Source organism: Carassius auratus, unplaced genomic scaffold (assembly GCF_003368295.1).
Source record: "Carassius auratus strain Wakin unplaced genomic scaffold, ASM336829v1 scaf_tig00214501, whole genome shotgun sequence".
NCBI lineage: Eukaryota > Metazoa > Chordata > Actinopteri > Cypriniformes > Cyprinidae > Carassius > Carassius auratus.
In genome coordinates, this window is record NW_020527681.1 from 9,921 (window position 1) to 65,153 (window position 55,233).

Consider the following 55,233-nt stretch of genomic DNA (forward strand, 5'->3'; position numbering starts at 1 on the left):
GTCGACGGTGACTACCCCTGACTCTGGAGGGTCCACGAACACCTGACTCGACTCTGGAGGGTCAACAGGAACTAGCCCTGACTCTGGAAGGTCAATGGTGACTAACCCTAACTCTGGAGGGTCGATGGTGACTAACTCTGACTCTGAAAGGTCGACGGTGACTTACCCTGACTCTGGAGGGTCCATGAGCACCTGACTCGACTTAGGAGGGTCCACGATCACCTGACTCGACTCTGGAGGGTCAGCCGGAACCTGACTCAACTCTGGAAAGTCAATGGACACTTGACTCGATTCTGGAAGGTCAACAGGAGCCTGACTTGACTCTGGAGGATCAATGGTAACTAACCCTGACTCTGGAAGGTCGATGGTGATTAAACCTGACTCAGGAAGTCAGAGTTAGTCTCACTTGGGCCTACTCTGTAGTTATAGAGTGTGTTGACTGGAATAAGTTTGTATGAATAAAGTTTTTTTTTTCTGAGAATCATAATATCGGTTGTATTTGAGCAGGACAGAGATGCACTTTGGTGACAAATGAAAGAAATTCACAACAAATTCCATCATTTCCATTAAGTTTGATGTGCTAATTTCACTTTAGAATTTTTTGTTATGCTTAATCCTTTGTTATATTTTCATACCGTCATCATTTATATATATATATATATTTATATATATATTCGTCGCAATGTTGGAAATAGGCTTATTTCTGTTTAAAACCATGAAGGCCAGCCAATAGATATCACACACAAGCTTGTTTACTGGCTGGCACTGAGCCAGAGATAGATGCGTTTTTAAAGCGCTGCGCATTATAACCAATCACACACGGTTCTGTTGAGCTTTTAAATGCAATGGCCAATCAGAGGTGTTCAGATGAGTCACCGCTGAAATGCCGGTGCTTCCTTAACTCGCTCGCTGACTGAATACCTCTTTCTGGCTAATTCTCTCATCAGAAACAACAAAGTGCAGATGTGTGTACGAACCTATAATTAAGATATTGATTTCACAGTGTTAACAGGTTCAGTGATTTTAATGGGAGTTTCTGAGAGTGATTGAACTCTTAGACTGTTAGTGAAAATGATCTTTAATAATGTAAATGTTATTTGCTCTCTTTTTGAACAATGAAAGATTAGTAGCAATTTTTATATCACATTAACTTTCAATGTTAAATTCACATTTAATATAAAGTCAGTCGTATTAAAAATATTTTATGGCATGACACCTATATCTGTTACTTAAAGCTGCAGTAGGTAACTTTTGTAAAAATATATATTTTACATATTTGTTAAACCTGTCATTATGTACTGACAGTAGAATATGAGAAAGATAATCTGTGAAAAAATCAAGCTCCTCTGGCTCCTCCCAGTGTCCTATTGCCATTTCCAGAAATACATCGCTCCCTTTAAGAAACAACCAATCAGAGCTGCGGTCCGTAACTTTGTTTGTGTTCAAAATGTAGAAAAATGTATATAATAAGCGAGTACACCATGAATCCATTTTCCAAACCGTGTTTTTAGCTTGTCCTGAATCACTAGGGTACACCTATAATAAGTGTTTATATTCGGACTATTTTAGATTGCTTTACCGCGGCGGAGTAACCCAGTACCTTTGTGATTCTTCATAGACATAAACAGAGAGAAGTAGTTCCGGCTACGATGTTCTTCCGCAAGACGCAAGCAGTTCTGTTTATTAACCGCTAGAGCGTCAAAAGTTACCTATCGCAGCTTTAAGTAAACAGACAGGGTTTTAAAATAAATTACATAAATTGGAGTAAAGGCTGATGAAATATATACATTTATACACAAACACTTACATTACATACATTTTATCGATATATCTAAATAAAAATAGGCTCAGTATATATGACCCAAAGTAACTAACTAACTACTTGAGTAGATTTTTTATCCAATACTTTTTTACTCTTACTCAAGTAACTATTCAGACAAGTACTTTTACTTTTACTTGAGTAAATATTTCTAGAAGTACTTTTACTTTTATTTGAGTACAGGGTTAGGCTCTAGCTTACATTTTTTTAAAGTTCATTATTCAAAAAGAGTTTTAAAACGTTTCTGTGGGTGTATGTGACTTTTCTCAAATGAAAGTATAAAATGTTGATGAAGCTACTCTCAGAGCAGCTGTGAAGATGAAGTTCATGAGTTCTATGACCTCATTTAGTGAGACGACAAGACACTGAAAACACAGCATGCTTAAATTCATGACATTCAAGTTTGACTGGATTACTGAGTCCTGAGCCATGATGGGCCCTTCTTTTGATTGTAAAGAGTAGAAATGGAAAAAAAAATGCATCACTCACCCTCCATACACAGATTGAAACAGAACAAAGCAAGAAAAACAATCAAATTCTTCAACAGTTTGAACAGATGAAGAGTTAACATGCTCCCATCGGATGTTCTGTTGTTTCTCATTGTAAAGATCATACCAGCTAACTAACTGAGAAAGCTTTAATCCATTTAGTGTCATAGCTTAAGTCACCGTCTACTACAAAACTATAGGCTTGTTTGAGATGTGTCTCGCCTTGCCTCGCCTGAAATGTAGGCGGCTGCAGTGAGGGGAGGAGTGAAATAAGAGCAGTCTAGATGGACAGTCCTCCAAGTGGAACAGATACATATTTGGGAATGTATATTTGTATATTTTATAAAATTACCTTTATTTCGGTGTATTGCATATTCAAATATTCATATTATCAGTGCTGAAAACCTGTGGTACTTTTTTCAAGATTCTTTGATGAATAAAAAGTTAAAAAAGTAAAGCATTTATTTAAAATATTAGTTTTTTGACAAAATGTGCCAAAAACCTGACTTTGCAAAAAATAAAGACTTTTTTTAAGATGGAAAAAGACATTTCTGTTATAACCACGAGATGACAGTTTAAGATAACTCGCTGGCTGCAGCTGCTATTTCAACACCCTAGTTCTTTTCACGTCTTTTATTCATTATAAAATAAATATTATTTATTATTTATATTTAGTACTTTATCACACTGATGAAGGCCTATAGCAAGTGCAGAAAGTCAAAAAGTCACTTGTCATTTAAAGAAATAAATAAGGCCAGACAACAGCCTATAATGCTGAATTAATTAAATACCTATACAGTTAAATACAAATGAACAGTACACTCAATATTTTTAAATGTTAAGATTTCTTTGAAAAACTACATTGTTTAAGTTTTATCCAACACAGACTTGCTGCTGTAGTCTGAATCTTTATCATTCCTGAAATGGTATACGTGGATGTTTGGTCATCTTAGACAAATAAACTTCTCTCCAAACTGTGAATGAATTATGTAGAGAAACTGAGCAAAGGGCGCTCCCCTTACAACCGGAAACGACTGAGCTGAAAACAGGAAGTAATCATGCATACAACCTTTTGGATCACAAGTCTGACTCTCTATCCATTAGCCCACTGACTTCTCTATTTTAAGTATATTCAAATAGAAAAACATTATTTTAACTTTTAATAACATTTCACAATATTACAGTTTTTCTGCATTTTTGATCAAATAAATGCAGGATTGATAAGCATAAGACACTTTCATAATGCTTCATAACTGTCAAAAATGCTAACTGTCAAAAATGCTATTTATTTGCAATAAATAGTAAAATTGTAACATAGTGAAAATAAAATCAATAGCTATTTACACTTAGTATAAATAGTTTATCATAAAAAAATGCTGCTGTTTGGATTTAGTGTGGATTTTCTATGTCCACACTGTCCCACAGAAAACCCAAGAGGGCATGTTTGCTGTTAAGTGGCTACATTCTTAATTATTCCGAATTTTAAGGCTTTATATAATTTAAATGGATGAGTTATAAAAAATTATGACGGGCAACATGTTTGAATGCTGTAAAGTTTGGCATTTTAACATGGGGAGTCTATGGGATTGACTCCCTTTTTTGGGCCAGTTGAAGAATTACAGTTTAAGTCACTTCTGAAGTTTATTTGGTTCTGACCAAAACTTAATTTGAGTTTTTAAAGCAATGACGCATGTCAAGTGTTGCCAATTTGGGGATATTGTCTACTTTCCCATTGTAGCTGCGACTTAAAAAAAAAATTGCAACAATTAGCTATTTTAGCTATATTTAAATAAAACTAGTGACGTTTTGGAGATGTTTTATTTTTTACTTGGGCACACCCCGCTGTAGGCCTGTGACCTCTCACTTTTGCTCTCAATCATGCCAATGAGTTTGCACAGTGAACACACCAGTACACCATGCCTGCCATAATGCACACCACAATTTAATTAATAACATAAGGACACCAACTACTCAATGCATGGACATCTTGTTTTAACCATGGATACAAAAGTCATGTCAAACAGATACTGAGAGACAGTGCATCATCATTTCCTGTGTGCTGAGATGCAGTATTTTGCACTTGGGCCTACTTTGTAGTCAACACACGGTGACTGGAATAAGTTTGTATGAATAAAGTTTTTTTTTTTCTTTTGAGAATCATAATATCTGTTGTATTTGGGCTGGACAGAGATGCACTTTGGTGACAAATGATATATATATATATATATATATATATATATATATATATATATATATATATATATATATATATATATATATGTATATATATATATATTTTTTTTTTTCATACAGATTTTCTGAGGGAGGGGTTTGCCAATATTGCGCGTGTCACGTGTTTTATAGAAAAGTCTTTTCAGGCTCTACAACTTGGGGACGGTTTTGTGTTCATATATGATTTTTGAAGACACTTGTTGATGCAGATGATGTATTTCTCTCGCGGTTTGTTCATTTTTAATCTACTGCATCTGCAAGGTGAGTGCTATGTGTTTGTTTTGACTTTGCTATGTTTCACAACTCCGTGTAACGGTTCACCAATTTTACCGTTGGGTTCTAAGATGGGATGCGGGGGGTAGTTTCGTCGCAATGTTGGAAATAGGCTTATTTCTGTTTTAAACCATGAAGGTCAGCCAATAGATATCACACACAAGCAACGAGTAAACTTTGTTCAAGAGTCATTCCGGTGTAAATTACGTCTTAATCTCAGTCGATTAGTTATACAGAAAGTGGAAGTAAAACAGAGCAACGGAGCTCTCGATATCTGACGCCACACGACGAATATACCTTAACACATGCTGATAACAGGATATAGCTAACTGTTTTATTTATTCCCTTAATATTTTTCTTGTGGTAAGTAGCCTACAGTAAAAAAAAAAAAAAAAAAAGGACAATACATTTTTTTTCGTGTTAAACAGGTTGTTTTGAAACTTGAATTCATTGATTTTTATAGATGACTGTAGTGTTACTTATAATTATAGGTCTATAATTAATTAGCCTATATATAGACCTGCTTTAAAATATATATTTTTTAACATTTTAATTGAAGAGTAAATAGCCTATAGTCTCTTGTTATCCTCGCTAGTGTGTCCTATTTCATTTTAGTTTTAGTCTAGTCTTTATGTGAAGCTGTCATTTAAGTTTTTATTAGTTTTTTTATAAAAACTTATACTCTTTTTAGTCTGTTCTAGCCAGGTGTGTAGCCAGAATTGAATTTTTGGGCTGGCACTAGGCAGAGTGGAGGCGGGAGGGGGGCTGCTTATGTCGCAATATTGTAATTATTAGTTTTTAACCAGGAAGGCGAGGCAATGGATATCACACAAGCAACGTGCAAACTTTGTGCAAGAATTATTTCGGCATCTGACACTGCATTAAAAGTGCACAGAGAGCACGAAAGACAAATCTACTTCATATGCTGATAATGCACGAGTTCAGGGCGATTCTAGCCGAACATGCACGAGTTCAGGGCGATTCTAGCCTAACATGCACGAGTTCAGGGAGATTCAGCCGAACATGCACGAGTTCATGCACGAGTTCAGGGTGATTATAGCCGAACATGCACGAGTTCAGGGCGATTCTAGCCAAACCTGCACGAGTTCAGGGTGATTCTAGCCGAATATGCATGAGTTCATGCAGGAGTTCAGGGTGATTCTAGCCGAACATGCACGAGTTCAGGGCGATTCTAGCCGAATATGCATGAGTTCATGCAGGAGTTCAGGGTGATTATAGCCGAACATGCACGAGTTCAGGGCGATTCTAGCCAAACCTGCACGAGTTCAGGGTGATTCTAGCCGAATATGCATGAGTTCATGCAGGAGTTCAGGGTGATTCTAGCCGAACATGCACGAGTTCAGGGCGATTCTAGCCGAATATGCATGAGTTCATGCAGGAGTTCAGGGTGATTCTAGCCGAACATGCACGAGTTCATGCAGGAGTTCAGGGTGATTCTAGCCGAACATGCACGAGTTCAGGGAGATTCTAGCCGAACATGCACGAGTTCATGCACGAGTTCAGGGTGATTATAGCCGAACATGCACGAGTTCAGGGCGATTCTAGCCAAACCTGCACGAGTTCAGGGTGATTCTAGCCGAATATGCATGAGTTCATGCAGGAGTTCAGGGTGATTCTAGCCGAACATGCACGAGTTCAGGGCGATTCTAGCCGAATATGCATGAGTTCATGCAGGAGTTCAGGGTGATTCTAGCCGAACATGCACGAGTTCAGGGCGATTCTAGCCGAATATGCATGAGTTCATGCACGAGTTCAGGGTGATTCTAGCCGAATATGCATGAGTTCATGCACGAGTTCAGGGTGATTCTAGCCGAATATGCATGAGTTCATGCAGGAGTTCAGGGTGATTCTAGCCGAACATGCACGAGTTCAGGGCGATTCTAGCCGAATATGCATGAGTTCATGCACGAGTTCAGGGTGATTCTAGCCGAATATGCATGAGTTCATGCACGAGTTCAGGGCGATTCTAGCCGAATATGCATGAGTTCATGCAGGAGTTCAGGGTGATTCTAGCCGAACATGCACGAGTTCAGGGCGATTCTAGCCGAATATGCATGAGTTCATGCACGAGTTCAGGGTGATTCTAGCCGAATATGCATGAGTTCATGCACGAGTTCAGGGTGATTCTAGCCGAATATGCATGAGTTCATGCACGAGTTCAGGGTGATTCTAGCCGAACATGCATGAGTTCAAGCACAAGGTCATGGCGATTCTAGCTGAACATGCACAAGTTCAGGGCGATTCTGGTCAATGAAAATGAAGAGACATTTTAGAATAGATTGTATTTAGTACACCACATTTAGTCTCATTTTTATTCGTTAACAATATTGCATTTTACATTTAATTATCGTCACATTACCAGGATTTACGTTGTGTCTCGTCTTGTTTTCGTCACATGATAAATGTTTGTTGGCGACGATATTTAGTCATAATTTCCGTTGGTGAAAGCAACACTTATCCTTGCAGCGCGATTTTTGGATTAGATTAGTCCAACGAATCGTTCGGTTTGTATGCGTACCAAAACGAAAGGTTCAATTCGAATACGTGTAGCCTATCGTTATACCCCTATTAACAACTCGTGATAGGATTTCGATCATTAAGTATTTATATGTTGTAACTCTGATTTTTGTCTGTCTTTTGAACATTGTAGGTTATATCTTCTTGTCCCTGGAGGAATCGCAACAAGCATGTGAGTGACATCACAACTGAACATTAGCAAAGTTCTCAAATAAAGTAAAGGACTTGCACAAAGACTATTTTTAAGTGTTATAAAAGTTTCCACTGGAATTGTGTTCTGCAGGTCCGAGAAATACTAAGAGAATTTCAGTGATGGAGGGAGATTCTGTGACCTTTAACCCTGATTCTAATAAACTACAGCCAAATGATGTGATACAGTGGAGGTTTGAGAATAAACATCTATGCAGTGCTACATTCAGAGATGAGAAAACAAATGCATGCGATAATAAGACAGTAGGAGAGAGGTTTAAGCTTGATTGTCAGACTGGATCGCTCATCATCAGGAATAGCAGCAAAAATGACACTGGACATTACGAATTTACAAGCTACAGAAGCGGAAACTTTGAAACAATCAAATGTTTTGGCGCTATTGTCTACAGTAAGCAAGTTATAAATCAGATAATGGTCATCTGAATTATTGTTGTTTTATATATATATATATATATATATATATATATATATATATATATATATATATATATATATATATATTTACACACATACATATATAGAGAGATGTATTTGTTTTTCAGGTTCTTTACCTGTTCCTGTCATCAGCAGTAACTCTTCACAATGTTCTTCATCATCCTCATCCTCAGAGCAGAATTGTTCATTGGTGTGTTCAGTGGTGAATGTGGGTCATGTGACTCTCTCCTGGTACAAAGGAAACAGTTTATTGTCCAGCATCAGTGTGTCTGATCTCAGCATCAGTCTCTCTCTACCTCTGGAGGTGGAATATCAGGATAAAAACAGCTACAGCTGTGTGCTCAACAATCCCATCAGCAACCAGACTCAACATCTGGACTCAACTCAACTCTGTCACACATGTTCAGGTATGTCAGTGGTGCTTTTACACTCTTTTTACTGGTGATGTGTTAAATTTTGTGTGAATTGGCTTCACTTACATTGCAATGATTATAAACAGAAGTCATAAAAAAGCATGAACATCACATTTCAGATACAACTTACATATACAGATATCGACATACTGTCTTTAATGCGACTGTCACATAAAATCACCTGTGGTTTACACTTTTGTTTGCTCCTGGAAGTTCATGTTCATTTCAAAGCTGTCTTTGTCCCTTACAGAACTCTACCAGGAATCACATACTGTAGTGCTTGCTGCAGTGCTACCACTTGTTATAGTGGTGGTCGTGATTGTACTAGGTGTGATCTATTTCATAATGAAAAAGAAACGAGGTTAGTATTGAAACTATTCTTGGTCTAAAATAATGTAAAGTTCAAACTTATTTCTCTTATTGCCTCCATTTGAGATTTACATGAATTTTTATAGTTAGAATTTTTTTTATAGCTTTATAGAGTGGACTGTGAAAATGGAGGAATTTGAAAATGATGACACATGATTAGTCGTGTTTCTCATACTGTACGCAGCTGTAGGTGATTGTACTGTCATTGTTGTGACTGCTTTTGACTTTCACAGTGTTCGTGAAGATAAAGCTTACTTTATACAATAGTCATGTTACATTCCTGCAAATGACATTTACGTGCAATTGCTCTCTTGCAGCAAAACATGACAATAGCATTTGTGACCCTGGACCCTGGTCTTAAGTCTCTGGGGTATATTTGTAGCAACAGCCAAAAATACATTGTATGGGTCAAAATTTTGATTTTCTTTTATGACAAAAATCATTAGGATATTAAGTAAAGATCATGTTCCATGAGGATATTTTGTTAATTTCCTACTGTAAATATATGAAAACTTTTTGATTAGTAGTTTGATTTGATTAGCCTTGCTAAGAACTTTTTTTGGACAACTTTAAAGGCAATTCCTCAATATCTAGATTTTTTTACGCCCTCGGATTTCAGATTTTAAAAAAGTTGTATCTCAGCCGAATATTGTCCTTTCCTAACAATCTTTCAATGGAAAGCTTATTTATTCAGCTTTCATATGATTTATAAATGTCAATTTTGAAAAATTGACCCTTATGACTGTTTTTGTGTTCAAGGTTCATATATAAATCCCAATGCACCAGTAAGTAGTGATATAATTTTCTAATTAAATTACCTGGCTTACCAAAATTTCAAATTGTATACTTTCTGGGCTGTTCTGAACACTATGAATGTCATCTTGGCGATCTCTTTAATTAGACTTTTTTCACTAATGAAGTAAATTAATCAAGACCAAATTCTCGGAGAAAATTCACTGGATAATGGTTGCAGTGAGGAAAGGAGATGTTGTTTTATAGAATGATCATCACTTTTGTGAAAAGTTAAAAGGAAAACTCAAAGTAATGTGAACATTTTACTCTTCTATATTTGACTTTATTCTCTAATTATTCCTTCCACCTCCTTTAGTTTTCACAGTGTGTAGCTCTCATCAACTCTGTTGCTTTGTGTTTTTCTGTCTGATTGTTTCTCCATTTTCTTACAGTAATCTGATGGAGTGAAAAACATTATGCACAAATGATGATCTGACAATCTAACAGACTGCAGTGGCTATGACAGATCTCTGACACATATGATGCTGTGTCTCAGTACTCTAAGATCATGAACAAAGAAATTTTATAAACAAAACTTGGTACAACATTATCATGATTTTAATGCCATTTTTATAAAAACTGTGACTGCATTGAATTAATTTGCATTATGTATATGCAGCATTGATTAAAAAAAAGGTACCAGAGTAATTGTTGTATATAGCAAGTGTTAAGCTTTTTGTTGCTGGATCCTGATATATTTTTTGATATGCTTTTACATATCTGTAATATCATTTATGTGGTCTCTTTTCTTTGACTGGATGGCAATGTTGTATCTGTTTTAACTGAATACTTTAATCACATCTCTACTGGGGCTATTACAGACATATATCAGGACAAAGAGACACAATTTGTCAGAAACTGTAAAATTAATTTTCCTATAATTATCCTGCCCAGACTTGAGAAAGAGCTGATCTGTTTTTTTCACAACAGAGCAGCCAACACTAGCCTTGTGACTGTCTTGCTAAATAACAAATTCATTTGTATTACAGTGTTAAAGGGATAGTCCACCCACAAATGAAAATGTGATGTTTATCTGCTTACCCCCAGAGCATCCAAGATGTAGGTGAGTTTGTTTCTTCAGTAGATCACAAACGAACATTTTTAGCTTCAGCTGTTGCAGTCTCTCAGTCGTACAATGCTTGGCAAATGGTAACAGAATCTATGAGAGAAATAAATAAAAAACATGCAGAGACAAATCCATATTAAACCATGCGGCTCGTGACGATACATTGATGTATAAAGACTCAAAACGATTGGTCTGTGCAAAAAACTGAACAGTATTTATATCTGGGATTTTAACCTCTGATTCACACAATGTCTAAACTGTTAGAACTCTTGTGAGCGTGCTTCACAGTAGCCTGCGTCTTCTTCTTCTTCTTGCTTTATGGCAGATGGCAGGGCAGTTCATTACTGCCACAAATGCTATGGACTCCTGTTTGAGATTGTAGATAGAGTATTAATGGTCCATTTGAGAGATGGTTGGCGGTAATGCACTTATAAGTCTGTGATCCGCCCTAAAGTAAGAAGAAGAAGATGCCGGCTGCCGGTTCAGAAGAGTTCTAACATTTCAGACATTGTGTGAATCAGAGGTAAAACAAACTATATAAATACTGTTCAGTTTTTTGCACAGACTGATCGTTGTGTGTCTTTACACATCAATGTATTGTCACGAGCCACAGGGTTTAATTTGGATTTGTCTGTGCATGTTTTTGTTTTTTTTCTCTCTGATAGATTCTGTTGCCATGCATTGTACGACTGAGAGACTGCAACGGCTGAAGCTAAAAATCATAATTTGTGTTCTACTGAAGAAACAAAGTCACCTAAATCTCGGCTGCCCTGGGGATAACCAGATAAACATCAAATTTAAATTTTTGGGTGAACTATCGCTTTAATAAACAGTGTGCTCAGTTGGTGTTTATTTTGAACATTTGAAAATCATGCTTATAATATACTGTATCTGTGTTTCTGTATCTTCAGTGTTTTATTACATGGCCCTGTTCCTGGGGAACTTCCTGCTGAGTTTTTTGAAACAGTCCATGAATAGTTCTGGTGGTTATGCTAAAGAACCTGTATGTTGAATATTGTTTTTTTTTTTCAGTAAATAAACTTGACTGTAGACACTTATGTTGCTTTAAGGGTTTTACTAATAATATTAGTAAAAGCTAAAAACCCATCTCTTTTGAAGCTACTTGACTTAATCGTAAAAAAAAATATATATATTTTTCTAGCTTGTACTTATTTAAACAATGGCTAAAATATGATATTACATGTACTTCCTGTGTCTGTTTTCCTTTTGAAGAAGAATCACTTTATGTATCCCCCAATTGTACAGTAAGTCACTTTGGATGACAGCGTCTGCAGAATGACTAAATGTAATGTGCTAGCCATCACATGCTAGTAATGGAGAAAACTGGGTTATAAAATTACTGCATATATTAGAGAAAAGATTAATGTAATGTATATTTTTTTTTTTTGAGAATTACAAAACAATTATAAATTTGCGTTCTAAAAATGTATTAAACTGTTTATATACGTTCCCGTATTTGAAATATAAATCCCTGGTTAGTTAAGTAAAAAATGTGTATGGGAAAATATATAACTTCACACACATTAAATCGAGTTGACACAATGTGAGTGTTAAAAATGTTCGGTTAAAGTGAATATATCCTTCATTAAGGTGAAATTGTGTACTTGAAATGCTGTGAGATCTTAAAGACATTAAAAATGTGTTAAAATGTGTATTAAACACTGAAGTACTTGTATAATTCATATATGTAAATTGATGTTGTAAAAAACAGCTTCATTCATCACAAACCCAGATAGCAAGCAATTTTGGCCCAGATCCGGCCCACATTTGGCCTGCGTGAAATCCATGCGGGCCAGATCAGGTCTGAAACTGCTTGATATATAAAAGAATGTATTCCAGGTATATTGAATAACTAAGTTTATTTTTATTGATTAGTTATTGGAGAAACTGTTTAAAACACTTCTGTTGCTCAGACAACAGATTCTGGCAGTGAGAAAGCAGCTCTTGTCCTGTGCTCATTTTATACACATTTGTATCTCCCCTTTTCAGGTGGTAAGGGTGCTACGTACAGGTGGCGCTATCGAGCCATTTTCTGTTCAGGACAGTTTGTGTAGACGCGTTTCCTCCAGCGAAAATGAAGACATGAACAAATATGATCACATAGCCAGCCCTACTTTATAAAACGATCATGTTGGCATTTTCATTTTAAAATGTAACTTTTAATACACATTACAGTGTATTATTTTAATGTATATGTATTACAACTTAAACATATAACAGTGCATGTTGCAAAAAGGCTCGCATACTTGAGCTAAGAAAATCCTAGAGTCACCCCTGGTATTGATTATATATATATTATTATATAGTAAAGACTTCTGGAGTTTTTGGGTTTGCTGATTATCATTGGTGATGTTTCAATACTTTCTGGTGCTTCTAGGTTGTTTTATTAGCTGGTTCCTAGGTCTAGGTTACTAGGTCTGCTAGGTGAATACCGCAAGTCTGTTTACTTAATCAGTGTAGGGGAATTTACAGTTAAACCCCAGTTCAGGTATGATTAATGAAGACCAAGAGTCAGAGATGAAGTCAATTGAAGACAAAATTACTGAAGAAAAATAGTTTGCAGTCTTATCAGCAGAAGTCAGGTTCAGTACTCCAGTAAAAATAAGTTTGTAGGCCGCTCTGCATACATTCTTAATATAACAGCAATTATACTCTAACCTAAGTACTCATTATTTAGGTAAAATGACTCTGATTGGCTGAAATAGCGAAAAAATTTAAGTTAAAAGCATATATTCGTTTGCATGCAGAGACCTTTAACCTGAGAGGAGTAAAGAGGAGTAAGCAAAGGAAGAAGCTCCCAAACAAGAGAAAACACATTCCAATAACATGGTTGATCTTAGTGACTATAACTAGTACATGGTAAATAATAATTGTATTCAACTCACTAACAATATATAAGTTTACATACTGATTAACAACTTAATCAATAATCACAAAAAATATACTTTTTATGAAGGCCATGATGATTCTGGGATCCACGCCTTCAACAATAATAGCAAACATCTCCTAATTTGAGTCATCATGTCTGGACCACAAATTGTAACTGTAACAGTTACTACTTGTAGTTATAGTGATGATTGCTGTAAACAGACTGAGCTGTCTGGTTCCTGAATACTGAACGCAGCATAAAGTTCCTGGTCCTCAGGAAAATCTGCATCAAACATGTACAAGAGTTCGGGCTCCGGGCTCATCCTATAGAAGGAAATAGAAGCAGCCTCCTGGTCCAGGAACACACCGAGTTTTCTGGCTGACTCTGTTTGAAGTGGTTTAGTTAGTGATTCAGTCTTTTTGTCATGAGCCACGCATACATTTTTTGAGCAACATAAACACCACGACATCTTATTACGTCCCAGACATACGGTGTCATTCGCACCCTTCCTCTTGATTCCCTTACAGGCCACACCTATGTGCACACCTGCTCCGATCACATCCGCAGTGAAGAAACAGCGTCCTGACAGCGGCTGGCAGCACAGGACCTGGTTACACTTGTCAAATCTTTCGTCATTAGCAGGAAGCTGCTGCTTCTCCCTCTTACGAACCGCTACAGTATTGTCCTCGTTCAGATAGAGGTACTTGTTAGCCGTCTGAGGGTCAAAGGTGAGCGGGACAGCATCTAAAAACAAAGTGAGACTTATCAGAAATTCTCAGCATAAATATCTACAATTAGCATTAGCAGAATATTGTGTGTAGATGACGTAAAAAACACTTTAGGGGAGTCACATGCAATATATCATCTAAAGCTACTTTAAACAGCATTTTGGTAATTCTTTCAATATTTTAATACGGCCAGGTTTTTATGAGCACATGTAAATGAATAAATGTAAAACACAGTTTTACATTTCTATAAATCCATCTATTACTCCACAAGACCATTTAAAATGAATGGAAAATTAAGGTGTTAAAAATGGTAAAGTAGTTACAGCAACTACAAATACACTTCATCTACATTTTAACCTACAATCTTAATAATAATAATAATTCCTTACATTAATTTAGTGCTTTTCTAGGCAGTCAAAGTGCTTTACATAGAAGAGGGGAATCTCCTCATCCACCACCTGTGTGCAGCATCCACCTGGATGATGTGACGGCAGCCATATCGCACCAGGACGCCCACCACACACACTCTTGGTGGAGAGGAGACAGAGTGAAGAAGCCAATTAGCAGATATGGGGATGGTTAGGAGGCCATGAATTTGGAAGCGAATTTGGCCAGAAGTAGGTTACACACCTACTCTTTTTCGATGGACATCCTGGGATTTTTAATGACCCCAGAGAGTCAGGACCTCGGTTTAACGTTGCAGAGACGGTGCTTTTTGTCAGTATAGTGTCCCCGTCACTACACTGGGGCGTTAGGACCCACACAGACCACACCCTGCTGGCCTCACTAACACCTCTTCCAACAGCAACCTAGTTTTCCCAGGAGGTCTCCCATTCAGGTAAAGAACAGGCTCTACCCTGCTTAGCTTCAGTGGGCAACCAGTCTTGGGCTGCCGGGTGATATAACTGCTACAAATCTTTGTGATGATCCATGATTAAACTCACATTGGTACAGTCCTGGCTGGTGACTGCAGACTCCTCCAGTGTAAATTCTAGTGAGAGTTAGGGTTAGTAACAGTTAATATGTACATTGCACATTTATTGAAGCACAAATAGATAGTCTCTCATTTCACAATGCATTCACTAATTTACATTAGACGCCACCTTCAGTGCTTGTGTAACCCTAAAGGAAGTATACTTGAACACGACAGTGAACAATTCACTCAGGAAGAATCAAAGTCCTCACTACAAGTTTGATAGGATCCAGTGGATGTTCAATCTAACCTTCGACGTGAACCAATAGAAGATAAAAGCTACATTACCTCAGTGAGGGCAGCTTATATTTCCGTAGACAAACTTTCTTTTCCATGATGTTTTCAAGGTCATTATACTGCAGGTCCAGCTCTCTCAGACTTGCTTTCAAAGATGACAGCAACTTCAAAACTCCTTCTTTAATATGACAGCCTGAAAGTCTATAAAGCAAAATCTGATTTTGGTTCCGATCATCAGGCCAAGGAATGATATTCTTGAATGATATTCTTAACCCCTTACAGCATCTATCGTTCATTTAACAATGCTTATTTAACCCATCTGTCTGGACCCTGATGTTTGCAGTTAGTTTGACCTACTTCAGAACTTCAAGATGACAGTTAGCGCTCTGCAGCCCAGCTGAGATCATTTTCACTCCTTCATCTCCAAGTTGATTGTCACTGAGGTCCAGGATTTTCAGATTCACATTTGATCCTGAAAGCACGTTCCTGATGAGCTCCATGTCCTGACTATGGAGGTCATTGTGGCTGAGGTTCAGCATCTGAATCTGGCATTTGGGATCACAGAAGGCCCTAGAAAGTTGCTTCAGTGCAGACACTCCCAGACCATTGTGGCTCAGATCAAGATGAGTCAGATGAGAGTTTGGTGAGGTCAGTAAAGGCATCAGGATTTCACAGTGTTTCTCTGTAAAGCCACTTCCTTTGAGCCTGTAAGTATTGCATTTAAACTCAGTGATTTTACATGTAAACTACTGTATGTCACACTTAACTTTGACTAAGAATATATTGAATATTTCCACAGAAGTTTTCATAATACTTACATAGCCGTCCTGAAGCGTGTGATGGCTGGAGAGAATCTCTGAAATCCTTCTAAAGTCATGTTGAATTTCCTGAGGACAAACTCATCATGCTCTGTATCTGACATCACAAACCGGAAAGCCAGAAGCGTGCACTGGAACAGTGTCAGGGGCTTCGTGGTCCGTGAGCTTTCAAGATCTGGCATCTGCAAAAAAGAACTGTCCTTGAGCTCCACGATGCATCGAACAAGACTTAAGCATCTCTCAGGGGACAGATCTTTCCTCCTCAAAGACTTAATGTACTTGGTCACTTTTTTGTGGTCTTCTAAACTACTGTCTTCCGATCGAGGCAGGAGTCCCTCAAGTATACGTCTGCTGGAATCACAAGAAATCCCAAAGAGAAAACAGTTAAAAAGATCCAAGTGTTCATTTTTGCTTTCCAGAGCCACATCAATCACGCTCTTGAGAAAATCGGACAAATTAGACTTTTGCCCCATTTTAGCTTTAGTTAATCCCAGGGGGTCTTGATTTCCGGATAGAAATTCATGAAAAACAAACAAGGCTGCAAAGAATTCCTGGACACTGATATGGACAAAGCTGAAAAGTTTAGTCCTGTTATATCCAGACTTGCACTCGGAGACATACGTGATGATGCCTGGGTATCGAAGAGCTTCGTCAGGAGTGATATAATATTTCCTCAAGTCTTCTTTACTGAAGATGGCATTCTGTTCCTTCAGCTTCCGGTAGGCCAACGCCGCCAGTTTCTTAATCAGTTCTTTGTGCTCTATGAGAGCATCTTCTTGTGACACACTTTTGCCTTGATATTTGTTGTGGCTTAACCCAGTCTGAATGAGCAGATAGTGGATATACATTTCTGTCTGATTTGAGGGCATTTCACTAGCTTTATTTTGACTTTTAATGATGGTTTTCAGAACAACCGATGAAATCCAACAAAAGAGGGGAATGTGGCAGAGTATCCACAGGCTCTTGTGAGTCCTCAGGTGACAGATGACTTTTTGGGTTAGATCTGGATCCTCAAACTGCCTCGTGAAGTACTCGTCCTTCTGTTCATCTATGAATCCTCTGATCTGTGTGACATACCCCTGTCTGAAGATCTCAGACGGAAGCTGTTCAGCTGCCACAGGCCGGCTGGTGATCCACAGGTGTGCAGACGGAAGCAGTTTTCCTCTAAGAAGGTTTGCTAGGAGGACATCCACTGTGTCTTTTTTAGTAAGGTCTGACAAAATGCTGGTTTGAAAGCTCAATTCATTTTTATATTCATCCAGCCCATCGAAGATGAACAGAACTTTTCTATCGCAGATCCAGTCAGAGATAGTTCTCGCGTTTTTGAACTCTGGGTAAAAGTCACAAAGCAGGTCAGAAAGACTCTTTTTTCCCTCGAGCAAGTTTAGCTCTCGGAACGGGAGGAGGAAAACAAATTCTAGATCCTGATTGGCTTTTCCACTTGCCCAGTCGTGGACAAACTTCTGCACGGTGACCGTTTTCCCAATTCCTGCAATTCCTTTTGTTAAAACAGTCTTCATGGTTCTATTTTCATCCAGTGGTGGTTTAAGAATTTCATTGTAGTTTATGATTGTCTGTGCTGATGTATTTAAATCATTGGTCGTCTCAATCTGCCAGATCTCGTGTTCTCTATTGATGGGGTCTGACTCGTCATTGATGATGAACAGTTGTGTGTAGATCTTATTTAGAGAGACTGACTGTTGTGCACTTCCCTCCAAAATCCTCTCAGAGTCCTTCATCATCCTTGTTTTTATCTTATTCTTTACGCTCTGAAGAGTTTCTAGAAATCAGGACATATCATGTGATGAACAGAAGTATTGCACGCAAGATTGAACAGTTTTATTGAGCAAGAGTCTGACATGTCTTTTCTCGCTCTTACCATTGTTGTTTATTGAGGTAAAGTGAGACACCTGTGTCTGAAAAAGAAAAACCCATACAAAATGTACACAGTACATATAACAATATACACATAAGCCATATCTTAAATTAGCAACTCAGCAAAATGTACAATATTAGATTAACACTCACCACATATACATCACCAGCTATTATGGATCCTAGTATGTTTGGAGCAACTACTGTGCCACCATTCTTCTGGTCAATTCTGAAGTCCTGAAGATACTGGTCTGAATTTTGAATTGGTGGTTGTCTGTGTGATGTAGATCTATTTATATTATTATGTTGTGGAATGTCGTTATGCTGTTGAAGTGTCATGGTTCCAAACTGTGTTTCAATGCTGGTACCATCTGTTTAAAAAATAAGGCAAAACACTGCAAATATTGTAGTTAAGCTTATTAAAGCTTGAACATTTACTTATAAGATAGTCAATTAGAAATATTTTCCTACTTTCGATATGCCTGTTTTTTCTTTCCATGTTCATTCTCCTTCAGAGGGTCTTCCAACCTCCCAGTTGTTCCGCTGTGTTGGGACAAACAGTTCATGATTTCTATGTCTTATAATAAATGTTTACATTTGAAAGCAAATATATACATTAGTTTGGTATCTTTCAATGTTTTAGACACTTTTTTGTTTGTTTTGTGAAGTCTTTTATGCTCACCAAGGCTATATTTAGCCTTTTTTTTTTCAAAGATACAGATAAATATTTTTATGGAAACTTTAATAATTTTTTCTTGGATTCTTTAATGCATAGAAAATTCAAAATAACTAAACAAAAATCTTTTGTAATATTTTAAATTAAATGCGTCCAATAGCTGAATACAAGTACTCATTCTCCCTTACCCCAAACTTTTGAATGGTGCATGACAAAACTATTAAGCAGCAAAAATGTTTTCAAGAGTTTATTAATAATAAAGGAGTTTAATGCCAAATCAGAATAATCTAATGTTTTGTAACATGTACTCTGACCAAACACAAAGTACAAATTGGAAAACAGGGAACAGGTGTGCTGCAACAATGTTCAATATGCAAAAAATAACTGAATAAATAATCTGTGAATAATGAAAATCTAGTATATCCCAAAAATAAAAACGAGACTTGTAAAAGGTAAAAATATCTTGCATCCTTAATACAAATTTGAGATTACAATGAATAAAATCTAACTGAAACTAAACTAAATAAGAGAGAACCCAGTTAACAATTTTGGGTTCCCAAGAATGTTCACTTGTTGGTTAGCCAGGAAAGTTTTCTTAACTTAGTAGAACGTTCCTATAAGGTTCCCATAAAGTTATCTGAGGGTTCCCATAATGTTCTACTAACATTTTTACCCTGATATACCCTGCTGTACGTCAGTAATCACCCAGCACTCCCACATCCCATAAGCAGCATGGAAGATAGTTGGATGGGCCTTAATAGTTCTTGTTTTAAACTATTGTTTCATTAAATATATCAAATATCACATATCAATATCAAGAACCCATTTAACCATAAGGAGCATTAAATGAGACTATCAATTAATTGACTATAAGATTTCAACTTGACTGCGACACAATTTTGGGTTTAAATTTAATTTTTAATTCTAAATGTACGTTTTAATTTAACATACATTAAAAATGAATAACATTTATATGACTTTGGCTAGGACAACAGTACATTAATTTCTTACCGCTGAATTAACGATGATGTGCTTGTTTTTTTGGTCAGTAGGCCTAGGGCCTAAACAAAAACTTCTCGGTTAACATCATCTTTAATTAGACGTGTCAAATCTCTCTGAAATCACAATATTGTATTATCTCGAAATTGTAAGTAATTATTAAACAAAGAGATCACTAAACGAATGTAGTCAGTAAAACGAAATGACCGTTAGTCTTTAAATTAAGCGCGTGCGCCGGTGCGCGCCTTTCCGTGGAAAACAGGAGAAAGAGCGGAGAAGAGCGCTCGTAATAAAGAAAGATACAAACCCAGGTGTTTATGATATGCCAATTATGTTTAACCCTGGTTTAATTTCAGTTATAAAATTTGATTTATATTATAAACAGTACCGTATCCATTCTTTATGTTCTAACCATTTATTGCTAATGTAGCTAATAATACAATCGCTTTAATTCAGATTCAGTTAAACAAAATAGCAAGAAAATATCTAAAATTGTAAAAGATATAACAAACAAATGTAAACAGTACAAAGACAAAGTCCACTCACTGACTATTGCCTAAAACACACACTCACGCAAACACACACACACACACGCAGGCTATTTCTAACATTATATGAACATTCCGTAAGCGACCTTGCATGACACGATGTCATAATATGTCAATTTTTTAGAGCACAGAGTAATGTTTGCAATGATATAACTTAAGTTTAACAATCATAAAAGGCTTACAAGCTATTCATTTTGGAAGGGACATTGTGAAGTGAAAATCTTGCGCGGAAAATAAAACCTTTTGCCGAAATCTTCGGAGTTTCAAACATCCCACGATTAAAGCAAATATGTTTGGAGCAAAAATCATGCCTCGGGGTTCCTGTGCACTCAAGGTATTTAAGATGTTTCACCTACACATTTAGCTACTACTCCGTCAACCCATGTATTTCCGTGAAACGAAAGCGAGAGTTAGCGGCGCTTTATGCACCTGCAGCATGGACGATATAGCCACCGTCATTAAAACGGTATTCTGAAATATTCTTCAAATAGTTAACGGTTTAAGCTCCCGTATCACATAAACTATTTTGGACTGGTATCTACGCGTCGAAATCAGCGTCAAACGAAACCTGGATGGACAGTAATGCAGCCTATTAAAGTGTGTAGTTTGATTTATTGAGGCTACATCTGTGCATCGTCTCTGGAGCCATTGGACACGTGCTAACATCTTTCACCCGATAAAGCCACCGAATTTACCTTGTGTAGGCTAACAGATAAGTAAACAAGCCATGCCATTAGATATTTTTGTTACATGCTTCTTTTTATTAGGCTACATTGAGAGTCTTTAAAAGTGCACTGTTCTAAAATCGCTGACGAAATGTATGGTGATATCATAAAGTTAATTTTGTGATTATTACCTAAATATTTTTCAGACTGGCCTTAAAATTAAATCACAAATCGAAGTGTTTTAAATATCAATGTTTCGCATGAACAGGATCGAGTAGCTATAAACATTACTAATATTTTTCCCCCCTAAGGATATAGTGGGCACAATATATGATGACACACGAATCACTTTTGCTCCCTATTTCACACAGATATGTGGTGCATAAGGGAGATTGCGCGAAAAACAGCGTTTGAGACTCATAGCAGCAGATTCAACCGGTATATTTGTTTCCTTGGATGCTTTCTCTTTCAGGTAGGCCTAGTGTTTGTGAGCCAAGAATATAGGATGCTACTTGTGAGAAAACATTCGCAACTCTCATTGCAAGAATTCACATAGCCTACTGATTTGCCGATGTGCAAAATAAATAAATAAATAAATAAAATAAAATCGTCCGTGACTTCAGATTTTTGATTCAGGCTTGTGTTTTGCACCATATCCACGAAAACAACAGTAGCAAAACTGTGAGCGTATTTGAGTTTCTTAATTTGTGATTGATAGAATGGGATTTGTGCACTTTCATTAAAGGATTCGAGAAGGTTGTTTTTCTCAAAAAATACACTTTCGGGTTTCAACCTTCTTTTATTTGATCCTATTGAAAAAGAAACCGTAGAACACAATGGGAGACGCATAATAAACTACCACTCCGTCACCGTGACCAACGTGCCCGTTATATGAAAATATGAAAATCTTTCACAATAGCACCAAATTCCTAAATACTGCTGCAGATTTCAACACGCTACTCGAACTATAAAGTTAGAAGGTGTGTAGAAAGACTATCTCACCACAGGTCACTAATGCACGTCTGTTCAACTATATAAATACAACCTATATCAACAGTCATAACACATAGAAGAGAACATGTCCAAATACAAAACCTGAGTACTAGTTTGAACGAAAATTAGATAGGGCTACTGATTTATTTATTCCGAAACAGAAGTCATTTATCTGTATATTTTAATTTTCATTCCATCATTCTATTAAATGTACAAATGTTTCCTCAAACATATGAAAAATAATTAAGGTGTATCAAATAAATTGGATACAAAAATGTTATGTTTAAGTTGGTTTTTTTCTATTTGTCAATTCGTTATTTAAATTAACAGGCCTACATATTAGGAAACAGGTGCAGGTCACCAGCGTCAGTTTCAAATTTTTACTTAAAAAGAATCTTTGTGAGGATGACTGGCAACAGATGCTGCTCTTAAATTATTTATACAACCACACACTAAACGACTTTGAAAGCCGACATTTTTATTCTGTACAAAACTTAACAAATCACACTTGTGATCCCAGTCAAAAATGACCTGCCAAGCTACAAATAACTAAGAATTAAATTTTATTTTAATCTGAATTCGCTTTATTTGCTTTACTGTACCAAAGAGTGTTCTTTTCTTCCCTAGATGCACCATAAGCTCTTCTGATGAGATGAGGGATAAGAGGAAAGGCGCGGTTGGCAGTCATTACATGCGTACCGCGCCCGTGCCCAACTGAACCGCGCTCTGGACCACCTGTTCCTGCGAGGGCAAACAAACATCGCCCGGGATGATCAGACTAGTCAAACTAAACGGGCCTTGGGGGTCAAACGTGCTCGAGAACTGGTTTTATTAGGGTAGTATAAATACTGAGCAGGGCCGTTCAGAGACCTTTGGAGGGGCAGGTGCTCAAAGTATAAAAGGGGCACATGGAACAAGGCTTTAAATGGCGCTGTTCAAAATATCAATACAGCAATATATTGTGATGCATTCCTTGCGGATTCACGTATCGATATGGATGGTTATTGATACAGCAGCAAATGTTTGATGCAAAGAAACAATAGAGAAGACAATTTTAAGTTTAAAATAATAATAGCTCTGGGATTAGAAACTGAAATGTCTTAAATTGTCCCAACCTGATGGCTGTTTCTTCTCTGTTTCAGCATTAATCTATTATTTTAACCATCACTACTACTCTTGCACCTAATCAATAAGTCCACCTTAAATATTGATACAAAAGATAAAAAAAACGGATCCACTGGAATATAGTGATTAATATTATTATTACTGTTGTAGTTGTTATTGTCTAAAATTGAACACCTTTGCAATGTAAACAAATGACAGGCTACATTTGTTATTCATCTCCTTCACAGTGCACTTTGATGTCAGGCATATTATGCATTTTTTATTGACACTGATATTTTTACATTTATTTCCAGAGAGATATTATTGAGTTTACAGGCTAAAGTGGTCTTGCTGTTGAAAGCACTGTTGCTATTGTAGAAAAAATATATATTTGCGTCACATTTAAAATATAATTATATAATTAATTCCTGAATTGTTTTTATTTTTATAATGATAATTCAGAGAATGAGAAAACCTGAATAAGCCTAACCAGTGTTGTGATAATTATTTTTAAGGCACTCAACGTGTTAAAAAATAAATAAGTACTGTAATATAATAAAAGTTTAGTCAAATAACATAAAAAAGACCAGACCCTTCGATGCCTGTGAAACTTTTCTCCCTCAAACAGCACGCTACTTCTACACTACAGGCTACACACAGTAACATATCTGTATGTTCTCACTTCAAATCGTTCTTGTAAAATAATAATAAGTAAATAAACATCAAAATCACTTCGCTGAGAATGAAACACCAGTTACCAGCTGCTGTGGTGTTGAAAATATCTTTGAGCAATTAAAAATGCGCGTGCGGCCTGAGGAATTTTCCCGGTCAGGTGAAAGGTCATCATATTGGTCATTTTATTTACGACTAAATTATTATTAATAAATTGTAATAATATAATGATTGGGCGTTGACAAAAAGGTATGTTACTACTAAAAAAAATTCGAGGAAATTTTGCTTTGACAAAAGGCACTTTTGGGGCAAAGGAGCAGGTGCTCAAGTGAACCGCGGTTCTTTCGGACAATTCGATCAAGTTGAAAAAAAAAAACGGTTCACCGGTTCTTTTGCGCTCGATGTAATGTCATTAGCGATGACTGCCCTTAATTCAAGCCTTCAGTTTACCCGCGCTTATAACATAAGCACAGAATCAGTTCAGAATCAATCACCAAAAGAACCAGTTCGTTTCAGACGAGCTGTGAGTCAGACTGCTTCACACCGAATCACACATGCGCAGTATCATCAGCTCAATGAGCGCTTCAGAACTCCTGACCTGATATTTAGATATACTATTCTTCAATAAATATATTTGTTTGACAGGGAAGCTGTGCGCAAACAGGAATATACATTATTTAAAAAAAAAAAAAAAAAAAAAAAAGCACCCCAGAAAAAAGGGCACTTTCTCTCCAGGAATAAAAAGGGCAGGTGCTCAAGCCCCCTTTGATGTCTATGTGTGCACGTGCCTGATACTGAGTTAAAGTGTCCTTTCTTTTTTCGAAAACTACAGCCAACCCTGAATGACTGAACGAATGTTAGACATTTTCTGCAAGAAAATAAATATTCAAAAAACTTTTTGTCTCATACCTTTATTGAAAGGAAAAATTGGTAAATAAATAATACAGTGGATTATAAATCTCTTGTTATGTTATCAGTATATATTGTTCCATATATCTCACATGCTATAAATAATTGGATTTGAGTATAAAGCTTTAAAATATTCCCACATCAAAGATCATTTAAGAGGAAACAGACAGGAAAAGTTGTTTTATTTTAATTTATTTATTTTTAATTTTTTGCATGTGTTAAAGTCACATTTTATTAATGTTGCAGAATTAATTTTCATAAGTGTTTTTATATTTTCTAATTAAGATAGGATATTTTTTAAATTAAAAATTAAATATATATAATAAAAGTCTCTGGGTGTCATCAATATGCCTCTCTTGGGTTGCACTAAAAAAATAGAGATGGCAAGTAACACACCACTTCATGGAATTTTGTAGTAGGCCTATAAAGATTGAAATAGTGTTTACTTATAATGCATACAAAAAAAATATTTGTTACTAAACTAATTGTTTTAAATTGTTTTTTTCTGTAACTGTAAGCAAACAATACAAACGTGTTTCACTTTATCAGCTACAATTTTATCGTTAGGGTCACATCCTGTAAACATTTGGTGAGCTATATGATCAAGCCTACTTTCAGTATTAACAAGAGCAGAATGGTATATCTGAACATTCCAGTCTGTTGATACCACGTTTATAAAATAAAAATGCAGCAGTCTGGCCTATCAAAGTCACTTCATTCCATGGTTTAAACTTTTCTGGAAGCCTGATTCAATCCTTTAAACCGCATCCCTTTCATAAAGGATGGAGTCTGAAAAGATGTATAAAATTTCCTTTTACTAGTTCCAGACATTCCAAATGGGTTGTAACTCACTCCAGTACAAATTTTAATATTTATCAGGGTCCATAAGCCCTGCACTTGCATCTTGTTCAATACAGTTTCAACACAGAAACCCTCAACGTCTGACAAAGCAAATAAATAAATAAATAAAATTGATTTGGAATATGTCATTAAATTGAACTTAAAACAGAGATCAATGTGAAAATTAAAAAAATAATTCTCAAATAGGCAGACATAGATAGATAGGTAGATACCACAAAGTTCAGCCTGTCAACAACTTTATTACAAAAAAAAAAAAAAAAGATTAACTTAAATGTCGTTATAATTAACCATGGTTTTACTACAAATTACCCCCCCCCAAAAAAAAAAAAACACAATGGTAACAAATTAACAATGGTTTTGCTATATTAACCATAGTTTGACCATGGTATTTATCTGTGGTTATACGAATGGTAATCAACTCGCTAAACAACATGGGTTAACAGTTTTACTATAATAAAACCATGGTTATTTTTCGTAAGGGTAATGCAATACAGAGCCACTCACCACATTAAATCAAGTATTGTGACCGTATGGTTCACATGAGGATGTTGGGAGTGAACCTCTCCAGATCATGTCATTTAACGTCGAACTCCGAAGCGAATTTACCAATCCGGTGAAGGTTTGCCTCTTAGTATTCATGATCCATATAATTATGCATTAGCTGGTTGACGAATACCAAGCAAGGTCAGGAATACGTAATTAATATTTGAAGATCAAGCTTTTGCTATTGGAAGGTCAGCGAGCGACGTCAGAATAATTTAACTAAAGTTTACAAAAGACTCGTTTGCCATTGGAAGGATATCGGCGACGTCATTGCGAACTACTTAATATTCAAGAGCTGAACCGTTGGCGTAGGACTACTAGAGTTTCGCGCTTCCGAGATGAGGTAAGAAACAGTCCAATTAACGGCTAAAACTCTCACTAAAAACTGATGAATTAGTGCTCAAACCACGCCAAGGCTGTCAATCCATCATCCGAGAGAGAAAAAAAGCGGGATGGAGTGAGATGGAGAGACTGAGACTTGTCCTATTGTCCCAGAGGATCATCACATTCACCTCAGCGATTTTTTCATCAGCTCCGGGGATTTCTTCACCATGGCAATAACATTAGCCTTTAGCAAGATGAGAAAAGCTTTTAGTGCGGCAATTCTCTCTCTCTCCTTGCCCCTCTTTTAAGCCTCCTGTTTTTATTCCTTAAAGGAAATGTTCACTCAATAAACGAAAATAATCTGTCATAATTATTCAATGAAATTTTCCATTAATGGATGTTGTTCAGTTGTAATTTGGAAAATATTTGAAAAATATATAGAAGTACTTATTTGACTGCACTCCAGTCAAAAGCTTGATAAAAAAGAAAAGAAGTACTTCCTTATGTTCTGAAATGCCCTATTAGAAGGTAATTAACTTAACACAGCTCTCTCATCATAGTATAAAAGAAACCAAATGGCATGCATTAGCTGCCTGTAGGAGCCCAATCTCCTCATACAGACCTGTTACCCATGTTTTGGACACGCAGCAGTTGCGAATCACTGCTCAATAGTGCAGTGAGAGACTGAACACAATAACAAACTTTCTGTGCTGGCAGTGCGGTTTAATTTTAAATTATATTTTTAAAAAATCTTTAAAAAAAAATGTAGCCTTAAAGTGTTGTTAATCAAGTACACATTGTTTTTTAAAAAACAGTAGTAAGTAAACAGTCAATAAGAAAAAAAACTGAGGTTACTTGGGGTTTTCATACAAATTTATTTTTGACTGCTCTGTTGCTCTAACAGCAAACTGCACAAATGCATGTGAATTTTTAAAAGCAGCTCAACATCAAACTGCATACCAATTTGCATATATTAGCCTACCTGTTAAACTACCAAGAAATGCCTCCGGCCTGCCTTTGTGCATCCCACTGCCATCTGGTACACATGTAAACGGCTAAAGTAACCGTTTTCTTAATCAAACACACTTGAACTCATTTCATTGTTAGAGATTACAAAAGCTAAAGTGAATGTGTCAGACAAAGAAACATGCACCAGTAATGTGGTTGGAGATCACTGTCAAGGGCAGAGTCTCAAAAAAAAAAGCAAAAACATATTCACACAATATTTTTGCATAATTATCAAAAGTGGAAGTGTAATAAAGTCCTTTCTTGTCAACACCATTTTGCGTGTTGTTGAACTAACTGCTTTCACTTCACATAAAAGGTCTGTAGGTGATCTTAATCTAACCAACTATGATATTTTCATCAAACAGTATTATCATAAACGGTTTTATCAATATGGAGTATGTAATTAAGAGTAAATTGAACATTACTTACAATTAATGCAACCTCTTCAGTTTTAGCCATTTCATGTTTGTTAAAAAAGAAGAAAAAAAAAACTGAAAGAAGTGGGTAGGCCTACACTCCGAAAAAAAGGTACAAATGCTTTCACTGGGGTGGTACCTTTTTTAAAGGGACACTTTTGTACTTTTTAGGTGCCAATATGGACTCTGAAGGTACAAAGGGACTGTCCCGGTGACAACATTTGTACCTTTTTTTCTGAGAGTGTACATAGTTTTCATCCGACTTAAGACTGATAAATTACCACTGCAAATCACATTATGATCCCGATGAAGAAAAATGTATTTGTACTGGATACAATCGAACTTCTTTGTCTAGGCCTACTTCCACTTTTAAAGTCAGCTTGTTATTTCTCTTCCATGTAAAAAAAAGCCTGATTATAGAGAAACTTAATAAATAACATTACCAGTAGTTGTGCATGACCGTTTTACCTCATTAGCACGGTCACAACACAATGTTGCTAAAACCTCTCTATTTTGATATGCACCTCATCATATTAATGGAATATTAATATTGAATATTGTATCACAATAGCCTGTTTGTCATAAGAATTGGGATCAAAAATTTGTGCTGTACGTCTTCGAAAGGGAATGCAGTTTTATCTTTTGAAATGAAGATATGTATTTTTGGTTGCCATATTGGCAATGTGTGCATGGTGACTCACCTCAGAGTGTTTCCGCTGAAGGCTTCCTGATCGGTTAAATATTTAAAACTGATTCTGCCACCTTGTGGTCATTCATTCATTTTTTTTTTTGTGTGTATTTTATGGAATGATTTTTGTGTCTTTATTATTCTTTTTAACTTAACATATTAAACTCAGTTACAAGTGAATTTAATTAATATCTCGTCTTATACTCTCCCATCTAAATATGTAAGGTTAGCTAAGCCAGTTGTAGATTTGATTAGCCAACATTATAACTAGCAGCCAGAGCCCCAAATAGTAAAGCGTCAGGATGAGAGGAGATAATAATTAAGTTCACTTGTCACTGAAAGTGACGTGACATTCAGCCAAGTATGGTGACCCATACTCAGAATTTGTGCTCTGCATTTAACCCATCCTAAGTGCACACACACACACACACACACACACACACACACAGTGAACACACACCCGGAGCAGTGGGCAGCCATTTATGCTGCGGTGCCCGGGGAGCAGTTGGGGGTTCAGTGCCTTGCTCAAGGACACCTAAGTCGTGGTAACTGAGTTTAAGATGTTAAGTTAGTTATCTTACCCGGTAGGCTTACACGACCTCTTGCTTGTCACAAAATTAGCTTTACTTTTGAACACAGAATGTTTGATTGAATAATGAAGACACACAAAACATTCCATAGTATTGGTGATCATGACAGAAATCTTACTGTCAAAGCGGAGAGGAGAGAACTTTGAAGCTGCTTAAAGCGAGCCGTGTTGACATCTAGATTTTAGTCCTTGTCATCATGATGAGATTAGGTTCCTTCAATCTAAAAAAAAAAAAAAAAAGAATAGAAAAAGAATAGAAAACAACAGTGAGGAATAGATTGTTGGAATTGATTCCCGTTTATTCCGGAACCAGGAATCGGAATTGGACTTGATTCCAAATAATTTGGAATCAAAGAGCCCTAGATATAGCAGCTTTTCAGACTACCCTAGCAAACTTTTCTCTTAAAAAAGCACCTAGAAACAATCCTAGATCGACATCCTACTGCTTACACTTGCTCTTTTAGATGAAAAATCCTGTTGCTTTCATGAATAACCTCTAAATAGCATTGCAAGAATGTTGATTCTGAGAATTTATACAATTGCACTTAATGTACTTTTTAAATGCACTACATTATTATTAGGATATACAGGCTTTATAAAACACATTCCCAGTAAACCTACAGTATTAAAAAAAACAATAATAATTCTTAATCTTCTTAAAAAGTAATACTTAATAAATATGCTCTCAGATTAACATTTTCTGTGATTTTGATATGCTTTTTGATATATATATATATATATATATATATATATATATATATATATATATATATATATACATATATGTTTTTTTTGAGAAAGCTGATGATCTAACATTAATATTCATATAACAGCACATACTGCTGTGTACTGTAGGGGGCGGCATTTAACATCCTTTACATTAGTTCAGGGCTGTCCGAACCTGTTCTTGGAGGGCCACTGTCCTGCTACCCTAATTAAACACAACTGAAGCATCTAATAAAGGTATGATTTACTAGAAACTTTCTGAACTTTGCAGGACAGTAATACTGAGTTATAAATATCCATGGAAGAAAAGAGCTGTGCACACAGTGACAAAAATTATGTATTATTATTGAAACGTAATATGTTAGTATTGACTTTTGTGAATCTCACAAACTAATGGAGCTCACACCTTCTAGAATTACAAAAAGTATCTTTCTCATGGCACATTCTTTAAAGTTTCTTAGGCAATTTTCTGAAAGGCTACATTGAAATGAGAAGGCACCAACGCTATACATTGCAATCACGAAGAGTTATTTTGTTTGAATGGCATTTAAAGTCACATTGTTTACATTGTGTGCTTTCATCATTGTTATAGATCTTGTCAGTGTTAAATATAGTTACTGCATTGATCTTCAGGCTTTTTACAAAGTTCCTAACAAATGACAAACACGACAAACATTTTATCAGACAAGAACAACAAATCCCACAGTACTTTCATGGCACGTTTCACAAGTAACATCAGGCAGAAATGAAACTGGAAAAAAAGGATACAGATACAGAGGGAATACATTAATTGAAAGTGCCTTTGTGGTTTAACTGAACAGTGATATTTTTGGAAGTGGAAAAAGTGATGTATTCTAGTTACAGTTTTTGTTCCAATTCTGTTTACACAAAAATATTAGAGATGTTCCGATACCCTTTTTCTCTTCCCGATACCGATTCCGATACCTGGGCTCAGGGTATCGGCCGATACCGAGTACTGATCCGATACCTGGGTGTGTATCTGTATATACAGCTGTATATACTACTAGCCCTGTGTAAATTGCTAGAATTCTTTTTATGGTGTGCTACAGACAGATCCCTCAATAAAACATGAACAAATACATGGTGAACTACTGTATTTATTACAGTATTTTTATTATCTAACATGAATTTGACAGTATTATTTATTTTCATATGCAAAAAAGAACTTCAAATGCAGCCAAAAATCTAACACCGCAAACTAAAAAAGGTATTTAAGTTTTACAATATAACTGTATAAAAAAACTGCAACAAATAAGTCTAGGAATATAAAAAAAGATCTATTAATCAGATAATCTCTTTACAACAAAACAAGTAAAAAACAAGCAACCATCTAGGCATAATTATTATTATTATAGAGACGTATTATTATTACTGTAGGCTACAACAGTAGCTTTATATATTGTCAATTTACTCATGTAAACCAAACATTTATTTTAATGGGCTGCCATGAAGATCTTTGAGTGTCTGTGTTTATGATATGACAGTATTCTCAAATGAAACGGTACATTCTCATGAAGTGACGGTTTATGCGTTCGTGTCCTCATGACACACAGCAGAGACTACAAAACAGCGAGCTCTCGCGCATCTGTGCCAGTCACCCACAGAGATGTAGATTTTGCGGGAGTAATATTTAAATAGTATTTTGCAGTTTAATATTCACAGACACTAGTATATATTCGGCTACTGTCTGGAGCCCTGCGCTTTGACTTACACGGAAGCGACTGAACGCAGCTGCCGGTACTGAATATACTCGAGAGTCTGTAACTACCGGTACTACAGAGACATACTGCTAACCACTGATCTATAATATAGAAGCGGCTTCACTGTCTTTTGGCAGTTTAGAATGTGATGAGTGATCCAGTCATATATAGATCAGGGCTGCTAACGCGTTTTCATTTCTTCTTCGCTGCTCTAAACAGGGGTTGCTTGTGGCAACACAGCACAACTTCCTGTGTTTTCAATGCATTTTGAGCAGCGAAGAAGAACCGTGCAGCGGTTAGGCAAAGCTTGCGGTCATAACTAGGTATTTTTTAAGAAAATGGTATCGGATCGGTATATGGGTTCATGTACTCGCCGATGCCGATGCCAGAATTTGTTGTGGTATCGGAGATATTTCCGATACTAGTATCGGAATCGGAACAACTCTAAAAAATATTAGCATTTTCATACCATACCAACCGAAGTGCTTAAAACAGGCCACTTCAAAGGGCTTTCCTTTCCGTTTGAAGGGGTTAGGGATGAGCCCTTCCAAATGGAATGCAGAGTATGTTTGTGTGTGTGCAAGTGCATGCTCGCGTGTAAACACATGCACAAGAAATGACACCTAACCTAAGATTATTACAAACAACAAGTTTTAGAGTGGCCTTTTATTGTGGTCAGCCTTAGGCACACCTGTGCAATAATCATGCTGTCTAATCAGCATCTTGATACACACCTGTGAGGTGGATGGATTATCTGGGCAAAGGAGAAGTGCTCACTAACACAGATTTAGACAGATTTGTGAACAATATTTGAGAGATATAGGCCTTTTGTGTACATAGAAAAAGTATGAGATCTTCGAGTTCAGCTCATAAAAAACGGGGGCAAAAAAAATGTTTGCATTTATCATTTTGTTCAGTGTATAAACGTGAAGGATAGATTTATGTTAAACAAGAGCTTAAAAAAAATCAAAAAATCAGTATTGATTTTCGTTGACTCTTAACTTTTATAAAGAATATCTCTCAGGGGGTGATGTATAAAGATGGTTGTAAATATTTAGCAATTAAATGCAAGGAATCTTGTTGACAATGGTCTAGAGTTTAAACAATTGATATTAAATATACAGCAAAAGCACAATATCATTTGTATTCAAAAAACATGGCTCAGACCAAGGTGAAATTGTATAATTCAAGGGTATACAACAATTAGAAAAGATAAGGAAAATGGGGGTGGAGTGTAAATTTTTTGTGCAATGTGGAGTGAGATATAATTTGATAAGTACAGATAAAGAAAATTAAGTAATAATGATTAAAATCTGTAAAGGATGAGATAATGTTAATAAATTATTATAATCCATGTAAATAATTCATATTAGCACGTTCGGTAAAATGTTATGAGTGGAGACTTTAATGCACATAATGTAATAATGGGTAGTAGGAAAATAGATGCAAATAGAGTATTAGAGGATAATGAATTAGTATGCATGAATGATAGAACAGGGACAAAGTATAATAGTAGTCAAAATACGACAGGTCTAATAATAGTATCAAATAGCATGTGCATTTCTGCTTGACAGCAATGACAGGCAAGAGTTAACAATGCAACCAAGAACAAATAAACAAACAAAAAAATACTTCTTAAGATGTTTTTTATTCGTTTTAAGGAATTTGCATGTTTTAATAGTATATGTTTTGCCCTGACCATGTTGTAGTATCCTTTACTGGAGTGTTAAAAATTTCGAGAAATGTATTTTGTCTTACCATGTAAAATGTAGTAAAATTTAATTAAATACTACAGATAAATTTCTGTAGTAAATATTATAATGTTTTGAAACCATAAGTGTATGACATCAAAGTTTCGCGAGAGCTATAGAGAGAAGACGAATCCATATGCAATCCGTTCAGAGCGTCTCACTCACATCCACCATGTTTGTAGTTCTTTCTGTTCATGGCTGTAGTTCTGAACCAAATGGCTTTCAGTATGCAGCTTATTGCTTAAAGCTCTGGCTCCCTCTAGTGTCACTTGCATGAATTCACCACGTTTTACAACTCGAGCACAGAGGCAAGATTCTTCTAGTCAAATGATTACTGTGTAAGTCCACAATGACATCTTTAAAACATGACAAACTTGATCTGTTTTGAGTTGGACTGAACATGTCAGTAATTGGCAAAATTATTTGTAGTGGTGCAACACTGGTTTAACAACAAACACATGGTCTTTGCTAGAAACTTAGAAAAAAATACATTGTGATTATGATTTAGCTGTGAGAGTACAGTATGTCAAAATCAGTCGGGGACACATTACAGAAAACCCTGACTATTACTTCACTTTTCTGATGAGCTCATAGAGCAAATTTTAAAATACAGTGGAAATGTCCCAGTATTAGTAACACAAACATGTCCAGTCAGACAAGCTGAACAACTAACAGCTGACAACTAACAGTTGTCGGTTAGGGTTTGATTAAAAAGGGTGTCAAACATTCAGGATCTAATCTGTTTGAAAAAAAGGAAGTATATATATAATAACTGAAGAGAGTAAACCATTAAAATTCCCATTCATCTAAAAGGCAGAAGCAGTCAGACTAGATCCAGTGACTCCAGTGAACCCCCTGTGAGCAAATCAAAATGATGTAAATGTTACCCAACTAATCATTCCGGAGCTGCAGGAAAGAACCAAGAGAACACAAAACATTTGATCAAAATGTGTAGACAAATTCAAACTGTTCATATGAATCGTACACTGACTTTCATTTACAATAATACAAAATAGGCATTTCAATACAAAAGTATAAATGCATAATACATTTTCTGATCCAAAAATTATAGAAAATGATGTACATAAATATAGATTTTGTACACAATTAATAGCAGAATAAGTACATTTTTAAAAGAGCAGATAGCAGAAAAAAAGATTGAAGGCTTTTATGTAAACTTAAGTGTTTATGAAGGATTTAAAATAAAGATTCCAGTAACAGAGCCTTGCCTAACAGGTAAACATCTACCCACAGAACAAGATACAGCATGTTAGATTAAACTGACACCAAACACTGGAGGACACTAGGAAACACTAGGAATAATCCATTAAAACATGTCTATTCCATTTTCCGGAGAAATGGTCCGTTATACTGAGTTACCCACATGAGTGGAGATTACTCAGAAATATTTGACTGCTCCATAGCTGCTGGCCAATCAAAGTCAAGTATTCCGGAAAAATGATTAATACAAATATAGAATGTTCATGTGTTTGTTAGCATTCTATGAGATGAAATGACTGTGGAAGCTAGAGAAGTGAATACTTAAATGACTTTTACATGCTGGTTTCATATCAGTTGCAAAAAAAAAAAAGGCTTATACCACTGATCATGTCATTTCACATTAACACTCGAGTATATGACGTGGTGCTCTTCATCTGGTTTCTGAAAGAAAACAAAACATGGATATCAGGAATTAAAACGTAAAACAATTAAAAGAGTGTGTGTATGCTTATATAAGTAATGTTTGTGTGTGTACATACAGTACAGACCAAAAGTTTGGAAACATTACTATTTTTAATGTTTTTGAAAGAAATTTCTTCTGCTCGTCAAGCCTGCATTTATTTGATCAAAAATACAGAAAAAAATAGTAATATTGTGAAATATTATTACAACTTAAAATAATAGTTTTCTATTTGAATATACTTTTAAAAAAATGTATTCCTGTGATGCAAAGCTGAATTTTCAGCATCATTACTCAGTGTCACATGTAACATCCAGTCGATCACATGATCATTTAGAAATCATTCTAATATTCTGATTTATTATGAGTGTTGGAAACAGTTCTGCTGTCTAATATATTTGATCAATAAAAGGTTAAAAAGAACTGCATTTATTAAAAAAAAATGTTTCTAATAATATATATACTAATAATATATTTTCTTTACTATCACTTTTTATTATTACTGACCCCAAATTACTGACCAGTAGTGTATATTGTTATTACAAAATATTTATATTTTAAAAACATAGCTTCTTTTTTTTTTTTATTCATCAAAGTATCCTAAAAAAGTATCACACGCTCTGAAAAAATATTAAGCAGAAGAACTGTTTCCAGCTTTGATAATGAATCACCATTTAAAATGATTTCTACAGGATCATGTGATAATGATCCTAACAATTCAGCTTTGCATGACAGAAATAAATGATAATTTAAAGTATAATAAATGTAAAAACAATTATTTTAGATTGTAATAATATATCACAATATTACATTTATTTTCTGTATTTTTGATCAAATAAATGCAGGCTTGATGAGCAGAAGAAACTTATTTCAAAAACATTAAAAATAGTAATGTTTCCAAACTTTTGGTCTGTACTGTATATACCAACAGTCTGGTAATGTGCTTGTAATACTTAACTATAAACTGGTCAGCAGTTGAATAAAAAGACAATTACAAGCACGGGGCATGATAGCAAAAGCATGATGTTTTATTCAATCTTTTTAAATAACTTTCTTAAATACTGGCAAGATGTACATGCACAATTTCACCACAAAAAGTGAAGACTTCAAACAGAGCAATTCTTTTGGCTTTTGAAAGGTATTTGGGGGCTTTTTGGGCATTTTGAAAACACTTTCATTTTCGTCTGTTCGGTGTTAATCACTGGCAAAGCTGCAAAAAGTCAACTGGAGGTTCCAGCACTGCTTTCCTGCATTTCATTCAGATGCTTTTGAATCGGCAGGCTTTATAACGAATGCTTTTGTGATTTGATCACTGACTGTGTGTCTGTCACAGATGCCGGTGGCTTTTCAGAAGCATAATGGTATTCATTAAATTTACAACCTACGTCGGCGACGATAGTACACAGACATAGAGCACAACCGCTCTCACGCGACCCGAGTTTGATACCCGTCTCAAGATCCTTTGCCGATAACTACAAAACTTTGCCGAAAAACTACACCCTTCCTAAACCCTATACTAGCTCTGAGAAATGAGAAGGTGTTTTTGGTATAACGTGTTTCTCAAGTTATCTGATATTGCACTGTGCCTTAGGGACAGTACCATGTGCAATTGAAGCCTAGCAGAAAAAGAACAAGCATAAACAGACATTAAGCTAAAAAGAGTGGTATAAATAGCTTGAAAGGTCACATCATGCGCAGACAAATAAGAAGAAACACTGACAGCAGCACAGGATGGCACAGTCACTGCTTTGTCACGTGTTCAAGCGCATGTGTTTCTCTCCACATCTGTAGTTTATGCAGATTCACTGTACACTGCAGTACAGTGTCTTACCGTACTGTGAACACCGATTGCACAAAATGTTGTTTCAGCATAAAGCACCTCTTCCTCACAAGTCTGGACTGTTTTAATGATAATATCACATTGTTCAAATAAGTCTGCAATGGTGTTCAAAAACATATTTTGAGATCTCGATTTTGTCCCAGAATGCTCATTTTATTCGATGGAAAGGGTAATACTTGCCTTCTGATCCTGCTGGTTTGCGTCTCCTGCAGTTGAAGTATATCGCCCCCACAACTGCCAAGACCAGCACCACCGCAAAACTAATTAACAATACCATTGTCTGTGACTGCTGAAAGGGTCCTATAATTACCAACAAAAGAATAATATTAATTCATTGGTCCTTATTTCAATCAAGAAATTGTTCTCATCTCATAACATGGCTTTGAACGGACAAGGTTAGAATATAACTTTTTAAGCATACTCTTTAATCACTAATATCACCACTGACATACCTGTAGATGTGGGACAGAGTTGAGTGATGTCCAGATGTTGAGTCTGGTTGCTGATGGGATTGTTGAGCACACAGCTGTAGCTGTTTTTATCCTGATATTCCACCTCCAGATGTAGAGAGAGACTGATGCTGAGATCAGACACACTGATGCTGGACAATAAACTGTTTCCTTTGTACCAGGAGAGAGTCACATGACCCACATTCACAGCTGAACACACCAATGAACATCTGGGCACTGATGAGCGTTCAGAAGATGATGATGATGATGAAGAGTTTGAAGCGTCTCTGGTGATGATAGGAATGGGAAGAGGAGCTGGAAATAATGATGGAAATATAAATGTTAATGTGAAAATATGAGAGTTATTCATCTTAAATAACATATCCGTCTGATCATTTTCCAAAAACTTTATATCTTAGCATCATTAAGCATGTAAAATTGCTCACCATAGACAGCAACAATGAAACTCTTGTATGTAACGTCATCTTGGATGATTTGTAGTTTATAAAGTCCAGAGTGTTCAGTTCTGATGTTTCTGATGGTCATAGATCCAGTCTGGCTGTCCATCTGCAGTCTGTTTCTGAACGTCACCGTTCTGTTACCTATATAGATCTTCTGTCTATCAGCAATACGGGTGAATGAGTTGTTAACTTTAAACATCCACAGTATCTGATCATCTTTCTGTAAATTAACGTCAGTGTTTAGAGTGACAGAATCGCCCTCCATCACTGATAATGACTGCATTACATCTGTATCACCAAACACACCTGAAACAGAAATATTTTTCACATTTTAGAGTAAACTACATGACAGAAACCAATAAGTACACACAAAAAAAGTCAGTTGTTTATTCTTTTAGACGGGACGTTTTCCACATGTTGTGCTCCAAGGTTGAACATATTCACCTAAATGTAAAATAGATTTATTGTGTGAAAACATATAAAAATTCCACTTTTGCGCCTGAAACACTATTTAATAAAATTCGAACCACTTACCGTATGAAAACCAAATCCATAGACAGAGGAAAAAAGATTTATAAACCATATTCACATATCCCGACATATCCAATGAATAATCTCCTCATGATTTAGTAGAGCGAGCTTGCTCGTCCGCTTTTTTCAAAACAAAAACGAAGCAGATTATTAAAAGTAGCCTACGCTTACAACAAAAACTATAGCGCAATCAGTACATTAAAACAGTTACGTTAGTATCGATTTCGCTTTAAATTTTTAAGATGGGCTAAAAAAATAAATAAATAAATAAGATCTATTGTCTTAAGATTTGCGTGTGACTGTAGGCCTACGTCGATTGCAATATTATATCCTGAAAACTGTGGTAGCACATCCATCCATTTTAAAAACGCACGAGGTATTTTTTTCTGTTAAGAAAAAAGAAATAGGCAACGGTATTGAAAACTCTAGCCTACTTCTTGATTTCAGTTTCCATACTTCCAGACCAAATCGCTCCGCCCTTTAGGGGTCCTCCTAGCCCTATCGCCTCAGAGATAAGCGCAGATGAACACTAGCCTAAACACAGCGTGGGGATCAGTCCTCGAGACGTCTTTACAGTAGCTTTAAGAAGATCAAGGGACATTCAGCTCTTTCGCTGACACAAACAGGATGAAGACTTTGAGCAGGAACTGTGTTGTAGTGCAGGATTTTTTTTTTCTTGCATGATTGTATTTATTTTGTTCAACTTGTGGTTTGCAGTTCATCTCTTATCTTAACACCTTCATGTAATTTTCCTCTCCTCTCAGCAAAAAAAAAAAAAAAAGTTCCTAGAACTCTAATCTGAATATCAGTTTAGAGGTGAGTCTATAAATCATAAAGTCTGTTGACAGGGATGAAATAACAAGGAAAGTTTACATCAGATCATGATTCATCCTTAAGCACAGGAGCCAATCACCATCATCTGAAATGTTTCAAGTAGGTTACATACAGAGTTCTGGCACGAAACTCTGATGGTGCAGTCTGATTTTTTTTTTTTTTTGATGGTGCAGTCCGATAGGTCTAAGTCAGTCTGACGTAATGACATCATCACATGTCACAGCTGATTGGTTCTCTCCTGTATGGGTAGCCAATGAGAACAAACATTCAAATATATGACTAGAGGTTGCCGTAGCAGTGCAGCTTGCTTCAGAAACCCTCCACCTTCCCCAGCTCCACCTGTATAGATCCACTACGAGGTATCACATTGTATGTTATATTTGCAGCACCAATATTCTTACGTGCTCACAGGAGCATGTTGTGGTTGTATTGGCAGAAGCATGTCTCGGTACTAGCAGTGTAGCAGATCTATTCCTCAAAGACCAGATAGATTAACATTATCATGTGCATTTCCATGCCAATCCCCCCGACAATTGTCATGATAGAAATAAAGCTATATAATGAATAGTTAATGCCTTTTTGTTTATAGCCACTTTTTTCTTTTACACTATCTAGACATGTTCTGACACTTGGGTTTTGATTGACCACTATTTTCTATTTTCTATGATTTATACAAGGGAACTTGAATGATGCTTCATGGTAATTGTAGAACAACTGTTTTATATATTCATATATTTTCTCAGTTGACTCATTTTTCTCACTCATGGGAACTCGAGCTCTAGGTCACCATCCTCAGTGCAGACTTTTATTTCCCCTGACTCTGAGAAACTAGTTCATGTTTTCTCTCTTCTAGCTTTTCTGCCATCACATGTCTCAGTCCTTTGCAACTTCCTCAACATGTGAGTTTGTTTCTCTTCAAGTCCAAAGCCAGTCATTGTTACAGTATCTATTGGCAGTTAATAGCAAGAGTTCATCAGAACATCTTACTTTATTTTAATGTATACATATCTGTGATGAAATATACTTTTTTAACATAATGCTTTTTTGTAATAGTATAATAGTATTTCTGTGGTTCACTAATGTTCTGCCTAGACTAGCTAAAGATGCTTCAGTTGTGTTTTTGATTAATGGAACATAAAGCACTTATTTCTTTCCATAAAATAAACATACAGAATGCTTCTTAGAATTCTAACATTATTTTTGTCCTGAGTTTTTTTTAATGTGAGCCTTGACTATGTTACTAATTCCATAAAAAAAAAAAAAAAAAATCTTGATTCCTGTTTCATAATGTCACATTACTACATGTGACAGGCTCACTTTTAACTACAAGTCACTTCCTGTAAACATCCTGAAAATGTCTGGCCTTTGCCCTTTTTTTGGGATTTCCTACTGTACAAATGGCAGCTTAGAGCAATGCATCGACCTTGATTGCAGAAGAGCGGAAACTGACGTTCTGATGTTTTGTTTTTCCTTTCAGCAACAAGCAGCTGCAAGGAGCTATAATGGTCACAGTGGAAGACATCTGCACTAAATTATCTTTATAGGGCTGCACAAACAAAGGGTGTGTCATGATTGTTATTTCCCTGCAACTACACAAAACATCTGCTTTATATAAAGTGAAACTACAGTATAAAAACAATGAAGTACAATAGTCCTTTTTCTGAAGGCAGTGAATGAAGCATAATTCGCTGAAGACCATTAGGGGCTTTTATTCAGGACTTGTGTCCATCAGCGTGGTTTTAATTACTTTTCTAAATACGAAATTATTTTTCTAAATACTGTCTAATTTGTTTAATATAAACTTTAACATTACATGGATGCACAATAAGAAATTTGTTTTATTAGACATCAAATTGAAACAGAAGAAAGACTAATGCAAATCTTTTTAGGTAACCAATAAGGAAATTGAATACCCAATAACAGTCAAGATTTCATATGCAGCCTAGACTTATGCAAAGTAATATTTAGTATAGGCCTATAATATTAAGTAGGCTGTATGATATAAAATTGTATTTAATTCAGTAACTCCTACACATGATTTCTGGGTCTGCATGATATTCTGAACGAAGCACTCGTATGAGTCGATTCTCTTCTGTAAATATAAATCACAATGCACTGATGTTGTCCGACTCCTGAAAGAAAGAAAGAATGATTATCAGTCGTCTTCAGATGAAGTGTTTAAAGTTATATTTTCAGCCTTCTCTTGCCCCAGCCCTAGTCAATGTCACATTAACTGAGATGGCCAATCAAATCAAAGTAGGCGGGGTTTACCATTCACAGAAGCAGATTGCAATTTCCAGCGCGAAGCATCAGTTTAATGTTGAAATGAAACCGCAACGTAAGTTATGGTAGTTGCAACCAGGGGCGTTGCACAAGATCTTGGGCCCTATGCATAGGCAGTCCTGATGGGCCCCCATGGCCCCGTCCATGAAAATATCCAGGTAAAATAAAATATATTCCAGACTTTTCAAGGGCTCTCTCTTCCTTTGGGGCCCTGGTAATCAGTACTGGTTTTACCCCAGTCAGACGCCCCTGGTTGCAACTCATTTAATATTAGTCAAATGTTTTTTTTTTTATGTTAGAAATATGGCCATTTTGATAGAGAGGGGTGATTTGTGAATGAGCTGATTCTGTGCCTCTCTACAAAAAATGAAGTTGTGATTTTAGTTACTTCAAAACAGCGATTTTACCTCATCGTTTTTGAGTAATACAATGTTGCGATCCAGTACCAAAGCTATTTTATTATTAGCAAAAGTCACGGTAGACAACATGTTTCTTTGTGTGCATGCGTCAAGTGGTGAATTAATAACTTTTATATGATGTTCAAAATCAGTCTGATATTGAATGATTTTTAACTGGATTCTCTTCTGCTCTTCAAGTCTGTATTTATTTGTAAAAATTAAAATACAGAAAACAATGTCATTGGTTTTCTATGTGACCATAGGCTATTTTAAAATATATATTTTTTCTGTGATACAGCGCTGAATTTTCAGCATCATTAATCCAGGGGGAAGTTCAAACTCAGACCGGTACACAACGTTTTCTATAGTTTCCGGTTTGAACGACATGTTTCCTGGAAATAGTGTGCAACAGGGTTTGAGATAGGTTTTCTCTCGTTTGATGGGTGTGTCAGAAATGTCAGCCTAATCAGCAGCAACATGTACTGTATATAAACCACACAGTAAAGAGACAGCTCACACAATTATTATAGGGACTGCTGCACAGACATTTAGAAATTGATTTTAAAAAGCAAAGTATTTAAAATTAAAATAAAGCTATGTAAACATCATAGTGTCAAAAGTATCAACTCAAGCTTTTTACTCAAGTAAAAGTGTAAAAGTACTTGTTTCAAAACTACTTAAAGTATTAATATGATCTTACATTAAAAGTAATGTATGAAAAAAAAAAGCCATTAAGAACAAAATCTTAGGCCGCTCCACAAGGGGCAAATTGTGCACTATTTAACCAGTTAAAGTCTGCACCCTGAAGCGGGCGTCCTGAACACCCCTTGACTTGAACGTGTCAGTGTTTACTAATAGATTAAATGAAACAGGACAAATTTAATCTTGACAAACTATATAGCATTATAAAGATCACTGTTTTTAAATGGAAAGCTTATAAAAATTTATTTGCTACATTTGTGTAAGCAGCCCACATCAAAATATGAAGAATAAAAACACAGTACATGCCAGAGTCATAAATACAATAATAAGTAATAACGAGTCATAAATACATCCACAGCTGTAAATCCTGGTTTAGTTGGAATGGTAAGGGTCCACTGAACAACATTCATGGAGCACGTTTAGTCACAATAACGTTGTAATATGGATCATAATTCCTTTGTTTACGTTTCAGTTATTCAGGGACATTATTGTTTGTGTCTGTTAAGGAATAACTGAAACTGCGTCTTGGTAGTAAAAATAAGGGCATGGTTTCGTAGCGTACAGTGTCACAAACAGAATGAGACGATCCACAAAAAAAAAAAAAAAAAGTGAAAGAAAAGCTGAAGATTTTTATTTGAATTCTGGCGCTCTCTCGTGACGTGTGCTCTGGCGCACCTGTCAGCTGATAGAGGCGTAACTTAGTGATCGTCTTTTTCTTTGTTTTATTTTTCAACATTTTTCATGTATGTGTTATTGTGTTTTATGTTGAATGTCCCGCCATAATGGGGGGTGCTGGCTGACAGGTTAAGTTGAGAAATAATAACTTTTAAGAAATGTATTTTTTGATAAACGAACCCAACACATGCTATGTCCTTCCTTACTGAAGTGTGATGTGATTTGTGCCATGTGTGCAGGTGCGATGGATCGCGTACAGACCAATAGGGTGTCGGAATGGAATATGTTTATACTTCTCATCCAATCACAATCAAATTCACCTCATCTGGACGGCGCGATTTATCTGGGTAGTTTTTTTTTTCAGTAACGAAGCTATTTTCAAAATGTAAGGAGTAGAAAGTACAGATAATTGTGTGAAAATGTAAGCAGAAGAAGTAAGAGTCGACTAAAAAATAATTACTCCAGAAAGTATAGAGACCCCAAATTTCTACTTAAGGTAACAAAATATTTGTACTTCGTTACTTGAAACCTCTGGTAAACACTTGCATTTTTAGTGTCCCATCAGGTAATGAAAAGTTAGACACACACTTGTGGTCTTCATCCTCACTTGAACACTTGGGTCAAATAGAGGAAATACGTCATAGAAGTAGTTAAGTGCAAAGACCACAAGTGTGGATATTTGGACAAGGCTTAAGTGCATTCTTTGTCTAAGGCCACATCATGAATAAACAAATAAGTATAAACCATGAGGAAACAAATGTTTTTTCTCTGAGCTCCTGTGGTTTCTGCAGATGCATTATCTACATACAGATATATAATTGTAGTGTAAACACCAGTGTTGGGTGTTTTATACTTTTATACATTTTATACTTTTAGGTCAACTTTGACCTGCTTAACTCATTTAAATGAGTAGAACTTTGAGTGAGAACAAATTCATCTGCTGTAAGTGCAGAATCAGACAATTTAGAATGTTTACACTGCAGCATGATGAATGTTACAGTCTGTATCTGTTTATAATGTGCTAAAAACGAAGAATTTAGCTTATGAAATATCAGAATGGTGTTTATGAACTGTGTAGTAATACAGACAAAGCATAATGTGCACGAAAGACCCAAAATGTTGGTTTTTGTTAGGAGTGGACAAAATTTGCATTAGTGACTGCTAATGTCATGTCGGCTGCATGTACATGTCAGTGAGTATGAAATATGGTACTTATAGCTTTGAAATGATTAATACAACTTAAAATATCTCAAATTGTGTTCTGAAGATGAACAAAGCTTTTATGGGTTTGGAACTGTGATTAATGTGAAAGTGATTAATGACAAAAATTTTCATTTAGCAGTGGTGTATTCCTTAAAGTTACTTTTCAGTCTGAGTAATTAGAAAAGTAATTTAAATACATTTCTAAAATGTAAATTTTGTCCCAGAAAGCATTTATTGAAATAATTGCCGTTTGATCTTGTGTGTTTGCAGATCTTGCGGTGAAGGCATGTCTTTCCCACAGATAAAGCCATAACCAGTAATATCACTACACCAGTTAGTTTCAATGGGTTAAGTTGTGACAGCTGAATGACATTTATCAGAATCAGAATCAGAATCAGAAAGAGCTTTATTGCCAAGTATGTTTGCGCATACAAGGAATTTGTTTTAGTGACATTAGCTTCCAGTACACAGAGACACCAACACACAGACAAAAAAAAAAGAAAAGAAAAAAATGTAGCCAAATAAATAAGTGTATAAACAATTGTGCTATAAATGATAATGGGATAGGATTGAAAAAGATGCAGGGATGTACTAGGATGGAGGAGTAACAAATAAATATAAGGATGTTGCAATTTTGTTTGCATAAGCATAAGTGGGGAACATTTAACTGTTCATGAGGTAGATTGCCTGGGGGAAGAAACTGTTTTTGTGCCTTGCTGTTCTGGTATTTGCGGCTCTGAGACGCCGGCCAGATGGCAAAAGTTCAAAGATGGGGTGACTTGGATGTGTGGGATCCAGAGTGATTTTATGAGCCCTTTTCCTCACTCTGGATGTATACAGTTCTTGAAGGGTGGGCAGGGGAGCACCAATAATCCTTTCAGCAGTCCGAACAGTTCTCTGTAGTCTTCTGATGTCTGATTTTGTTGCTGAGCCAAACCAGACAGTTATTGAGGTACACAGTACAGACTCAATGACGGCTGAGTAGAACTGTTTCAGCAGCTCCTGTGGCAGGTTAAACTTCCTCAGCTGGTGAAGGAAATACAACCTTTGTTGGGCCTTTTTTACAATGGAGTCAATGTGATTGTCCCACTTCAGGTCCTGAGAGATAGTGGTTCCCAGGAATCTGAATGACTCCACTGCAGTCACAGGGCTGTTCATGATGGTGAGTGGGGAAAGTGCAGGTGGGTTTCTCCACGATCCACGATCATCTCCACTGTTTTGAGCGTGTTCAGCTCCAGGTTGTTAAGACTGCACCAGACAGCCAGCTGCTCAACCTCTTGTCTGTAAGCAGACTCATCACCGTCCTGGATGAGGCCGATGACTGTAGTGTCATCTGCAAACTTCAGGAGCTTGACACAGGGGTCTTTAGAGGTGCAGTCGTTGGTGTAAAGGGAGAAGAGCAGAGGGGAGAGAACACATCCCTGAGGGGCGCCAGTGTTGGTGGAGCAGCTGTTTGATGTGAATTTCCCCAGTCTCACTAACTGTTGCCTGTCTGTCAGAAAGCTGGTGATCCACCGACAGATAGAGCTAGGAACAGAGAGCTGGGTCAGTTTGGTCTGGAGGGTTGTTGGGATGATGGTGTTGAAAGCCGAACTAAAGTCCACAAACAGGATCCTCACATAAGTCCCTGTTTTGTCCAGATGTTGCAGGATGAAGTGCAATCCTATGTTGATTGCATCATCCACGGCCCTGTTTGCTCGGTAAGCAAACTGCAGGGGGTCCAGTAAGGGTCCAGTGATGTCCTTCAGATAACCCAGAACCAGTTTTTCAAACGACTTCATGACGACAGATGTTAGAGCCACAGGCCTGTAGTCGTTAAGTCCTGTTATCTTGGGTTTCTTTGGGATGGGGATGATGGTGGAGCGTTTGAAGCAGGAAGGTACTTCACACAACTCCAGGGATCTGTTGAAGATCTGTGAAAAGATGGGGGCCAGCTGGTCAGCACAGATTTTCAGACAAAGAGAAAACAGTAATACTCCATTAATGTCTCCAAACATCAAATTACTGTATAAATATCAATTTTCCACTATTGATTTCTGCTATTCATTTTTCAGAACTATTAACTTCAAATATCCAACAGTATGTGATCGATTCTTCTCAGTACTTCTGTAACATTAGTGTTTAAAGTCACATGATCTCCCTCCATCTCTGACACAGTCCTTATTTCCTTATATCCATTTTAACATCAAACACACATGCAAAACATATTCAACATGTTGACATGAGCATGAGTTATTATAATTTTTTTTACCTACCCTTTAAAAATATTGATAATGTCACAATAGATAGATTGCATTTCGGAACTAAACTAGCTGAAACCACTCGAGAGCAAAAACCAATGACAGAAGAAGAAATATTTGCGAACAATACAAACATACAGAAGCCACTTCTTGACGCTTGTTCTTGAGGAATATACATTGTTTTGTGAAAATTGCCCTGCTTCTCACAGTTTAGCTACAATCAACATCATGAAACATGAAATATCTTCACAGAATCTATATGCACATCAGATAATTATGTCTTTCATAAACACAAACAGGATGAAGACTGTGACCTCTTTGAACTGTATGGAAACAGTACTCGTTCTACTTTGTGGTTTGCATGTCTAATCTACATCTTCTTCCTGTCAATTTCCTTTAAGCATGAAAAAACTAGATTTTATATATCCATAATTGATCAACAGAATATTTTGTATCATATGCATATCAGAAATCACACCCACAGGTTATATTAATTTATGTTTTAACATGGTATGATAAACATTCTAACAAAACCTGTTGATTATATATCAGTTTCATAAAAGTTTAATAAAAGCATGACATTTCAATTCATGTCTATTCCCCCTCGTTCTCACTATCTAGAGATTTTCTGTCACTTTGGATTCTGGTTGGCCACTATTTCCTGTACATCAAAGAGACAGAAGTCTAATAATGTTGAACAGTAGCTCCGTTGAGGTTAATGTTCAAAGTCTTACTGCCACTGTCAGTTACACAATGCCCAACTCATCATGGCAACGGTTTGTTTGTTGTCTTGTGTCTCATCTCAGTTGACATCAAGGCCAGGTTCCTTTGAGTAACTGTTAAGTCAGCTTACTATTACCATAGCTCTTCCACAACATACACCACCTGTACCACATGTGACCACATTGCATCTCATCTTGACTCATTTCGAAAAGAGCAGGTAGTGTGTCACAGTAGCTGGGTTTCCATCAACCTGCTTTTATGTGCACTTTGAAGTATCGCATCAGAATCGAGAGATGGAAATGCTGAATTTTGAATAAAAATGTCTTAATTCACAAAAAGGTTCAACCGGTTTAAATCACCGTCATTCATGAATGAATGAATTATATTTATGCAATTTTCCACATAATACTCTGCGATGATCACATTACACAAATCTGAAATTGCACGTCAAAATGACCCCCAAAAGTGACCCCCAAAATGTTACATATCACGTTTTCAGGGGATGTTTACATATTGTCACGGGGTTGAAGGAACACATGACAAGGAGAGCTCAAAATAAATATCCCGGAGGGTGAATTTATTAACAAGAATGCCGTTAAGGTGGGAGTGGGTGTGCTGAGTGTTCTTGTGCTCTCCATGCGAGTCCGGCGGCGAACGAGCTTCAGGTGTGGCCGATCAGCTCGTGATGAGGCTCTGCAGGTGCAAGGTGTTCGTTTCCAGGGCAACGCTGATCTGTTCTCGGGACGCTCATCACACCGTTGGCGGTGCCAGCGTGGTGGTGAACCGTGAAGTGGAAATCCTGGAGCGCGAGGAACCACCGGGTCACCCGAGAGCTGGTTTCTTTGGCTCTGGACATCCATTGTAGGTCCGCATGGTTGGTGAACAGTGTGAACTTCCTTCCTAACAGGTAGTAGCGCAGCTCCATGATAGCCCACTTCATGGCGAGCTTTTCCCTTTCCACGGCTGCATAGTTCTTCTCGGCCGCCGTCAGCTTCCTGCTGATGAATAAAACACGATGTTCCTCACCTCCCTGGAGATGGGACAGGACAGCTCCCAATCCTGATTCCGAGGCATCTGTTTGCAATAGGAAGAGGCAGCTGAAATCCGAGGACCGGTTCGGAGGTCAGCGCATGTTTTATCCGGTGAAATGCCTCGTCTGCCTCGTCGCTCCATATCACTCGCTCGGGCTGCCCCTTCCTAGTTAGGTCTATCAGAGGGGCGGCTATGGAAGAGAAGTTGGGGATGAAACAGCGATAGTACAACCCCAGAACCCAGAAAGGCTCGTACCTGCGTCTTCATACTGGGCCGGGGAGCCACCTGCATCGCCTCGACCTTCCTTTCTTGAGGTTTGATCAGTCCCCGGCCCACCTGGAATCCCAGATACCTCGCTTCGATCAGGGCCAGGTGACATTTTCGGGGGTTGGCGGTTAGTCCAGCCCTCCAGAGTTCCCTTAGCACCCTCCGCAGATGCTCCAAATGGTCCTCCCACCGCTCTGAGTGGATGACTACGTCGTCTAGGTAAGCGGCGGTGTACTGCTGGTGAGGCCGCAATAGGACGTCCATCAGCCTCTGAAACGTCGCGGGAGCCCCGTGAAGGCCGAAGGGAAGGGCCCGGTATTGCCAGTGTCCACTGGGTGTGGAAAACGCTGACTTGGGCTTGGCTTCCTCCGTTAGTGGTACTTGCCAATATCCTTTGGTGAGGTCCAAGGTGGATATAAAATGGGCCCTTCCCAGAAGGTCGAGTAGTTCATCCACCCGGGGCATTGGATATCCGTCAAATTCCGATACTTCATTGAGCCAGCGGAAGTCATTACAAAACCGGAGGGTGCCATCGGGTTTTGGGACCAGGACGATTGGGCTGGACCACGGTCTGCAGGTAGGTTGAATTACCCCCAACTTCAGCATGTGTTGAATCTCTTCCTCAATAGTGCACCGGCGAGCCTCTGGGATCCGGTAGGGCCGTTGTCTAATGATGACTCCTGGTGGTGTCTTGATGCCATGTTTGGATGGCATTGGTCCGCCTGGGGAGGTCAGAGAACACATTGGAAAGCTGACCGACCAGGTGCTGCAACTTCGTTTTCTGTCCAGCAGACAGATCCGGGTTCATATCCACGGTCGCTGGTTCCACAGCGGCGAGGGCAGCGGCTTGGTCCCGAGTTACTATCCACTGCTTGAGCAGGTTAATATGATACAACTGTCCCATCTTTTCTATGACCGTGTAGGGCCCTTGCCAGGTGGCCAGAAACTTACAAGCTGCTGTGGGTACCAACACCATCACACGATCCTCCATCTGGAACTCCCTTGGCTGGGCCTGCCGGTCATAATGCCATTGTTGAGCCCGTTGTGCTTTGGTCATGTGGTCCCGGACTAATGGCATTATGCGATCGATCCTCTGCCGCATTTCGGTGACATGTTCGATGACGGAACGTTGGGAAGAGGGCTGCTGTTGCTCCCAAGCCTCCCTGGCGACATCCAGTAGCCCCCTTGGCTGTCGGCCGAACAGCAACTCAAATGGGGTGAAGCCGGTGGACGCTTGGGGGACTTCTCAGACTCCGAAAAGGACGTATTGCAGCATCAGATCCCAGTCGCACTTGTCTTCTGCTGCCACCCATCGCAGCATTTGCTTGAGGGTCTTATTAAAGCACTCTGTCAGTCCATCCGTCTGGTGGTGGTATACTGACATCCTTAGCTGCTTCACCTGGAGTAAGCGGCAGAGGTCAGCCATTAGCCGGGACATGAACGGGGTCCCCTGATCGGTCAGTATCTCCGCTGGGATGCCGACTCGGCTGAAGAACAGGAAAAGCTCATGCGCCATGTTCTTGGCCGTGGCTTTTCGAAGGGGCAAGGCTTCCGGATACCTGGTGGCATAGTCGACAATCACCAGGATGTGTTCATGTCCCCGGGCTGACTTCAGCAACGGCCCCACCAGATCCATCCCGATGCGCTCGAAGGGCATTCCTATGATCGGCAGCAGAATGAGCGGGGTGGGGGGAGGCGGTTTTGGTGAAGTCTTCTGGCATATGGGGCAGGCCTGACAGAACTGCTTGACTTTGGCGTCCAACCCTGGCCAATGGAACCGGTCACGAATTCGCTGCGCAGTGTTTGCTGCCCCTAGGTGGCCAGCCATGGGGTGTGTGTTGGCCAGCTGCAGAACCACCTCCGTTTTTGATCGGGGCACTACCAGTAACTGTTTCTTCTCCCCCCTCCACTGGGCAACCCAAAAGAGCAGGCTGTTCTCCACAATGAAGTGCGGGAGAGGATGTGGTTTTGGCCGGACATCCTTGCCCTCCAGCGTGCACACTTGGGCCCAGCAGTGTTTCAGCCTGTCATCCTCACACTGGCCTCGGCGGCGCGGCTTCTGCTGGGTGTGCCTTGACGGGCCCCTCTGGGGCTGGCAGGCTGGGTAGTGGTGGCCAACAAGACCTCAAAGCCCGACCAATCTCTCCCGAGCAGCACCGGTACTGGTAAGTCTCTTATTATTCTGACTTCGATTGGCCAGGACCAGAGATGGTGACGCGGCGGGCAGGGACCTGTCGCGTGTCTCCGTGTACACAGGTTATCGGGAATTGGGCTTTACTGTCACTCTGAGGTGGGAGGACGTGGGTTTGGACCAAGCTCACGGCACTTCCGGAATCCAACAGGGCCTCCGGGGCTCCTACCGGTTGGTGCTGATGTAATATACAGCCTGCTAGCCAGGTCCGCGCGGGAGTCGAAGTGGGATCCGTGGGCCCTCCGGTGCGCGTTGTCCCTGGACCACCCTCCGGGGAAACGGCTGCGCTCGCTCTTCCACTTCCCGGCTTCGGGCCGCCTCGGCCAGCTCAATCGCCTCCACCAGCTCTAGGGTCATCCTGGGGTTCCACATAGCAACCACCTGATGATGGACGTGGGGCAGGGCGTGCAGGAGGTGGTCAATCACCACGTGTTCCATCACTTGGGCGGCAGTTCTCCATCAACCAGTGTTGTGCCAATCTTGTTACTTCAGCGGCCTGGGCGCGAGCCGGCACCCGGGGTGGAAAGGTCCACTTGTGGAACTGTTGTGCCGCACACACCGGGGACAGCCCCACGCGGGCCAGGATTTCTCGCTTGACGTCGTCGTAGCGGTCTGCCAGGGCCGCAGGCATGCTGAATACGGTCCGCTGTGCTTATCCCGTGAGCAGGGGGGCAAGGGCTCGCGCCCAGTCATCGCGCTGCCATCCCTCCAGGGTCGCCGTGTTTTCGAACATTTGCAGGTATACTTCTACGTCATCGTGAACTGACATCTTGGGCAACAGCTGGGTGGCTTGAACCCGGGGCTCTACGACCGGTATGCGTTGTCAGCTGGCGAGGCAGAGGGCAGCAAGTTCCTGTTCCGTCACACCCTGGCCAGATGCTCCACAATTTGGTGCTGGTGGAGACGTACCTCCGCCAGGCGTTGCAGCAATTCATCCATCCGTGTGGAAGAGCGCTCGCCGATCTGGGGAACACAGGGGAAGAGAAAAAAAACAATAATTTGTCAACGGAGATCACTTGTCGGTGTACTTCCACTTGCTATTGACCACATTCTCCACCATCTGTCACGGGGTGGAGAGAACACACGACAAGGAGAGCTCAAAATAAATACCCCGGAGGGTGGATTTATTAACAAGAGTGCCGTTAAGGTGAGTAGTGGGCATGCTGAGTGTTTTTGTGCTCTCCGTGCGAGTCTCCCGGTGCTGGGTGCTCGTCTGTGCAGTTTCTTGTAGGCGCTGATCGGTCACACACTGGTGTCTGCAGAGAGAGGAGTAAACACAGGTTAGATCTCAGCCCCATTGGAGATATCAGTCTCCTCGTTGTGGCGTCGGTTACGGCTTATCTTGCCGGCAGCGAACGAGCTTCAGGTGTGGCCGATCAGCTCGTGATGAGGCTCTGCAGGTGCAAGGTGTTCGTTTCCAGGGCAACGCTGATCTGTCCTCGGGACGCTCGTCACAATATACTCCACAAGAAAAAATAATAACTGAATTTATTAAAATGACCCCATTCAAAAAAGTCTATATACCCTTCAGTCTTTTCACTGTGTGTGGGTACCTGGATGATCCACGACTGTTTTTATATTTTGTGATAGTTTTTTATGAGTCTCTTTGTTTATATGTTTGTGCGAGTGTTTATATGCTTGGTTCAAGTTTATATGTATATGCGAGTATATATAGGTTAATTTGCATGCAGCGAGTTTATATGTGCGTGTGGTGTTGTAGGTGTATATGCACGGATCGAGTTTATACGTTTAAGTGAGTGTCTATAGGTGTATGTATGCATCCACTTTGTATGTATGTGCAAGTTATTCACAAGTGTATATGCATTTCTTACTAACATAATATGCATTGCCATGGATTTCATATTAGTGTGCATGGGTATTTCATATACTGTATGTATTTTTGAAAGTCCAATAGTATACGTGAGTAATTTATGTGTGTATATGCACATGTTTATGTAAAAATTCCAGCGAGAGTGTACTTTGATTTTTTTTTTTTTTAAATAAACATATGTAACAGAATAACAGTATCACATCTGCATTCTCATTAGCCGGTATATCTGCGATCAGTGCAGTAAAACATTTATTAGGCCAGTATCCCTGAAGGTCCTCCTGAAAGATCATTCAAAGGAGAAGCCTTACAAGTGTTCATTGTGTGAAAGGAGTTTTACTCAGCTTTAAAATTACATCAGAAAAGGCCCAAAGGTGTGAAGAATCATGTGCTTTGATTGTGGAAAGACTTTTACTACAAAAGCTGAACTGAAACTGCAGCAGAGAGTTCACACTGGAGAAAAATCTTACTATTGTTCACACTGTGACAAGAGATTCAGTTGGTCATCATCTTTGAAACACATGAGAGGAGCCACACTGGAGAGAAGCCGTATCACTGCTCTTCATTTGGGTAGAGCTTTAATGGAATATAACTGACGATACTGACTGTTCTTTTGGCTGTTGTTTTAAATATTCCCTTTTCTAAATCGTCTGTTTTTAAATTAATCTTTAAAGTATCCAACATGTTTGCTGTGAAAACCATTGTGATTGATTCTATTGTTTGTTTTTTTCTGCATAGGGCCATGAGACATTCATACATGCTGACAGCTTTCAACACCCATCTGTTGTATGTGGAAATCACCCAAAATATACAGTCACAGTCAAGTGGGCCACAAGATTTATTGAAAGCATCTGACTTTTATAATAATCACTCCAACAAAGTAAGGCACATGACACTGACAGTATCAAAGACATCACGTGCACTGACTAGATTTTAAATTTGACTATAGCGCCCTCTGGTGACTGACTGATATAAACTCGATGTATTGTTTCTAACATTTCAGGTACAAGGAGTTTGAGCAAAGCGACGATTACAAAACCATTATTTTTTATTTTTGTATTTATTTTGTGCATTTGTATTTATTAAGTCTTTAGAAACTTGAATATTGAAAATATTGCTTTGGTGCTCCACAATTTTAACAGTTTTAAGATCATTGTAGTTACTGCACATACAGAAGACTAACAAATTAAGGATCTAACACTTTTGTTGTTATGAATATAGTTAGAGATTATATAAAAATGTAAACGGACAATAGTATGCTCCTGTGCCTATATATTTACTTACACTACAATGTCAGCTGCTCTAAAACGCATGTCATTCTTATGTTTTAATGTAATATTGATGGTTTATTTATCTCAGATTGTGAAACTACCGTGATCACCACTTTTGATATACAAGATTTGCATCTCTTAACAGCATTAATTCAATTATAGCATTTTATAAAACATGTTATATATATTTAAAAAAAAAAATCAGCTAATTGACAAGGTAAATTAAGTTTAATTCAATTACATTGTTATTTGTTGCTTACAGATATGTACATTTATTTCTGAGTTCATTTATTATTTTATTCTTACATTGTACTTGGATTATCTACTCAACAATTCACCAGTTAATGCTGGAATATTCCCATCAGTCTACTACAAGTGAAGAAGAAGAAGAAGTTTATGAAAGAACAGTGAGAACTCAAAGTTATACAGAACTTCGCAGAATGGAACAAAGTAGTGAAGAACGGAGAGGTTTGTGCTTATTCTTGATTCTACTTTAATGATGCTGTAGACTTCATTCAAGCCGTTTTCATTTAAATCAGTATACATCCCGGACAAGCAAGCAGTTTCGGGCCAGATATGGCCCACATCTGGCCCTCATGGATTTCACGCAGGCCAGATGTGGGCCGGATCTGGGCCAACACTATATTGCTGTCTGGGATTGCTTTGGAACAATGGATGGACAAAGCAGTACATGGACAGCTGGACACAACACTCTTAGAAAAAAGGGTTGATTGTGGGATTGAGCAGAACTGACTCAAATGATTCACGCTCCAAACTCCCAAACTGACTCAAATGATTCGCGATCCCGCTCCGAACTCCCGAACTGACTCAAATGATTCGCGATCACGCTACGAACTCCCGAACTGATTTAAATGATTCTCGATCCCTCTCTGAACTCCCAAACTGACTCAAATGATTCATGCTCCAAACTGCCAAACTGACTCAAATGATTCATGCTCTGAACTCCCGAACTGACTCAAATGATTCGCGATCCCGCTCCAAACTCCCGAACTTAATCAAATGATTCGCGATCACGATACGAACTCCCAAACTGACTCAAATGATTCGCGATCACGCTACGAACTCCCGAACTGACTTAAATGATTTGCAAACCCGCTTTGAACTCCCGAACTGACTCAAATGATTCGCGATCCCGCTCCGAACTCCCGAACTGACTCAAATGATTCGCGATCCCGCTCCGAATTCCCGACCTGACTCAAATGATACGCGATCACGCTACGAACTCCCGAACTAACTCAAATGATTCGCGATCAT

At 37.9% G+C, this 55,233-nt stretch overlaps 2 protein-coding genes and 1 long non-coding RNA gene across 4 annotated transcripts; 1 reads left to right on the plus strand and 2 right to left on the minus strand.

The window, feature by feature from the left end:
• The first annotated feature begins 8,352 nt into the window (after window positions 1-8,352).
• On the plus strand, window positions 8,353-10,786 carry LOC113092169 (uncharacterized). The gene is made up of 4 exons (XR_003287529.1): window positions 8,353-8,402; window positions 8,659-8,769; window positions 9,537-9,562; window positions 9,962-10,786. It is a non-coding gene; the product is annotated as an uncharacterized LOC113092169 (long non-coding RNA).
• Window positions 10,787-12,574: 1,788 nt separating this feature from the next.
• Window positions 12,575-26,173, minus strand: LOC113092166 (NACHT, LRR and PYD domains-containing protein 3-like). Its single transcript, XM_026257781.1, has 9 exons — window positions 26,088-26,173; window positions 18,628-18,699; window positions 18,310-18,527; window positions 18,161-18,197; window positions 16,282-18,061; window positions 15,821-16,168; window positions 15,515-15,664; window positions 15,198-15,244; window positions 12,575-14,269 (listed from the first exon to the last, which is right to left on the minus strand). The coding sequence occupies exons 2-9, from the start codon at window positions 18,659-18,661 to the stop codon at window positions 13,722-13,724; spliced, it is 3,162 nt and encodes a 1,053-aa protein (XP_026113566.1). The 5' UTR covers window positions 18,662-18,699; window positions 26,088-26,173; the 3' UTR covers window positions 12,575-13,721.
• Window positions 26,174-34,300: 8,127 nt separating this feature from the next.
• LOC113092168 (natural killer cell receptor 2B4-like) lies at window positions 34,301-38,973 on the minus strand. Of its 2 annotated transcripts, XM_026257786.1 has the most exons (5): window positions 38,315-38,973; window positions 37,766-38,086; window positions 37,323-37,634; window positions 37,051-37,170; window positions 34,301-35,011 (listed from the first exon to the last, which is right to left on the minus strand). In XM_026257786.1, the coding sequence occupies exons 1-5, from the start codon at window positions 38,379-38,381 to the stop codon at window positions 35,001-35,003; spliced, it is 831 nt and encodes a 276-aa protein (XP_026113571.1). In that variant the 5' UTR covers window positions 38,382-38,973; the 3' UTR covers window positions 34,301-35,000. The 2 variants fall into 2 exon arrangements, with proteins under 2 accessions (XP_026113571.1, XP_026113570.1); XM_026257785.1 differs by lacking the exon at window positions 34,301-35,011 and having other exon boundaries at window positions 35,914-37,170.
• Window positions 38,974-55,233: the final 16,260 nt, after the last annotated feature.

Coding starts and splice junctions, on each gene's coding strand:
- LOC113092166 (XM_026257781.1), bottom strand. CDS start 18,661: ATGAACATGGAAAGAAAAAACAGGCATATCGAAA. Junction 18,528..18,627: donor AAAAAACAGGCATATCGAAA/GTAGGAAAATAT, acceptor TTTTTTAAACAG/ATGGTACCAGCATTGAAACA. Junction 18,062..18,160: donor TACCTCAATAAACAACAATG/GTAAGAGCGAGA, acceptor CCTGATTTCTAG/AAACTCTTCAGAGCGTAAAG.
- LOC113092168 (XM_026257785.1), bottom strand. CDS start 38,381: ATGTCGGGATATGTGAATATGGTTTATAAATCTTTTTTCCTCTGTCTA. Junction 38,087..38,314: donor ATGGATTTGGTTTTCATACG/GTAAGTGGTTCG, acceptor TTTCTGTTTCAG/GTGTGTTTGGTGATACAGAT. Junction 37,635..37,765: donor TTTCATTGTTGCTGTCTATG/GTGAGCAATTTT, acceptor CATTATTTCCAG/CTCCTCTTCCCATTCCTATC.